This window comes from Trachinotus anak, unplaced genomic scaffold (assembly GCF_046630095.1).
Source record: "Trachinotus anak isolate AG129_WGS33_773 ecotype Australia unplaced genomic scaffold, CSIRO_AGI_Tana_v1 ptg000028l, whole genome shotgun sequence".
In the NCBI taxonomy this organism is placed as follows: Eukaryota; Metazoa; Chordata; class Actinopteri; order Carangiformes; family Carangidae; genus Trachinotus; species Trachinotus anak.
In genome coordinates, this window is record NW_027273879.1 from 23,423,646 (window position 1) to 23,495,538 (window position 71,893).

General features: G+C 40.9%; 2 protein-coding genes across 3 annotated transcripts; both read left to right on the forward strand.

Annotated features, from left to right (window-relative positions):
- Positions 1-362: 362 nt before the first annotated feature.
- LOC139611630 (caldesmon-like) lies at positions 363-17,865 on the forward strand. 2 transcript variants are annotated; one of them, XM_071466460.1, is made up of 6 exons: positions 363-1,911; positions 4,572-4,713; positions 6,028-6,463; positions 8,823-9,065; positions 9,218-9,465; positions 11,557-17,865. In XM_071466460.1, the coding sequence occupies exons 2-6, from the start codon at positions 4,580-4,582 to the stop codon at positions 13,676-13,678; spliced, it is 3,183 nt and encodes a 1,060-aa protein (XP_071322561.1). In that variant the 5' UTR covers positions 363-1,911; positions 4,572-4,579; the 3' UTR covers positions 13,679-17,865. The 2 variants fall into 2 exon arrangements, with proteins under 2 accessions (XP_071322561.1, XP_071322560.1); XM_071466459.1 differs by lacking the exon at positions 363-1,911 and having other exon boundaries at positions 4,508-4,713.
- Positions 17,866-17,880: 15 nt separating this feature from the next.
- tdgf1 (teratocarcinoma-derived growth factor 1) lies at positions 17,881-26,428 on the forward strand. The gene is made up of 6 exons (XM_071466461.1): positions 17,881-21,349; positions 21,500-21,555; positions 22,076-22,264; positions 23,286-23,400; positions 23,841-23,950; positions 25,404-26,428. The coding sequence occupies exons 1-6, from the start codon at positions 21,327-21,329 to the stop codon at positions 25,508-25,510; spliced, it is 600 nt and encodes a 199-aa protein (XP_071322562.1). The 5' UTR covers positions 17,881-21,326; the 3' UTR covers positions 25,511-26,428.
- The last annotated feature ends 45,465 nt before the right edge of the window (positions 26,429-71,893 follow it).

Below are 71,893 nucleotides of genomic sequence, written 5' to 3' on the forward strand. Positions count from 1 at the left end.
ATCTTCGGTCAGGCTGACGCTTTCGTTCTCCACCTCCTCCATTTTCCGAGCCATCCCTTGTTTATCACTCATGCTAATACCAGCTAGGCAGCTACGGCGTTTCACGGGCAGCCTCAGCTCTCGCGTTGTTTTAGAGACCTGGCGCGTGTGTAATGCTGCCAACCGATTCAAAGTCTCGCGATACCCGATCCATGACTCTATAACCGATTCATCTAGGAATTCATTGATAATTCGTATCGATTGAGGAGGCTGCTACCGATGCAGCCGTATCTCTCACTTGTTGAACCGAATATCCGGTCGCATCGGTTTATCTTTCACTCACAACCCTAATATATATATATATATATATATATATATATATATATATATATATATACAGTCTGTTCTATTCAAAATCAGCAAAGGGGAAAGAGAAGTAGCTGGTACATTAATATTGCAAAAGTTAAAGGAAGGAATATTTTAGCCCTCACTGTCTTCATGGTAACATCATGGGTAACATCCATGTGAATAAAAAACATTGCATGTAGAGGCAAAAATAGCAGTGCTAATAACAATCAGGAGATTAAATGCTATAGAAAATCACCCTTGTGATGAATGATTGAGTATTTATGTATTGTCCTAATAAGACTAATTGGTTACAGCCATCTTAGCAGCTCCGTGAGGCTGCACCTGCACACAGTGGTGATTTGAGTGAAATACTAACATACCTGTAATAGCTAACATTGCTAACATGTTTAGCACATATAATGTTTCCATGTGCACCTCATCAGGATACACTGTCTCTGTGTAAATTGTTCATTATTATGTCCAAAGTACATATTAAAAATGTATTTAAATATTTTATGATGACTCATCTGGAACTCAAGGGTGTACAAAAATATATCCAATCAAATGTGATTTAGGAAGGCCTGCTGCCCCGCCTATTATGTAATATTGCATTTGACTGTTAACTTGTGCTTTGCAGTGACAAGCAGACAGATCTGAAGACAAGGGTCACAAAGGCATGCAGAGAGATCCAATCAATTCTGAGGAATTCCCTTTAATTCGCTCTCACATATTCCATTGAACTTGGAAATATGTTGCATTTCAGAAAATAAAGATGCTCTAACTGCTGTTTCAGCATGACATATAGCAGAAAGTGTTTGACATGCATCTGATGGCGCAGACGTGCTTCTATTTTTACACTTGAGGTCTACTTTCCTGTGTTTTATGTGCGTAACTACAGTGATTGTGTAGAAAATGTAGTGACTTTTACTGCAGGGATCCTAGGCGCCTGCATCTCTGCACTGAGAAGTGCTTTACATTATCCACTGTGATTGGCTGTTTGCCAGGCAGTGAGAGAGTTGTCTGGAGGTGGAGCAGCATCTTGTCATGGTAATGTATGTCACTGCTGTGTTTCAGTCTGGTTAGCTCACTGCACTGGTTTCTGATTGGCTTAGACATGCTGTCCTGGTTGTTATTGTTGCTGCACCTGTTGAATAAAGATTGATTTCACCTCAGTGTTTTCATTCATTCCGTGTCACTTCTCTACATTTCCATGCTGCCGGCTGCTCCTCTCGTGTTTGGCATTGCTTCACATTGCCCGACACTAAATTTAGAGCTTCAGCTCTGGATCTGTTAACGTATGATGTAAAAATAGCAAAGAGGGAAACCTGCTCAGCACAGAGCAGTGCAACAGTGCCAGCTGGTAAACAGAACAAGTAGAGAAACAGAACGTAGACAGACACAAGCAAAGAGACAGAGAGATAGACGGAGAGAGACAGGTAGCCTACCTACTTCACTACCGTAAAGACTAGAGACAGACAGGCCCAGAGGCAGACAGACAGTGGTCACATTCTGTAGCATCGACACTTACTGGATACAGCAGAGGATGTAAACAATCGGCAGTGAGAAAAGACAGAAAGATATCAGGTAAGTCAGGACTGGTTTATTGATCTCTCTCAATGAATTGCACCTGAATTTGTAAATGGCTGAAATTTTTACAGTCCTAGTTTGGATTGAGTGTTTTAAAAGAGTCAATAGTATTCTCTTTAGTTTGAAGGAACAGAGTTAGCAGTCTTTGTGCTAAGCTATGGAAAGGCCAAAGACTCTGGAGGGGGCACTGCAATGTGCAAACAGGGTCAAGTGACTGTTGAAGGCAGCCCAGGACCATATGCACTGGTGGCATGTGATGTGTGTGAGAGCACCTGCACCTTCTGTTTTCTACAGTGTCTTGACACATCCTTGCAGGTAGCACATCTCAACGCTTCTCCCAACTCTCAGCTCAATGTTATCATGTTCATCCCTCAGATGAAAAAATGCTGGCTACTAATTCTTCTATCCTGTCCAGTGTGTCCTACAGGCATCAACCAAAAGATAAAATAACACAGCACGAGGGTGTGTGCTAAACTTTTTGGGGCTACTGACTGTAGCCTGGTTAGCTTGGCCACTTGTTCTGTGGCAAAGACAAAGCAACAGAAGGTATAGTCATGTTATCTTTTCTGCAACAGTAAAAAGTAAATGGCTGGATTATGATTACATGCAATGTTTTTTTTGAATGTATGAAGCACTACTTTTCTGAGTTCCACCAGGAGGTGGTTGAGGTGGATGGTAGGTGCACAAAGAACAGGACTGTGGCATGTGGCCCTTATCCTCTTCCATAAGCTTCAACATTTTCAATCCAGTTGCAGTTGTGTTTCCTTCAAAGCTTATTTTCTGTTGCAAATGAGTTTTATATAGAGTAAATGTAATTTGTAGTAGATAGGGTTGTGTTTCTGTAAGAAACACTTCAGATGATGGGTTCTGTTACTTGATCTTCAGCTGTTTCCATTAGGGATTCGTCTAATGTCTAATGGAGGACGCCTGAGCTAATCTTCTAATTTTAAGTTATCATCATTTGGATAAGTCAGCCTAATTTATGAACACAGAAACTGCTAAGTACCAGAGTCCACTGTCTAGACAGACAGGGATTAAAGTCTGTGACTGATTCTGTGGCTTGTTATCAGAAATTCTGTTATATTAACAATTTAAAGAGCAAAATGTTTAGTATAGTTCAACCAGTTAAATGCACAGTATGTGACCTCTGTTATTTCTCTGATAACTTAAGTTCCAGATATCAACCAAGGGTCTAGTCATTTTTAGACATTTCAGTGTAGACATAATAAGTTACATATTATACCTTTAACCATATATCATTTTCCAGTCCTCCATCAGGTTTTAGATTCATTTTCACTGGTTTCACTTCATCTCTCTGAAAATAGAGACTGAAACAGAGAAAGATAATCAGAGTTTTGTTTTCCTCTCATGACGGTACATTTGAATGGAGAAACCTTTTGGTGCATTCCAGGAGAATCTGACATTTATTTATTTCAAGCTTAGTTGATGAATAGTGTGTTTGCTTTAACTTGACAACAGAATTTCTGTGTGAATAAAATGTTGATGTTTTCTATATAACTGTAGTGAAGTGAAATCACAGTGCAGCAGGGTTTTCTCAGTGTTGTTGCTCCTTGACACAAGTTGCTTTGCAGTGTTTAATTATAGAGTGACGCCGATTGTCTTGTGTCACAGTTTGATAAGTCAGTCTTAAACTGAGAAGTGGACCAAAAGTTCATCTGTCTGTGTTGATGAATCACTTAAAGATATCTGACATCTCTACAGGTTGATTCTTATATTGTGGTAAAAGGAAATGAAGCCACTGATTGACCTTTAGGAGAATCAATACCTGTGGGGATGATTTACCTCACTGTTGACAACTTCAGAACAACAATGAGTGCACCCTTGGTTTTTTGAGCTCATTACAGAAGTGTATCCATGACAGAAGACTTGAGGGAGCACAAACCAAATTTTGAGCACAAGCTACTCAGTTTGCAAGTTAACATGGATTTATAAGAGCACAAATAGATTTGAGTGCACAACTCATTTCTAGGAATTATCATCCATGATTATTTTCCATGATATTACTCATTTGTCAGTTATTTAGAGTCAGATCATTTGCAATTTAAAGATGATACAGACACCAAAACCTGCTCTTTCTGCTGATCAATAAATTCCACTGTTCCAGCTTTTATTTTGAATGTAGAAGGAAGGGTCTCACAGCATGACCCTTCACTTCCTGGTCAAACTGAACAGGTGATGCTCTGCTCCCAGTCGGACTGCCCAAAGTGAGCGCAAGCAGAACTGATCATTACAGGTGTAAGAATCCCTGTTGCTCACTCAGTTACAAACCTTGCCTGCTCTCGAACGTTGACTTGCAGACTGAGTAGTGCTGAGAATTTGGTTTGTGCTCTCTCTAAGCTTTTGTTGTTGACACACATACATAGTTCCTGTGCTCGAGAAAGTTTTGACTATGAAAATCTGATCTGTTGATAAACAGCATCCTATGTGTTAAATGAAGCTTCTAAATTCACATTCTTCTCTTCTAGGTTTGCTTCTTGTTTGTTTTCCAACATCACTCAAGTATCTGATGTCCGGATATTCTTCATCAGCACTTGAACACACCACATACAACCACTGAGAAATTTAATGGACAATGGAGATATTGCACCAAGTGACATGTTACTGTTGTTTATTGCTTATTTTTGTGTGTCTCCTAGGCAACAAGATGTTGTCCAAAAAAGAAGAGCAGAGGTCATTCAGCAATGGGAAGCTGAGAGACCAATGGGAGAAGAGAGCTCAGAGCATTGCAGACCAATGCAAACAAGAGGCTGAATGGAAAGAAAAGAACTCAGTCAAAGTGTGAGAATAAATGATTTTATAACCATAAGGCAACAGTTCAAACAGTGAAGATAATTTTAGCATTGTACACATTTATCTTCTCATACAGTACAGACCATGGAAGTAGGCTACAGCTAAGCTGTGGCTATAGTCATCACAAAAACTAAAACTGAACTGGCTGAAAGGTTCTAGGGTTTTCCTGTCACTCATTCTTCCAATGGTTATTATGTGATTGCAAAGCCTGTTATTACAAGGAAGATCATTTGAGGGCAAGATAATCCCCAAACCATGTTTACCTTCCTGGCTAGCTAACACCACAGACCAGCTACCACTTGTTCAGGTTTGTTAGCAGTAGCATGACATGACTTTTCTACCTCCTTTGTAAACATTTTTGAGGGCACTTTATAGTGTATTAATTTCAGATTCAGAATTCAGACTGTCACCTAACATTTGTTTATTATCCTTTATTTAAAGTAGCAAGCTCAAAGATTTTCATTCATGAGTGCATTTTAAGCCACTATCTACTGTCAAATAAGGTGACACAATGGTGGTTGAGTCTGTCACCCACTGATGAAATGATATAGAATTTACAGTTTTATGAACTGACTTGCAAAAAAAACACAAGGAACACTTGTCACTAAACCAAGTTAGTGTGGTTCAAAAACAAACCTGCAATTAAACACGTGTCGTCTGGGTGTTGACAAAGATCATGACACAGGGATCTTCCAGAATGCTACTTTAAATTCCATTTAAACAATAAATGCTCCACAACAGCACTAAGTAGACTGCAATTCCAAACATCTAATAGTTTTTTTCACAGCAAACATTTAATTTGTCACAGTAGTGAAAGTACAGATGGAACTAAGCATGTCAGTGAGCGAGGCATCTAAATGGAATGGGGCCATCACAGCATTAGTTCCACCTGTGTCTATTATGATTCCGGCATCTCATAATTTTGTCTCGGCTTAGTTCAGACTTATCATTTACAGAAATCTATCTCATAATTTCATGATCTTTATCTCATAATTTTTAAGTGAAAATAGTAATAAACACAAGCGTACACAAGAATGTACAAGTAATGCATCTAAACCTCAGTGTGTAACACAAGAGCTATGGCCTTATGAAGCTGGTTTGACTCTTGAAATAATCGAGATAACCATTATTTGAGGACTTTTTATACAAGTGTCGGGCCAGACAATTTCAACCTGCCAACCCTTTGTTCTTGTGAAGATAAAACACACTTCTAATCACTTCTAATGCATTTCATTCACTATACATTATACTCATTCTAACAATGTAGTGATTGATTTTTGTTGTTTGTTTATGTATCTGCAGACTTTTCTCAAAGTGGAATTATCACTGGTCACTTGTTGCTCAAAGTCAAGTGTCTGACTTCAGGAAGGCGACCAGTGGCATAGATGAAGCAGAAAAAAACAAGCCGAAAATTAAATTCAAAATCGTCCCTCCTCCTCCCAAAGCCAAACCTGAGCCTCCGCCACCCCCACCCCCTGCCAGGAGGACAGCTTCTCCCAAACCTCGCAGGCTGAAACGCAAAGTAGAAGTCGATGTGTTTAGGCTGTGCTGGAAAGAGTCCTGGATGAGCCTGAAACCTCCAAAGTATCTTTTCCTGAGGGCCAAGGAGTCCAAAACCAGAATCCCAGGATTCACAACCATCGAGCTGACTAACAACAGGAAGTACAAACCACAGGTGTACCGATCAGAGGCTGAACTTACATCTCCTGCTAATGAATGGAGTCATTCATGGAAACAGGTACTGAGACTGACACACACCTACGTCTTCATATTAAAACATATTAAAACCTGTTTTCAGAGGGCTGCAGCCATGTTTTGGGCAAAATCCTGTGCAAGTCAGGGGGGATGTGTGTTGGCTTGATGAGATATGAGAGAAGCTGCGCTTCAAAAGAATGTGGACACACTAACATTGCAGCCATTGTGATAGTTGATTCCAACACTGCGGGTATAAATCTGACAGGAGAGCAGCCTGAACTCTTCAGGGACAACTTTCAACAAGATTTTGCAATCTTGCTGCAGGGATTTGCTCCCATTAAGCCACAATAGAATCATGTTAGTCTCTCATTTGGGGACAACTCCTCAGAGTCTATGGCGTGGCTAATGGACAAAATTTCCCTTCTCGCATCTCATCAGAACACACTGGAAAGGTTGTTGAGACAAGGGGTTGTTTGTCAACCCACAGCTCTCTGCACAATTAACATATTTTGGTTCAGGGGCAATCTCTCTGTCGATTTCTCTTGTTAAAAAACAATTCCACATCAAAAAGTACTTTTGTATGACTTCATCATTCTTTGTCATCATTCTCATTCAGAATAACAAGGGCTGTTTTTATTTGATGACAGAACAACTGAATTAAAGATTTATGATGGACTTAATGTAGAATTTAGGTTCAGCTAGAGGAAATTGTTACAAAGTACGTTTCATTTGAAAACTAAAGTTATCAAATATGATAGCTCATTACATAACAGTAATCCAACCAATCAGTGACATCTGTGAGTTAAGAGCCTCATAGCACAAAGGCTGAATAGATTAAGTAAAACAACAAAGATTTACCCAGAGCAACCTTAATTTAGGATTTAATAAAACCAAATGATTTCATTCATCTCTCTGACTTTACGGGAGTTAACTCGTTAGTCTCTTACCCCATTAGAAGAATGAGATACAAATAAATTTTGAAGGTCACAATAATACACAAGGAGGGGTTGCAGCCAAGAAGGATGGCTCATTTAGCTTATAAGGACCAGGGCTGTTGATATGTTTATTGACAGTGGAAGTTTGTGTGCAAGCCTCACCTGTACAATGGGTGGGATGTCAGTGCTTTGCAGGCATTTACAGACAAAACTCAGATCATGAAACTGAACTGTGGCCACATTACAAATATTTTGCTTTGTGGAGATTCTCTCCAGGGCCAGTCGCATTCCTCATAAAGTGGGTGGATGATAACAAGGCGATGCGATGTATGACAGAAGTATGGTCTCTGGGACTGGAATAGCACAGGCGGATCAGCTATTAGTGAGGTCGACCCCTGATATTAGGTGATAAGGTATGTCTCAGTACATCATTCAGTAGTAGCAAGGGGTTGACGTCAGGTCTCTGTCAAGTTCTTTCTCACCAAACTAGGAAGACCATTTCTTTATAAACTATTACCCCAAGGTTGGAAGCACACTGAAATATCACCATCCACTGTAGCATAATGGTTTTCCTTCACTGAAATTATGGGGCCTAGCATAAAGCAAGAACAACAGATCCAGATTCCACTGCACAAAAAACGTTGCAGTGCAACAATGCCTGCAGCAGGTTGTATTCTCCAGTGGTCTGGCAAACCCATATTCATCCACAATTTCAGCAGCTTATCATTTTTCATAACTTCGTTAGCATTCACCAGCTACAGCTAAAGCACTTACAGGTAACTGTGCACCATTAGATATCAGTCGAAGTTTGACTTTAGATTATACAAATATAATATGAAATGTTACAGCTGTTCCATGAAAACCATGTATCTCCAAAACATGAACTTTCCATGAGCTAAGAAAAACAGCCCTGTTTTCAGTGACAATGCATTTCTCAACTAACAGAATTAGCTTGAGAAGTAGGAGACCATAAAGGACCACTAAATCCTCCCTTTATGTGAAAAAGTCAAACTTGCTCAATTTGGAGATACAGCAACAATTTCTTTCCAAAAAAGGAAACTGCATCATGGGACAATAATTTCTCAGGCATATTTAATCTGCAGACAACTGACAATAACCAGTCTGAGCATCCGACAGATTCAATACTATACATGCAAAGTAATGGAAATATTATCTAGTGTAGAACTAGGACGTTAGTTGATCTTGAGTTTGAATTTTGAGTTTGGAAAATCTGAAAAGAAAAGCAGTAGCAGTAGTTGCAGTCAGAATGATGAAGGGTGTGTGTTGATGTTTGTGTGAAGAGAAGAGCTGCCTATCATCTGTTGTACAAACCACTGGAAAATAAATCTGTCTCCAACTCATTCATCCATGACCTCATCAGGCCACAGGAGAAGACAGAGAACTATGAGATAGCTACAAAGTAACAATTTGTAAAGCATCTTTTGTCGTCATTGTTCTTGTTTCCAGGTGAGGGGTCGGGGCTATTTGGAGCTCTCTGAGGAGGCACAATTCCAGTGGGAGATTTTGTTTGACAGGAAAATAGACGGCAAAGATAAGTTAGAAGAATATTCTCTTCCTGTCTGGGCCGGGACGTGGAAGATTATGAACTTTGCCTTCAGACAGCAGAAAAAGAACTGGGATTATATCTGGCCTGATTACCCACAAACCCTCAGTGACAAGTCTGATGAATTACAGCAACTAGAGGAGCAGGTGGGGGTACTTTCTTGTTGTTTTCTTATTTCATTTTATTTTTTCTGATACAAGCTGTATTTCCATTTAGAGGCCAGATGCTACATGGCCACTGAGTCAACCAGGAGTTTTTATGACTATGAGTAAAAATGTGTGTTGTGATCATCAAATAGGAGGAGCCTGCAGGTTGGGAGGAGTCATGGAAACTGTCTGGGGCAGAACTTGAAGCAAACGAGACCACAGATGACGAGACACTAACTGCAAGCTTCTTGAGCAGCGACACCTCAGGGATGATGTGGATAAATGATGTGTTCCTGCCTGATTGGAGTGACTCCTGGCTGCTTTCTGCAGCTCCTCCAGATGAAGACAAAGAACGTGAGAGGAACTGGAGGTCCTGCTGGGGATACAGGCAACAGATCAGGTAGACTGCAGAGTACTTCAGTGTACCATACCTAATGCTATACACAATACAATTACGCTGGTGATTTTTCTAATCCCATGAAAACATCAAAATCAACATATTAATCCAACTCTCATTACTTCTGAATCCCCTCTCCTTTCTTTGGCACTCAACCCGCAGGCCCCTACTGGAGCTGTACATCTCATAAACATATAGCTCATTCATTTCCTGGAACAGCTGGACACTGTTCACTGTTCACTGTAACTTTTATCAAATGTTACTCAAACAGGTGGAAATAGTGCATTTGTTGTTGATACTATTTTCTGTTAATTAATCCCTTTGGGGCTCCACTGAATACTTATAGCAGGATGTGGGACTCAGTTATAATAAACTACACTGTGTGTTCATGGTAATGAAGAAAATGTCACTCAGTCCAAGAGTGAGGGTCACTGGTGTGTTTTAATAGTTTCTGGACAACTCAGAGGAGTCAGATGAATCAGGGTGTGGATACACACACTTTACTTGTTAATAGGATATTGTTGGGTTTGGTCTTTTCATGGAATCTGTTGAGTACAAGAAAAACATTAGATTTCTTTTTTCAGGATCACTTTGTTATTTCTTGTAATTAGAGAGCAACACAAAAGTAACCAGGGATTGTTAATTAATGAATCATTAATGAATCATCCTATGACATAATAAACATCATTATTTGGCCATGTATGATGCTGCAGAGATGAACTGCATTAACTGTAATCCCTCTCCCTATCCTCTTATCACCAAACATTAGTATCACATTACTAATTTTGTATAATTTAATCTACAAAATGATTTGGCATTTTGTGTGAACATATTAAACCCTCTATGCCATCTTTTTTATTACAGTCACAGATGTTTCTCAGTATACTTCTGTACAATAACTGCATTGTTTTTATGAGGACTTTTTGGCGTTCATTTCTTATAAAATGTGTCATAAGACTACATTTGAAGTTTATGTTCATGTTTATGTGAATTAATGTTAATAACATGTTTATATTAACAATTATTCTCAAATTTAATTTAATGACATACAGTACATTAGTTGAAAGGAATAAATTCCATGACACAAATGTCCACTCCAGTACAGAACATTTGAATTACAGTGTTAAAGTGCTTAGTGGAGTTAGAAACAGGTAGATTAGACTTCAGAGGCTGGACTTAACTCTAACTTTAAAACCTAATGCTTTTAAAAACATAAACATATTTCAATAAGGATAAGGATCTCTTATAAGAAAAATTGAAAAATAAACCTGTCACTGCTCTCTGGTGGACAAACTACTGGTGGGCTGCACTACACTTGTATTGTTACAGACGGTATACTGTGACACTGATATATCTGTAATAAGCTTATATCAAATGTCATCACATTGTTTCTAACTGCCTCCAAAACAACTCGTAGACACATCACACGTCTGTGCCTCACAAATCACTGTTGATCTGACACCTCTGTGGTTAAGGTTTGACACAAAAACTACTTGGTTATGGAGAGAAAAGATCATGAATTGGGTTAAAATAAGAACATGGTTAAAGGTAGGGTTAAAAGAAACTTGTTTTCCCTGTATTGGCCTATAGGCGCTTAAATTGGTGCTTAACTAAGTAACATATTGTCATCATAGCATTTGTGACAACATAAAACTAAGTTGTAAAAATGTTTATTAACTGACACACAATTACACTTGGTCTGCATCAATTTTCTAGGTGAAATGAAACATGACAGTTGGCATCTCATATTTTCTTTCATTAATGATATATCCCAAGCAATGTCATACATCAATAATAGGTCGGTGTAGGGCGTACTACAGTTTAAAACCTCACAATATCCTACATCCCACTGGATGTTCAAAACAAAAACCAGTCAGCTCCCTCCAGCGATGCTTCATTTTACCATTTCACTGTCATATAGTGGGAATTTTTCCATTGAGAGAGATTAATGTCATTTGTTTTGACACATTCAAGGTCCCTCTGTCTTTAATGAAGGCTGTGAGATGTGTTTAAACAATGTGTGTGCTCAGATTTTTTACTGTTTATCAAACTCATCTGATCAAACTAAAACTCAAACTACAACTGTATCCACAGGTGGTGCAAGGCTTCACTGGAGTCCCATCATCAACACAGCGACATGATGATGAGGAGACGTAAAACCAGAAACCTCTTCCTCATGTCACAGTTGGACAACGAGAACACAGACAGCACAGAGTGGACGGAGGCCTGGAGGACTCCTAAAAGATGGATCCAACCAGAAGAGGATGAACTAGAGGAAGAAGAGGAGGAGATGAATGACACAGGGGAGGAGGAGGAGGAGGAGGAAGAGGAGGAGGAGGAAGAAGAGGAGGAGGAGGATGAAGGAGTAGATGAGGAGGAGGAGGAGGAGGAGGAGGAAGAATACAAAGACGTACACAAGGAAGAGAAGGATGAAGTACATGAGGAGAAGGTAGACAAAGATATTAACAATGAAGATGAAGAGGATGAAGGAGTAGAAGAGGAGGAGGAGGAGGAAGAGGAGGAGGATGAAGAGGTTAGTGAGAAGGACATGGAAATACATGAAGAGAAGGAGGAAGAAGAGGAGAGAGAGGAGGGCAAAGAAACTGATGAGGAGGAGAAAGACAAAAAAGTACATGAGGGCAAGGAGGAAGAGGAGGAAGAAATAAATGGTAAGGATGAAGACGATGTGCATAAGGAGGAGGGATGTAGGGATGAAGATGAGGAGGAAGAGGATGTAGAGGAAGAGAAGGACGCATCTGAAGAAGACAGGGACCAACAAGTACACAAGCAGGAGGAAGACAAAAACATGAACAAGAATGGTGAGGAGGATGAGGAAGAGGAGGAGGAGGAGGAGGAGGAGGAGGAGGACAGAGAAGCTGAGGTGGAGGAAGAGGATGAAGAAGTACAAGAGGAGAAGGAAAAAATTGCAAATGAAAAGGAAGAGGAGGAAGAGGAGGAGGAAGAGGAAGATGAGGAAAAAATAGCAAATGAGGAGGAAGAGGAGGAGGAGAAGGAGAAGGAGGATAAAATAGCAAATAAAAAGGAAGTGAGGGAGGAGAAGGAAAAGGAGGATGAGGAGGAAAAAATGGCAGATGAAAAGGAAGAGGAGGATGAGGAGGAGGATGAGGAGGAAAAAATAGAAAATGAAAAGGAAGAGGAGGATGAAGAAGACAAGGAGCTGAGGGATGAAGAAAATGAGGAAAAGAAAAAAGATGTAGACAAGGAGGGGGAGGACAAACAAGCAGATGAAGAGGAGGAGGGGGATGAAGAAGTAGATGAGGAAGATGAAGATAAAGAACTAGGCAAAGAGCAAGAAGAGAATGATAAAGAGGATAAGGATGAAGTACACAAGGAGGAGGAGGACAAAGAAGACAAACATAAGGAAGATGAGGAGGTGGAGGACAAAGAAACAGATGAAGGGGAGGAGGAGGAGGATGCAGAAGTAGATGAGAAGGAGGACAAAGAAGATGAGGTGAAAAATGAAGAGGATGAAAAGGATGAAGATGAAGATAATGAGGATGAGGAAGATGAGAAAGAGATAGAGGAGGAGGAAGAAGAAGAGGAAGAGTGTGCTGAAGAAGTGGATGAAGAGGAGGATGAAGAAGTCAATATGATAGACAAAGAGGAAGGACGCAAAAAAGAGGAGGACAACAATGAGGAGGATGATGAAGTTGAGGATAAGAAGAAGGAAAGTGATCACGTTGAGATAGCCAGCGCAGAGGACAAGATGGAGGACGACGACAAAGTAGCAGAAGAAAAAGAGGGAAAGAAGTTGTGTAAACGAGTCAAATGCAAACCCAACGTCCCGCTCCACCTGCAGTTCCATAAACTCAACACCTCCTTCTCCTCCTGGAAGCAGTCGTGGATGGTGGCAGTACCTCACAGAGCAGGAGATGAAAATGAAATTGAAGATGAGGAGAACGAAGCAGAGGAGGAGTGGCGGGCCTGGAGAGAGTCGTGGAGGATTTGTCGCTGGAAGAAACCGGATGAGGATGAGGTGATGTGTTTCTCCACCGAGCACCGGAGTCAGAGAGACATGGGGCTGATGCATGAAGAAGACGGTATGCCACAGAGTGAATGGACTCTCAGCTGGAAGATGACCAAGACAAAGGAAGAAAATACTGAAGAAGAAGACAAAGAAGAAGAAGAAGAAGAAGAAGAAGAAGAAGAAGAAGAAGGAAGGAGGAAGTTGAACTTTTTTGATTATGAGTTGTGAAGTTGGTGGAGGGGCTGGGTATCAAACCTCAGTACTGAGGTATTCAATGTATTAGAATGTGTCCATAGCAAAGAGTAGAAAATATCTAAACTATACCAATGTACCAAAGCAGACACTGACAGATTCAAACTCTTGCTCTTGATTTCAACCCAAATTTAGTATTTAAGGTTCTTGGGGAACCAAAGATTCATTATAACTTTAAAGTTATCCAACCATCCAACAAGCAGTTTGGAAGGAGTATAAAGCCTTCTGCAGAACCTCAGTAACAAAACAAAGGAAGGGCTGCTGCAGACAATGAGATTTTTGGAGATAGTGTGTCCATGCATCAACATGTCAACAGTCTGCAACACAGAATATCTTTTGGTCTGAGCAGCACAGCATCTCAGAGATTTTGAAAGGCTTGCAGGCTGCACATGGCTAAAGGTGTTGAGATCTTGGAATGTAGAAACACAGCTAAAAATGATCCAACAGATGAAGAAACATGATTGGTCAAATAATCAGGCCGGAGAGAAACAAATCCCCAGATGAGTCAAACATGTTTTGAAGAGGAAAAGGGGGATAATAATATAATTATAAATCAAACTCTCTGTTTGAAATATTTATCTTTATTTAAGTTTAGACTGACATCCTACTTCAGCTTTGATTAACAGAGCACATGGGTTTTTCTCGTTTTCTGTTTTGCACTAAATTGGAGGCTAATATCAGCTTATTTACAACTCTATGACTGTGTCTGACTGCTCGTGTGCATCACCTCACTGGCCCTGTTTTTAGTGATGTTGCTGCATTCTGAAACCTCAGCTATAGCTTTGGTGAGTACGGAAACATTAAGCCAAACAGCTTGAACTCCTCCCAAGCTTATGAGCTGGGAGTCCATTTTGTTGCTTTACCATTGTAGCTGATTCCCCTGACCTCTGGCACATTAAGCAAACAGTAAGCATGTTGAGGTAGTTAGAGTCTGGGAATAAGAAGCACTTGTTAGTGACATGATGCTGAAGATGAATGTGTCACAATATGTAGAAAGTGTAAAGTGAGAAAAGGTGAAGATGCAAAATCCAGAAATCAGTCTTAACAATTTTTATAATGATGAGCATTTTTACGGCATTGTTTAAATATGAAATAATTTACTTTTATTAAAGTTATGAACCATAAATGTATCAAACAAAATAGCCTGTGTTGTTTTTATGTGACAAACCTCTATTGTATTCAGCATTGGAGTACCAAGTAGCAACAAACATTTAACAATGATTAAAGATAGTTTGAGGGAATAGTTCAACACGTGGGCGTCTCCACCTGTTGTTTTGGTACATGCAGATGCAGCAGCAAGTGTAAAACGGCTGGTTGAAATGGCTCAAAGCTCAGAGGGTGTGGTGATGAACAGATACAGTCTCAGCCAGTCACATCAGTGACCTATCACAGTGACACGTGGTAACAACAGTTCAACAAATGGAAAGAAGCTGCTCCAGAATGGTTCACCATCAGAGCACACAGTAGCTCCAATCTGCAGCCAGTGGTAGATGGTATGGGGTGATGATAGAAGTCAACAATGAAATGTGTTCATGAGGTCTTTTACAAGACTATATTAATCAAAAACCACCAATCTCATCCCAGAAATATTCATATCAAATATTATATAATACTCATCATATAAATGTGACACAGCAGCATTTGCACTGTTATAACACATAAGACGCCATGTGTTGGAGCCATGGCTGAGTATTTCCACATTGGAACTGAAGTGAACCAATGACAGTCTCAACAGATTCAGACAGCCAGGGATTCATATGTCATAAAACTAAAGCCCCTTTTCCACTTGTCAAAAACCCTGCTAAGACCCGTTAACATCAGGTTTTTGTCATCAATGAAAAGGGGTCCAATCAGCATTCACACCAGATTGAAAGCTCAAAACATCTCATACAGAGGCTCAGACACTTTAACAGGCTTTTACCAGTTTTGCAGGGCTGCTAGCAGCTCACTCTTCCTCCATTGCTTCTGTGTGTGCTCTAAGTGCAGTGATGACATCACTCCTTGCAGCTGTGTGTGTCCTCTGTTTGAACAGAAAGAGAAACTCAACTGACAGTGGAAAAAGGGTATAAGGAACCAATGCTGTCAACTTGTGGGGATGGGGGAAGGGCTAAATAAACCTGAAACTTTGTCAGTACAGAGAGCCAGAGTTTGCATTAGTACAACCACTAACACCGTGTCAGCCAATGCTAGTCTCGTCTGTGTGGACTGTGGAGCCATTTCTGTGCATTGTTATGCAGTACCTCTCCTGACAGTAAGGGGTAGCAATATGCCAGCAATAAGCCGATAAGCGATATCCCATAAACCCTGATAAGATTAATGACAGGTTTGCTCAATTGAAACTACGTCGGCACAGCCTAATGTTCCACCACAGAAATAGAAAAGGAAAACTCCTTGACCCAGACAACAATAGGAGGGCAAAGATTGAGGGGCAGTGGGAAAGAAGGAATGGAGAAAAAGAGTGGACAGAATGAGGATGATTAATATGTTATTTAGCTTTTACATATGTATATGATGATGAGGGGAGTGAGAAAGAAAAGAGGAGAGAGGAGAGAAAAAAGAGAAAGCAGAAAGGAGTGAAGAACAGAAGAGTAAAGGAGAGTAGAGCTGCCAGAAACAGAAAAAATTAATAGGATATGCATTTCATCTTTTTTACATCTTAAGTTCATGACCAAACATCTTAATACTTTTCAGTTTTATCTTTTCCTCTTTCAGTGGATATGAGTCTGTCTTTTGGATCATAGAAGGAATAGTGATCATTGTGAACAGTGACTTCAACCAGCTGCTGTCTGAGTGAGTGAGTGAATTGTAAAGAGTGAAATTTCTACAGACATTTCAGCTGAGGCGGTGTTACTGTGATAACTTCTGATTTAATGCCTCATTGTTATTTATTTGAAATAAATCACAACTACTACTAACCTTTGCAGTAATCATACATTGCTGTAAAATTAAATTCTGTGCATGTGAACCATCAGAGTAGATGTGCTTCCAGCCCCAGTTTTAGATTTGAATTGAATCTCCTGCTTTACCCACATTAGATATTCATTTTGATGCCAAGTTAAACACATCAACTGGTTGGACAGTGTTAAGTTTACTCCAGGCATTTACTTTGCTCTAGCTGATATAATCACCAGACCAAGAGATGTTGTGCAGAAAGGAGACATGGATGAGATGTCTAATCTCAGTGCAGTCTGACAAATTTTCCACTAAAATACCAGCAACTCTTTTTGTGCTCCCTCATTTGAATGAACTTCCCACCTGTTTGCTTCTCTGCACCTTGTACCATGAAAATAGGGCCCAGTCACTTCATTCTTGTCAGATGACCAGCTTGATATTAAGCTTATGTCTGTGTCAGAGATGGAGCTGGAAACAGGATGTGGTTAGCCTAGCTTAGCATAAAGACTCTAAGCATAAGAAAAAAACACAAACTGACACTGTCTAATTTTCATTTGTTTGATCCATATATAAACAGAAATAAAAAATGCAGTTTGTGGATTAAGGTAGAGTTATGTGCTAGACCTAGTTCTTGACAAACAACCGCCAAGCATAGTGACTGTGTGCAGCTTTCAAAATCAGTGTCTTACATTACTTTAAGTTACATTACTAATGAGGGGCTAAAAACACATAGAAAATGCCAGCCATGCCACTTTCATCCTTTTATCCAATGCGGTTGGGAGGTTACACTACTGTTGCACCTGTTGTCACTTACCTTTCAACTGGACATTGTTAAAAAGGGTGACACAAGTCCTGTAGAGATGACTGATTAATTTTTGTCACATGACCAGTGGTGCACTTAATACATTTGCAAAAGTTAATATTTTTCCATCATTCCATTACACATGTGCCTGAAGAAACTGGAGCATTGCAATGAACGTGTGTTGCAACAGCGTCGCCTTTGGTTGCAAGTGTGCTTGGCGTGTGTCTCAACTGAAAATAATGAATTTTGCACACAAAAGACGCCTCATCTAAACAGCCCCTTGCTAAACAGCAAAAGTGATCTGTAATGTTACTTATTACTCACATTGTTCGATTTTATTAGAGGTTGTTGCTGACCATCAACAGCTGGTTTATCCCCAGTGACTGTGGTAAATGTTATTGAGGCAGATCTTGGGGACCAGTCTGTTAACTGAACACAATTACAGCCATCTGACATCAAGTTTCTGCTTTTAAGGAAGCATTTGTGATTTATGCAATCCCTTACACCAGTGAAAAAAGGCATCACATTACTGTAACGCATTACTAACACCTCACAGAAATAGAGGGCAGATAGACTGTTCCATAGCTTTGCGGATTAGTCTCATAAAATACAAGTTAATTAGGGGTGTTCATAGGGTTCTCCACACTAAATCTATCATCAAAGGTCATCTGAATGACATTTGAGAGCAATTAGTAAATAAAATCTAGGTTGGAAAACAGTGAGCTGAGTTTTATGCTTAATGTGTTTTGTCACCAGAAGGAGACACAGAGTCACTGAGTCCCTGTGGCTCACTCACTCCAGCCTGCAGCTTTGTGCTCTGATGTCTTCAGTGCTTATTCCTGAAACACTGAATATTTTATATGTCTCCCTCCTGTGGAACAGATAGACTGACAGTGTCTGGCGTAATGAAGAAACATTAAACACAAAGGACTCTGATATTTTTAATTTTGGACAACAGTGGACTTGGAGGCAAACACTATAGCTTTTATCTTCACAGACAATATAGACCTACAGTACAGTGCCTGTTGGCAGGATTAACAGAGAGTGAAAACATAACCAGACTTATCCTTAAGAGTTGCTTATTGTACCATTTTATTAAGTTTTTTTTTAAATCTTTATTTTCCTCAAATATGAACGAAATGTCAAAATAATAAAATAGGATAGATAGATAGATAGATAGATAGATAGATAGATAGATAGATAGATAGATAAATCTTCTCACTGGAAAGTCTCCCATAAGGAATCCAAAACGGATATACACGCTGAGTAATTTAGAAATAATTTTAACTTGGAGATTGTTCATGTTGTTGTCAGGGAAAGAAATAAACAAATTATACTTTCAAAAAGTGATCAGCACAAAATCTCAAAATCCCAGCAATTTATGATAAGAAACAATTTAAAGGCAATTCTACCAAATACCAACGAAGTGTCTGTAACTGTCTGATTTCTAAGAATGGGATGAAAGAAATAAGAGCTGAAATGATTCTTTCTCCATTTTAGTCTGACATTTCACATGTATACTGACTGACCTGAGACAGGGAATGTGTAGTGTATATAAACTTCCACCTGTATTTCTGTTGGTGGAGACATTATGGGACATAATCATATTTGGTTTTCATTCCATTGATCTCTCTTACTGTAAGGTCCATTAAAAGGTTCCATCTTGGGGCAGCCCAGTAGTCAAGTGGTTAGGATGCTCTTAGCTCTTTTCAGTGCCAGTCAAGAGACAGAATTTCAGTTGGTGTCTTTGCATCATCATGTAATGATAAGGTTCTGGTTCCTCTTCCCCTCTGAGTTTTGCAGCAACCTGTGAGTCTTCACTTGCAGATTTCCTGTTGTGTTCAGATCAGGATTTCCCTCCTGCTGCTGACTCTCCTGCTGTGTATTAGCATGAGACCAGACTCCATTGTGATGTTGCACAGATGATAAAATACTCATTTCCACCTCTGACTGCCTGTGTGTGGTCAAAGCAGAGACAGATTGACCGAGCTGGGTATGCATGGGAGGGGTTTAGTCCTTAGGGTAAACTAAGTAACAACATACAGATAAACCAAAACCGGAATGTATAGATTCAAAAACTGAATGAAATGATTATTTTTATGTATCTTGATGTCACACGGCTGTCAGCACATTTACATTTAATACCAAGCAACCAGCAGCACCAGATGACTCATCTATCTATACATTTCTCCATATTCAATGACTTTTACGTGACATTTTTTTTATTTTTACTACATTTCAATTTTATTAGAAATAAAATGGAAAACACAACAGTCAATGTTAGAAAACAAGGAAATAAAAAGAAAAAATAGACAAAAAGTGCATACCTTTTTGAATTATGGGCTTTTTAGTGTTTATTGAAAAACTGACACCTTATTAATAAACTCTTGTCATCATTACAAACAGAGCTACTTATTGTCCTGAAAAAAAAACAACAGCAAAAAACAAAACAAAACAAAAAACAAAAACTGACAGGGTGAGAATTGGTGTCTCGCTGTTTGGATGTGTTCTGTGTTTGGAAAAAAATAACCTACAATTGGTGACTGAGAAAATCTTTTCTTGCATGAAGAACTGTGACTTGAACTTTTCAAATCTTTACTTAATTAAGTCAAATACATTTTATTTGAAGGAGCAGTTCTATCAAGGAAATAAGTGCTTATAAATTCAACACAGCTACAATTACAAAGTTCTTTCCAGGATAAATCCTATAATAAATAAATAAAGTAACTAATTTATAAGTGTAAAGTGCTGTCATTTTATCTTTCAGCATAAAAGTCTGAATCCACTTTCAAAGTCCTTGTTGACCATCCTGAACAAATAGCTCTGCCAATAAGAAATTCAGTGTTTTTTGTTGTTGTTGTTTTGGAAATGGGCGGGAAGCCCTCCTTTTCACATTTCACCAATTCTACTGTTTGCTATGAAAAGCTCTGTGATGGAAGTTGACATGAACTGGATGTTTACTGGAGAACTTGAACTGAAATAAAGTTCTTCTCAACGCCCACAGAGAGAGGCGCATGTTTGCCTAAAGGTGGATTTCCTGTAGCAGAGTGTTCATTAACATGTGAAGGCGGGACTGGATGGGCAAGTGAGGTTAACGTACATGTTTATGAAGAGAGGGGGTCAATGAGAGAGACAGAGAGGGTGGGGGGTGAGAAAAGGTGGAGGAGGAGAGGAGCAGATTTCATTCCACTTTCCGTCTTTGTATTGAGTTTGCTTCACTTGGCAATAGAATTTCACTCACGTAACACAAACATATCATCACATATACATTTGGTAATTTAGATTTATTTCAAGATAAGCTACAAGACATGAAAATTGTCTTACTTCTCAAGAATGAACCAGTTTTAAAAAGCCTGCTGGATTATCTGAAAAATAATTGATGCTGTGGAGACTCATGTTTTATCGTGGGAAGTGAATAGCCTATATTTTTTTATTGCACACATTGTAATTTTTTGTAATTTGCAAAAATTGCCAAACCTGACAGTTTTAGACAGTTTCCAGTGTTGATTCCATCCACACATTTGAGACTGACGGAAACACTGAGCGATCGAGAGTGGGCGGGGTTTCCGGAGCCTCTCTCCCTGCATGAGAGTCGCCTGGAGGAGAGAGACGGCTCAGGTCAGCGGGAGACAGCGGGGAGGGCTCACTACTGCATGGGAATTGTGTTTCTCACATCTCCCTGTAACGAAGGAGAAGTTGTATTTTTCTGGCCTTTCTAGGCTTTGATTATTGTTTTTTAACCTGGTGGTAGTGGAAGAAAATAACTTAAACTTCATCCTTTTATTCCGCTGTTTGTCGCCTTCGTCCAGTGTGCTGAGCTCTGTTAACTTTTGCCACAGTGGTATTGTCACATTGTTCATTTCCACTGTGAGTGGGGACTGGAGACAGGTCCACTGAGTGTTGTGGATTTTTTCGTTTCTCTCCGGTAAAATGAGTTGGGCGCAGCTGCTCAGGTGAGTCTGCAAACACGGAACATCCGAGAAATGACGCAGAAATCTGCAGACGGTGTCGGTCTGAAGTGAATATTTTCTAAACGAACTTTTGTTCGTTTTTTTTCAACTTGTACTTTTCCTGTGAATGAAGTTTAGTTTTGTTGTTTACAGGAGTGTATTCTGTGCAGTCATGTGTCTCCGATGTGCTCCTGCTCTGCCGGCCTCAGGTCAGTTTATTCAAACGTCTCTCTCATGTGTTCTCACTTTGTGTCGTGTGTGTGTGTGTGTGTGTGTGTGTGTCATATTTTTCTGATGAGGACAGAGAAGTCTGCTGAAACACAAAGCGTGTCTCTAGCAGAACTTCGAAATGAAAGAAAAGAAAAACTTAAATGGTAAAATATACTTGAATTGACATTTTCATTACAGTTCTGGGTGTATGTGAGTATTTCCAGCATCATTTGACCCTGTAGGCCTGCGGTTCAGTTTTAGTGAGACATGATGTCTGCATTGGGAACTATGTAACCATCAGTATTTGTTGCTGGGTTTGAACCCATGATTTAATTTCTTTAAATATCTGATGTATAAAATTACAGAAAACAGACTACTTGTATAACAAAATCTGAAAGGACGTTGGCATTATTTTTTGCATGTTTTAGAAAATATTTTTAATTTTTGCTGCATGTTGTGTTTTTTATTTCTTACAAACAAATATGTGAAATTGAAAATTGTATGCATTTTGATTTTCAGGTTGTGAGGGAGATGAGTGCAACAGAGGGTCGCCCTCTACTTCATCTTCTCCTCCTTCTTCAGTGGTGAAATCCCAGCAGCCTTCTCAGGACTTCCTGGGTCAGTTTACCCAGGTGAGCTCACCAAATAGCGGGGACCGTAAACACCGCGACGCCAGTGCTGTCCTGCCCTTCATTGGCCTCACAGGCAGTAAGTTCACACTTTACTTACTGTATGTTCAGATGGAGGTGACGAACCTCAGAAACCAACAGAGACAACAATGTCTCACTTTACCCAAAACACTGCAGGGAAGCTGCTTCATCACTCAGGTTCCTGCCTGTGACCGAGCCCACAGACAGAAAGAAAGTTCAAATTTCAAAAAAGTGATTCTGAAACATTTCTCTTCACTTTTTTCTCTTATTTTAAGAATATTGGATGAAATTTAAGGACTAAATTACACCATCACATAGACAGAGGAATGGAATAGATAGAACACTTTATAATCAATGAAAACTGCGACATAAAATGGTTTAGATTAAAAAAATGAAATATGGAAATGAAGGTTTTGAAAAATGAAATGTAAATTTATCAGAATTTCTTTTCTTAATTATCAAATGTTTACCTCAAAGAGTTTTGTGTGAATCTTGTCTTCAGGTTTCTGACTGTGAGGGGAAAAAAAAGTTTCAGGTTGTCGTCAGTTCAGTTTTAGTGTTTTTTCGTTATTTTCAGATGTTTGTTCTCACTCTCAGTGTTTGTCTGCTGATGTGAAGCAGAGGATGGCAGGAATGTGCTGCCAGATGGAGAGTCTGGTTTATCTCACAGATACAGGGAGACAGAGGCTTAATCTAAGGTCTGAAGGTCTGGCTGTGGCCTTCAGATTCTCTCACAGGGACTTACAATCAGCCTTTATTCAAACACTCATTTTTGAACTACATTTCACCAGAAACTGCTTTCAGCTGCGCTACGATCATCCTCACTCAGATATTCATTTTTACAGTAATGTGCACTAAATGTTTCATTGCTGGGGAACTGACTGTCACACAGATGTGGGTTCAATAATCACTGTTCCTGTCCTTCCACAGTCTAATTACTCCTAACTCGGTTTCATAATGAACCAAAAACATTTTACTAAAACCTTATTTCACTGTGGAGCTGTGCGCGCTCTGAAACAGATGTGTTTCAAGTGTCAACTGGTTGCAGCTCTGATGTCTGTCTTCGGCTTTTCTTGTAGGTGCTGAGCAGAGTCGCAGTTGCTGTAAGAATGGAGGAACATGCATCCTGGGCAGCTTCTGTGCCTGTCCTCCGTTCTTCACTGGAAGAAGCTGCGAGTATGACCAACGCATCAGGTAAACTGCAAGAAAACAATACAGAAGCACTTTGCTGTTCATTGGTCGACAAAAACGTCCAGTTTGTAAAGTGGCTGCTGAAATCAAAGGTGTCATTTCCATCAAATCCCTGAATCAGAGCAGCTTACTCTTATCTTCACCTTATTTAGGCCATTTCTATATCAAAAGCAGTCCTCCTGAGTGTTGTCTGTTTCCATGGTTACAGTGCTAACAGGATCTACCTGTAATGATTTAACAAAAAATGTTAGAAAACTGGGCCATTTGACATCACCCAAAGCATGATGGGAACCAAAATGTTACTTCGCCATAGTTCTTATGTCCTTGGAACATGACAAAAATGCAGCTGTAATGTGGTCACCAGGGACAGGAGGGAGGAAATTTATTGATCACTGCTTCGAACTTGTAGGTTTGTAATTTGCATCTTTTCCATCTCTGTGCAGGAGGTGTGGTTTGATTCCTCATGGTGAGTGGGTTCAGAAAGGATGCTCCTACTGTCGCTGTGGCTACGGCGTCCTGCACTGCTTCCCCCACGTCTTCCATAAAGACTGTGGTAAGACACATTTTGCACACACCAGACGCATTCACTTCAATTCAATTCAATTTTATTTGTATAGCACCAAATCATATTATACATTATCTCAAGGCACTTTACTGGGTCAGGTAGAGACCTTACTTTATGATAGAGAGAAACCCAACAGTTCCCACAAAGAGTATCACTTGGCGACAGGGGTAAGGAAAAACTCCTTTTAACAGGAAGAAACCTCCAACAGAACTGGGCTCAGGGTGGGGGGGGTTCTGCCTCGACCAGTTGGTTCTAAGAGGAGAACGAGGGGGTGGGGTGGGGTGGGAGAGAGAGAGAGAGAGAGAGAGAGAGAGAGAGAGAGAGAGAGAGAGAGAGAGAGAGAGAGAGAGAGAGAGAGAGAGAGAGATGCATAGGTTAATGGTGTTATCAAACTCACTGCAGAGAGACAATCCATCACAATCAATGATTGGGACCAGTTAGATTTTTGTTTTTATGGAGTTAACAAGTTGTCAGCAGGGTCCTCTGACAATTAAGTGTTTCCATTAGAGTTGGTATTTTTTCATGTGTTCATTCACCAGCTGAGGTGGGGGTAGAGAGATGAGGGTACAATAGAAGTCAGCTTCATTCAACCAAGGTGTAGACGAGCTGTTGATACCTGACAGTCGTGCAGACGTTTGTTCAAAAACCGTGTCCTTTCATCCTTAAAACAAAAGCTTCCACCCAGGTGTGAACGCAGCTCCGAAGAACCACCACAACCACCACCCCCACCTATTCATTTGCAATTCAAGGATTTTATTCGAAAATGCAAAGCATTGTCAGAACCATTAACTCCTGCACAAACACCCTGCAGCAAAGACAGTACTATCACATTAACACATTTAAATGTAAAGCTACATTTTTTTTTTCTATTTCAGCTGTCTGGCCACATTAATCTGCCATTTTAATATATACACACACACAGGGTTTTACCTGAACAGCCCCCTGACTGAGTGAATATTGAAAAATGTCAGTTTGCCCTTTTAATAACCTTAGAAGCAGCATCAAATGCCTAGGGGCCTTTTCTGCTGCAGTATCCCTATGATTGGTTGTGTGTGACGACAATAATAATAATAATAATAATAATACAGTACACAATCCATTACTTGAGCCAAGTGTAATGAAGTTTGGCTGTTGTAAGGCAGACAACCACAGAGCGGGATTTTCAGAGAAAATAAAGATAAAATGGAGCTTTGAAGTGCCACAGCAGCAAAAAGTCAAAGAACATTGTATGGATAAATAACTTTAACCTAGTAATGCTATATTCAGTGAACATTATGAGGCACAGAACACAAATATAAGGTATTAAATCGTGAATGCAAAGTGTATTAATACACAAAATATTAAAAATCAGTATCCAACAAAATGAAGGCGTTTGATGGTTATTCACTGAATTATGAATCCAGTTCTTCACTGTAATCCTTTCTCTGTCTTTGCTTTCCAGATGACTCAGAGGAGGTGCATTGGTATCGCTCATCAGCTGTCAGGACAGTTCAGAACAAGAGCTTTCTGTACGTAATGCTGCTTCTTCCTCTGCTCCTCATCCTATGATGGTTAAAAAACAGCTGCTGGACAGAAACATCAGGATTTATTACACTGAGAGGACATATGCTACTTTCAGCTCCCTTGAAAATGGATTTTCTGGATTTTAAACTCTGCAGTTAGACTGTGTTGTGACTTATGGGGACCGTCTGAGATGTTTGGTTTTATTGGGACATACAAGAGGTCTTCTGCACAAAACTCAGCTTTCCATAGCTGCATCCTGTTTCAGGCTCCAACGCAACAAAATGGACTGAGGACTTCATTTGTTTAAACCTTTTCCAGGACTCAGTAAATTCAAATTTAGCTGGTGAATTTTAACTCCAGTTTTCCCAGTACATTTCCTTTTGTGTCAAGAAATTGGTGTAAATACCTTGTAAATACTGTACTGCAGATTTTCGATGCAGCACTGAATGACTTGTTAAAACAGATAATAAAGTGTTGATTTTAATAAAACCCAGACCCAAAGTAAAAGTGATCACAGCTTAGTATTTATCTGTTTCTCCCAATTTAAAACTCAGCTTTGCACATAGATTTCTGCTCGGTCTCTTTTAAAACCTCTAGGGTGTTGAACAGTGAACAAAGCAGTGAAATTCTTCTTGTCCAAACTCTGAGTGTGTGACATTGTTTCTAAAAATGTTTCCTTCCAGTGGAAGGTCATCTGTGTGTCTGTGATGTCTCGAAGGACACGTTGTGTGTGAAGGAACTTGTACATAAGATTTTTATGAAAAATATGTTTTTTGTAATTATAGGATTTGGAACAGAATATCAGCTTGTTTTTTTTCTTTGTAGAAGGAGATGCGCATTTTATTCTTTTTAACTTTGCATTTTCTGTCTGTTTGCACAAACTGAGGTGATGTGACATGTTGTCCTTTAAATATAAACATGTGTACATTGTGTTTATTAAAGATTTATTGTTCTGTTGCACGAGTTTTGTGTTTGAGTTGTCTCTGTGGACAAACGCATGAAATAAATATGACACTGAAAGTAACGCTGAAGTAAACCACTGTGTAGGAAAAAACTCCACACTTACATTAGCAAATAATGTTTCCAAAGAAATATTATAAACAATTTTTTTTAAATTCTCAAACATTCTTTACAGTCTTTAAAACCGTTCTCTCTCTCTCTCTCTCTGTTATTTGTTGGTATTTTCAGAGGGAGCTGTTCTCTCTGTCTCTTATCTCCAGGGTTTACTGAGGAGATTTGAATTGATAATCAGCTGCTGTCTTATCTTAAACAAACACTTCAGCTGTTGATCTGTGGTCTGTCAGCCTGCCAGCTGAAACGGCTCTGTTGTAAAATTAACAGGCAAAATACAAAATAAAATAATAGAATAAAGTTGATAATTGTGGTTTATTAGAACTTCTCATCTGATGTTTGTCCTTTTATCCATGTGTTTTCTATCAGTGGTAATGACACAGTAGTGTTGAATCAAGGAACATGGGGTGTCTCTAAAAAGCTCAGGAAAGGAGCACCTGATCAGACGAGTTGAAGCATGCGACAAACTTTGAGAAATCACATTCAAGTTGTAATAAACTGAAAATTTCCTTTGCTACAAAAAGTTATGTTGTTTAGTCTGGTGGTTCCCAACCTAGGGATCAGACCCCTCCACCAATTTCACCAAAATTTAGACTTTTGTGAAATACTGGATAATTTGACGTCCTTGAGATTCAACCGGTTATTACAATGAAATGTGAGAAGTTTAGAGGAAAATGTCTCTTTGGCAAAAATGACAACAACTTGTAGACATCTCAGACGTGACAGGCTATTTAAATGTGGGCGTTACAAGCCAATAAGACTGGGAACCACCACTCTTCAATATGTTACATTTTAGTTCATCTTATGTGTGTTTTTTTGTTTGTTTGTTTGTTTTTTGTTGTTTTGTTGTTGTTTTCTTATGGAAAACCTTAACATGAAAAGTAACAAGTACCTATTAGCTGTTTAATAAATATTGTTCAGTTGATATATCCCTCTGAATGTAGTGGAGTACAGTCATAAAGTTGTATAAAATTCATATGCAGTAACTCAGGTAAGTAGTACTAGTGGGTTTACCTGAGTAAACCTGCTTCTACCACAGCTAGCTGTCTAGTTAGCTGCATTTAGTTAGCTTCAGTTTAATATGAAGGTATAACAAAACACAAGCTTTGTAGAGTACAAGAAACAAAGTAGAGGAGGAGGAGAAGTGGATGGATATCAGTGCTTTTGTCAGCAGCAGAGGGGGGTTTTCTTCCCACAGTAATCAGGCTGTAATCTCTCCTTTGTTATTATCCATAGGCTAACAACAGATAACTTCCTTACAGAGATCTTGAATCACTTCCCGCTGTTCTGTCCCAGCTCATGAAGGAAAGATTTCAAGTTCTCTGCGCAGTGTCATCATGTAATGCTGGTGCCTGGATTTTCTTTTTTGTGGATCTCTTGAAAAGGTTAAAGGGATTGGAGGAGATTTAGGGAGCTGCAGGTTGAGTCGGAGGAGCTTCAGGAGTCTGAACAGAGGAGGAGAAGCAGGAGATTGGAGCAGATTTAAAGGGATTAACCACAACATGAATGAAGGTAGGAATGTAAAAAGAATTTATCCTACATTTCCTCGTCTTCCTGTGACTTCAGTGAAATTCTAATTCTCACATGCTTCTTTGCTCAGCTATTGACACCACTGATGATGAAAACAGGAGAGAAAAACAGACATAGAAACAGCTAAATGTCCCAGTGTCAGAGTGCACATCATGTCTACTCCATCTGATGCAGTTCAGAAAAGTGTAATACATTTTAGTTTCAGTCTTTCATTAGCCATACTGTTCACCCTGTTATCAGCTGACATGCATGTGCAAGGGTATGGTGCATCCTGGACAGAATCAGAATCAGAATCGCCTTTATTGTCATTATACATAGTACAACAAAATTTGAGCGCTGCTCCCTTGGTGCAAACAATGCTAATTAAATAAAATAAATAAGAACCTAAAGAGAACACAAGAATTAAAAATAGAGGAGGTATAAAAAGGCAAGTGATATGTACAGATATATTTACATGTGGTATGAATGAAACCCGATTATTGCACTTTAGGCCCAGTTTTATTGCACAGGTAATTGGAAGTTATGCAGTGTGATCGACCGGTCATCCGGATTTCTTTTTGTCTTTGTTGACTGCAGTGATAGCCCTCGGGAAGAAGCTATCTCTGAGTCTGTTTGTCCTAGTTTTGTGTGACCTGTACCTTCGGCCCGACGGTAACAGGTCAAACAGGTGGTTACCAGGGTGGGAGGGGTCCTTGATGATGTTTCCAGCTCTGCTCAAATAGCGAGAGTTGGCAATGTCCTCCAGGCTGGGCAGAGAGCAGCCAGTGATCTTCTGGGCTGTGCAGACGACCCTCTGTAGTGCTCTCCTGTCAGCTGCTGAGCACCCCACGTACCACGCTGTGATGCAGTACGCCAGGATGCTCTCTATGGTGGCTCTGTGGAAGGTCACCAGCAGCTTCTCCTCCAGGTTGTTCCTCCTGAGCACTCTCAGGAAGTGGAGGCGCCACACTCCACTCCACCTCAGCTGGCCTGCAGGTTCAAACCCAGAACCTTCTTGCTGTGAGGCGACAGTGATAACCACTGCGCCAGCATGCTGCGCTCATTTTAGTTTCAGTGTTGAGTAAAACATATAAGGTGGAAGAGAGTGTCAAGAGACAAATATAATGAGGAGTAAACTGTGTGTGTCTCTGTAGTTCCTCAAACAACAGCTTCACTAGCTGATAGCAGCAATCTGCGGCTGTGTCCACACTCATACGTTTTCATTCCAGAACGAAAATGTCCAGCCAGACAAGCGTTGTAGCTCCATATCAGAAATAATCTCCATCCAGACTAACACACCTTGGCAGTCATACACATTAGGCATGCACAGGCAGGTGTAAACATGAAGCAGATGATCTTCTCTGCAGTTGCTTAGTTGCAGAGAAGACTATGAATGAGGAACAGCAAAGACAGTTGTAGTGTTAAAATGCAAAATTTAACAGCATAACAGCTGCTAGCTAAGGCAACTAGGTCAGCAATGCCTCTAATTCCTTATCCATGTGTCCATTTTAGGGGCTTGAAAATGCTGGAGTAGTGTGGACAGCAGATGTGAATGTAGCAAAAGTGATGCATTTTAAACATAAATAAATTAATAAACTTGGCTGTCTCACTGAGGAGAAGATATAAATAAATAATAGTGTTACTTAAATAGCTAAGCCAACATAAAAAATGCTACAACCGAGGTTAAAGCATTGAAACGTTGGCTCCGCTTTACAAAATGGCTGCTAGTGGACAGTAAAGTGACACAGCTACATTCAAATGGTCGAGTGCTTTTACTATGAAAGGCACTCGATCAAAAATAAATACATTGATAAGAAACTCAGTCAAGATTAATCCAAGCGTACATCATATCATAAAGGAAATTAAAAAAAACAAATAAATATATTTAAGTGAAATACACAGTTATTAGTTTTTACAGTGATTTTTGGTTGTCTTATAGAAGCTTATGCAGTTCTTTTTTCAGGAGGGGGGTGCAATAAAATAATAAAAGAAGACAAATTAGGCCCCCCTGAATAAAGGCTGGTTGCTGGCACACAATAAAATGCTCACTTATGGAGTCTCTTTTTAGCTAGCGGGGAGAGAAGATGGAGTCGGCTTTGTTTGCCTCCTACTTCCTGATCCGATGTTTCACTCACTCGATGCCATTTTTGTGATTCAGTAGCAGGATAAAGCTTCCAGAACAGGTTGTTGCCTAGTAGGCAACAGGTTGAATATGCAAAAGGTAATACACAATCCTCGTTTTCAAAAGTCCTCTCGTGGAGTTCAAATGGTGACCGGTCTAACGTTTCGCCTATCTCAGGCTTCATCAGAGACTGAAGGATACAAGGTGGAACCGGAAGATAAGAAGAGTTCTCCGTGGAGGTAACCCCGTAGGGGATCGTTGTGATTGGTCCTGGAGATGTCCTGCGCCCACCGTCGGACTGTCCCCCGTGACGATGGACACACCCCTTCCCATCTTCACAGAACGGTAATTAATGCTTTATTTTATAGAAAAGGAAATTGTTTCTTTTGCATTTTTAAACACCTTGTAATAAATGTCTGTTTGTACCCATCTTATAGGAGAAGAATTGACTGACCTGGCTCTGGCAGGGTTAGGTTAGGGGACAAAGCTCTTTAAAATAAATAGAAATTTTTAATAAAAAAAGCAGCTCTGGCAACAGGTATCAATACTGTCATTTTTTGTTTTCGTTTCTCCTTGGGGGTTCCTATAACTCCAACAGTATAAATAAAAAAAATTAAACAGAGACAATGATAAGATAACAATACATAAAGAAATTTAAAACCGAATAAATTAGGGTTAGAAAAAGATATTTTAGTTTCCTAAATCCACCATTAGGGTTAGGTTTAGATAATTTATCTCGATAGTTCCCCCTGTGGTATCCAACGATATCCACGGTTTGGTGTAGAGAACTAAAGGCAAGGCACGGGCCGGCACATGTCACTCGGGCGACCTCCTCCTGCTGTGCATTACGATATTGGGTCAAAATGATAATTTGTCGCATCAATGCTGCATCGAACGGAGTGTTTTGAGGTTTAAACGGAAGTGTCAAGTTAGGTTTTGAGGATATTAAATTGACTATTAGGTTTTGGTGCGAGTTGGAGCAGTATTAAGTTAATGTCAGTTCGGCGTCAGGAAGTCCTCTGAGTCAGTCAATTTTAATAACCAATTGAAAACCTAGTCAGGTGGTGTAAAGGCAAACTTTGAGACACATCATCAGTGGTGGACCTCGGGGTCTACGGGTGTTTCGACCATTACCACCAGACACCCTCGCCCGAGGGAGGTCCAGACGGGATTGATCATGTCCCGCTGTGTGTCACTTGTCCAATTAGAGTCATCCCTATTGGAAGTCAGTTGAGGAACGGAGAGTCAAGAAGTTTGTGGTCATTAGTAGGAAGAAGCAAAGGTAGGAAATGAAGTTCTTTCGGTTGAGAACGGTTTGAGTTGAGGATCGGAGGCGGAGGTAAGTATATTGAGGTAAGTAACTTATTTAAAGGTTTGTATTTATAAAAGGTAAGTATTCGGGTAAGTATTTAGCTTTATCATAAAGATAACTCAATTAATCGGAAACGCATTTAAGGTAAGTAATACTTTAAGGTCTGTTTTATTAAACGGTAAGTTAGGGTTAGGTGTAGTAGAAAATTACTCAAGGTCTCCCCCTATCTGGCCAACGCTCCCCATTCCGACTCCCACTTGCTAACATGAACCATATTAGAGGAGAAAAGAAGAAGGAAGAGCAGAGAAGGGAGGGGGAACTATTCTAGAGCAGTGTCCTAGTGCTTGTTTTCCTCAGGGGATTCTTGAATTTTTTGCACAATCTGTTCCGAGCAAGTTCCTAGTTTGAGAAATTCCGTACGGATAGGATGAAGAATCGTCAGCGTTTTTAGGTTATGGTTAGGATAAAATATTTGGTTGAGGTATTATAAGTCCATCTGGTGTTTACCCGTTTTTTAAGGTTGCATAAGAAATCGTCTGCATTTTTAGGTTTCCATATCATTATGGTTAGGAAAAATATTTGGTTGAGGCCTTATAAGTCCATCTGGTGTTTACCCGTTTTTTAAGGTCGCATAAGAAATCGTCTGCGTTTTTAGGTTTCCATATGGTTATGGTTAGGATAAAATACTTGTTTGAGGCATTATAAGTCCGTCTGGTGTTTATCCGCCTTTTTAAGATCGCATGAGGTTAGGATGAAAAATCGTCAGTGGGGTTAGGGTTAGGATTGGGGTTTGAGACAGGATCCACCTTAGTGGACCCTGTAGTGCACGGTCCTTCCTGGGGGAGGAACAAATCCTCCACCCCCTTCTCGATTTAGGTTGGTTTCGCCTTAGTTATATCAAGTATAAATTATAATTTTTAGTTTAGGATCAGTTCGCCTTAGTTATATCAAGTATGACTTGGTTTGCCTTAGTTATATCAAGTATGATTTTGTTCTCCATTATTTAGGTTTGTTTGTCTTCTTTTCACCGGTTTTGTTGTTGTGCACGGGCGTTGCGACGTTTCGTCTGTATTGTGACTTCTTTAGGCTGCCACGTGCACACAGAGAACTGATCCATCTGTTCGCTTCTTTAACTCTTCCCTATTTGTTTTTTCTGTTTCCTTTGTTTAGGTTCCATCTCTGCTCCCTGCTTGGAAGTCTTATGAGGTAAGTATGTAATTGTTTTGACCCTATTTGGTTTTCTGTAACATGTTTTAATTAACTTTTCTTCTTTTACAGGTTCCTGCTGTCTCTGCTCCCGGCTTGGAAGTCTTATGAGGTAGGTATCCAGTTGTTTTTTATCATCTTTGATTTTCTCTAGTTTTCTAATTAACTTTTTTTCTCTTTTTCAGGTTTTTTTTCTTTTTTTGCAGGTTCCAGGTAAGTACAGGTAAGTATAATGTTGTATTTGGTTTTCTGTAACATGTTTTAATTAACTTTTCTTCTTTTACAGGTTCCTGCTGTCTCTGCTCCCTGCTTGGAAGTCTTATGAGGTAGGTATCCAATTGTTTTTTATCCTATTTGATTTTCTCAAGTTTTCTAATTAACTTTTCTTCTCTTTTTCAGGTTTTTTCTTTTTTGCAGGTTCCAGGTAAGTACAGGTAAGTATAATGTTGCACAAGCACTCCAATTAACACCATCCTACTGTTTTCCATCAAACTCCCTCAGGTACTGAATCATTCCCTTATCCACTTCCCTTCACATCACCTTCCTACTCTCCATACTTCTTCCCGGACACGCAACTTTGTACCTCATACGTTTCTTCTGCCTTATGTGGGAGGTCATAGGCCGTATGGAAAATATATCAACCCTACTTGGGATGGGGTCCTCTAGGGACAATTTATCGGGGATAGAAGCCGTCAATTAGGCTTAGGATAGGATCTGGGGTTGGAGTCAGGGCTTAGATACCAGGCTGGGGCTATGTTAGAAATCACCAGGGTTGGGGTTAGGCTAAATTCCGAATGGTTATGATTAGGGCCAGAATAAGGAAAAAAAAAAAAAAAAATTGAATTTGGTCGCCGGAGGCGGCCAAATTTAAGTGCACAGGCCATCATCCCTCGACCTAGGACAACCCACTCCCCCCCTGGGTTATAGGTCCAGCGTCATGCTTATTTGAGAGGAGAATTGGAGGTTAGGGTTAGGGCTCAGGGGTCAAAGGTTAAGGTTAGGGTTAGGAAATCAGGAAGGGTTAAAGGTTAAGATTAGGGTTGAAGTGTCTGGGGTTGAGGTTAGTAGTCATAGTCCAAATTGGGGTTAGAAATCCATAAATCATGGTTAAGGTTAGGGTTCAAAGGTCAGGGGTTGAGGTTAGGGGCAATAATCCAGATTGGGGTTAGGAAACCATCAAAAACAAGAGACCCTGGTACCGTCTTCCTGGAGGCCTACCTCTCATTTAAGCCCCGTGGTTGAAAAGTGTCCAAAAAGTGCATCCATTTCCTCTCTGCTCTTCTCCTCTGAGCTGTTGACCACCGTGGGTTAAGTTCCAGGATGGTGGTTTTCAGGGCTGGCCATCCATGTTGTATGAAATGTTGTGTGAGTGGCACATGTGTGTTGTGTTGTCTACATATGTTATATCTATGTTGAGTGAATCTGGTTGCCAATGTGTTTTTTGTTTCACCCACATACTGAATGCCACATGTTGTACAAAAAATTAAATATACACAATTTCTGGAATAAATATTTGTCCCTGATTGTGTCTTGAAAACATTGTTATTAAAATTATTACGCACCCAAATTCTGTGCTGAAAAAATTCCCCATGTCCAACCGGCCTCGGGTCTACTAGTGGTTTGAGCTTGGCCTTTACCAGGTAATCCTGTAGATTTCTGTTTTTTCTATATGCAGCAATAATACGATAATCCTGTAGTAGTTGAGAACCTCCAATACATCCATTGAAATTCCTTTTAATCTCTCTAATCAGTTTAATTGTTGCTGAAGAATATGTGGTCACCATTGGCAGTAAAGAAGCTGCCCAAATAGGCTTGGTTTGTTGAAATGTTTTAAATGATCTTCTCAGGAAAGAGCGAGAGTACCCTCTAGTGACCAAAGTGGAAAACAGCACTCTAGTGGCTTCCCTGAAATCTTCCTGTCTACTACATACTCTGTGAAATCTTAACAATTGTGACTTAATTATACCAGCAAAGGTGTGCTTAGGGTGATAACTTGTCTTATGTAACAGAGCATGAGTGTCTGTTTTTTTGAAAAATATTTTAATATCCAGCTTATTTGTCTGATCAAAATTTGGACCTTTGTATGTAGTAGTATCTAAAAAATCCACCGATGATGGGCTGAGGGTAGCCTTGAGCTTTATGGATGGATTGTGGTTATTTAAAGTGTTTAGGAATACATCAAAATCCTCTCTCTCATATGGCCAAATTCCCCAAATGTCATCCAAAAATCTGAAATAATGCAAAGGCTTTTTTGTGCATACTTGTAGGACAGATTGTTCCCATGTTGCCATAAAAATGTTAGCATACGCTGGGGCAAATTTCTTTCCCATAGCAGTGCCTTTAATTTGTAAAAAGTATTCACCATTGAATTCAAAATCATTGCGTTTCAGATTGATATCTAATAATTGTATTAATTCTTTATCTGGCCTTTTAGAGTCCGGATATTGTAAAAAAATATTTTTTATGGCTTGAATGCCTTCTGAAATGTCTATATTTGTATAAAGGCTGTCAACATCCATGGTGAATAAAAGAGAATTTGGTGGAACATGAAGTCCTTTAATTTTGTTTATGAAATCATAAGTGTCTTTTATATAGCTTGGATGTCTAATAGAGAGAGGATTAAGATAGAAGTCCAAATATTCCGCTATATGATAAGTCTCGCTGCTGCAGTCCGACACAATCGGCCTCCCTGGTGGGATTTCATGTGGTTTGCTCCACTTGTCAGGGTCTTTATGAATTTTAGGCAGCATATAAAATAATCTAGGTCTCGGTTCATGTGTTCCTAATAAATATGTCTTCTGTTTGAAGTTTATGAATTTTTTGTCATATAATTTCTGAGTAATCTCCTCTATTAAAGGTATTGTGTCCCGATAAATGGGTTTGTTTAATTTCGAGTAATAATTAGTGTCCATTAGTTGTCTGTATCCTTCCCATAAATATTGATCTCTATCCATTATGACAACTGCACTGCCTTTATCGGCCGGTTTAATGATTATGAATTTGTTTTCACATAATGATTTAAGGGCTTGAGATTCTTCCCTTGTAAGATTTGGTTTAATTCTGCCAATTTTAAATTTTCTGTCAAAATATTGAGTATCCTGTTTAATAATATTTTTAATTCTTACAGGCAGTTGTCCTGCTGGAGGAGACCATTCTGACTTCGGGGTAAATGGTGGAGGATCAGACTCACGCTTCCCTTCAAAATAAACTGCTAGTTTTAGTTTTCTATGATATTGTTGCAAATCAAATCTGGTTTTTTCAATAATGTTTTTATTGCTGCCCTTGGTTGGAATAAAACTTAGACCTTTGCTAAGTAGAGCAAATTGTACAGGGGATAATTTGAATTTCTTACTCAAATTAATCACATTCTTGTCCCCCTCCTGAGAGGGCAGGTTCCCGGGGACACTTAGTTTACATGAAGGGCCCAATGGTACATCATACGTGAGGCCGTATTGTGTGTCCAGTGAATGCCATCACGTTCTGTCGTGAAGTCACTTCTGGACAACTCAGGGATGAAGTTGTAATGTGTCTTAATGTATTTGTTCAGATCATATAAGTTAGTCTGCTCCTGGTGAGGCAAGATCCTTGAGAAGTTGATCAATGGTACCCAGATGGTTGCTCGTGGAAACCTCAACTTTGCCATCCTGACGGCTCTCTGCATCTGTTTAATGGTGGTCGAAGGCTTCTGGGCCCTGTTATTAAGACCCAGAGACAGAATGACGGTCTCGACTGAGGTTACCACATTCATTTTGGTTAAGACTCCCTCTATGTGTCTGAAATTAGCTCCTGGGAAGCTATCCACCTGCAAATCTGCTATCTGAAAAGGTGGAAACCTGGACACATTAGAGTCACCTATCACCACCCAATTTTTTCTAACACTCAGACTCCAGTTTTTGATCTTGTTGGTTGTGTTAATATGTCTGGTCGGTCTGCGTGTAGGTGTTTGTGGTGTGGTGGTTGTAGATTGTGTTGCATGTGTGTCCACTTTCTTGAAGTCAATTTGTGATTGAATCAGCTGTTTGCCACCCAGGGGGGTCTGCGTTGTACCTGGATGGGCGCTGATCTGCTCAGGGTTAACCGATGCAGTGCCTGATGTCTCCCCCGTCAGGTCCATGACAGGGTCATCATCTGGAGCCGAGGGTTGAGGTGGTCGTGGTTGTGAGGGCGTTGTGTCGGAGGTCAATCGTTGAGAAAGATGACAACCTTGTTCATCATCTCTGGAGGTGCCGATGCGTCTAGATCTCTGCTCCTTTGGTGTGATGGGTTGAGCTCTCGTTGTGGGAGGGGTTATCTCCCTCTCTGCATATTGAGGGTCTGGTGACCAGTCACCTCTCATGTCCGTCATGGTTGACATACTCCTCTTAGTGATTATCAGTGGCGGTAAAGCAGGAGAAGCTGCTCTGGGAGCTGTCACCTGTTGAGGTGCTGAAGTTGTAGGTTGTGGATGGATGTCAGCTGTGATAGACAGCTGGTTGCTCCTGGCCGGAGGTGTGACAGCTGGTCGGTTGTCCTGTAGGGGGACTCTCGGTTGTGTCAAGCCGTCATCCTCCTCCTGGGGATCTGGTGGCTCCCTATCCGCAAATCTGGCAATGAGGAGAGCCTCTGCGCGCTCAACTGTCTCTGGGATGAGGCGTCTCCCGAGATTTCGCCTCGCCCAGTTGGCTGCTATTTCAAATGGTTGTTGCCAATCCTGGTTAGGCAAGAGAAGTAGATCCTCGATCTCTTTTTCGATCACTTCAGTATAATGATCCCTCAGGATAAGAATAGTTGTCAAAGTCCAGTTTTTGGCATTGCCGCAGATCAGATCCATTGTTTTGTCAGTGGGTGCGGCTGGTTTTATCAGAGTTGACAGGGTCTGTGTCATCCTGTCCAGTGTGATGGGAGGATCATCACTGGAGACATTTTGTAGGTGATGAACTGCTTTAATCAGTCTGTGTATAATCCTCACCTTCAGTGTGAAGTCGGCATCCGTGGAGAGCGGCACAGCTCGCTGGTCCTGTGTCGCCGGTCGCGCGCGTGTGTCGCCGCGCCCTCTCCCGCTGTTCGCCGTGCGGCGATTATTATAAGTGGTTTTCCACCATTTCTCACCCGGAGGTCTTCCCCTGGTTTGGCGGAATCTTGGTTGAAAGTGCTGGTTGTTGTTGTTGTAATAAGGTCTCTGTCGTCTGTACTGTTGTGTTTGGCCGCCATCTCGTCTGTCGCGGTTAGCGGCGAAGTTCGCCGTCTTCGCCCGCGGCGGTCCGCGTGTCACCGAGGCATATGAGCGTTTATAGCCATCGGACCATGTATGACGGCGGGTGACAGGGTCGTACCTTGACGGTGATGGTGATTGAACATACCGTCTTCTCCGTCGGTCCCTGTAGCTCACCTTTGTCCAGCCGTCTTCGTCCTGGTCGGCCATTTTGTTCGAAGTCGTGCCGTTGTTTAAACTCTTTAAAATCAACAAACGACTCTTCCAAACTTAGGATATGACTAAAAAAATAAACTTTATTGCTTCAAATGAAGCACAATTGCAACGTTTCGGTCTGCAATAGACCTTCTTCAGGCAAGCTTAGTTTATGCAAATTCCAATCGCTCAGAAGCGGTGCATGCGATTGTCCCACGAACCGAAAGAAAGAGGCAGGGCGGAAGCGGAAATCGTCAATCGTGTCAGAGGGCGATACCTGTCAAAGGTTAACACGCCCCTTAATAGACAAATAGGGAAGTGAGTAATCCAAATTGATTTGAAAGTATGTTTTATCATGATGAAATTGTTATTGAAATTATTCCTTAAGTGTTTTTTATGTATATTTTAAAAAAAACCTCTTATCATGAAATTGTCATTAGTAAATTTGGTTTAAATATAACTCTCTGTATTTATAAAGTGATCCATCCATAAATTGGTTTTAACCCTAGCTGGTATGAATTGTTTTTTAATTGAACACTTCCCATTTGTGCTTTTTGTGTAATTATGGCAATAATAGAATGAAGCCCCTCCTCTTCCATAGGTTCAGACATCCACGCTCCATAGCAATAACAGTACAGACTTATTCATAATAAATGTGGAAGTAATCCCACATATAGTCCAAACAAAACCACATTAGGTGTGCAAATCCAAAAGTTCACAGTTCGTTCCTTCTTGTGTTCCTCCTGGTCCTCGAGGTGTAATAAATCCAAATGAAAGTGTCCACATCCATGGTGCAGGAAAAACAAATTATGAATTATGAAATATGTTCTCAATAAAGACTATAAAGAAAAAACCGTTATAGCCCACTTTAGTATCTTAATGTAGAACATTATATAGAACCGTGCTCCTTGTAATTAGGTTGCTTTGCATGTCTCAGTGTATATGTCCACCCTCCTTCTATGGTTCTCATGAAGTCTTTATAACCTCTTGGTTTAATACAATTTGAAATATAAATTTTAACAACCACAGTTCTGGTTATAAAACAGTGTTAATGAAACAACAATTCTTCCATAACTGGATTAAAACTGCGTATAGAAATCCTAACTTATCCTGTTTGTTCATATATACTTGTGCACAATTACATACATCCATCAAAACCATACTTGTATATCAACATTAAAAGGGGAGAGTGAGTCGTCCAGGGCTGTGAAGGAGAGGCACGGGCTGGATAGGGAAAAAGAAAATTGAATTTGGTCGCCGGAGGCGGCCAAATTTAAGTGCACAGGCCATCATCCCTCGACCTAGGACAACCCACTCCCCCCCTGGGTTATAGGTCCAGCGTCATGCTTATTTGAGAGGAGAATTGGAGGTTAGGGTTAGGGCTCAGGGGTCAAAGGTTAAGGTTAGGGTTAGGAAATCAGGAAGGGTTAAAGGTTAAGATTAGGGTTGAAGTGTCTGGGGTTGAGGTTAGTAGTCATAGTCCAAATTGGGGTTAGAAATCCATAAATCATGGTTAAGGTTAGGGTTCAAAGGTCAGGGGTTGAGGTTAGGGGCAATAATCCAGATTGGGGTTAGGAAACCATCAAAAACAAGAGACCCTGGTACCGTCTTCCTGGAGGCCTACCTCTCATTTAAGCCCCGTGGTTGAAAAGTGTCCAAAAAGTGCATCCATTTCCTCTCTGCTCTTCTCCTCTGAGCTGTTGACCACCGTGGGTTAAGTTCCAGGATGGTGGTTTTCAGGGCTGGCCATCCATGTTGTATGAAATGTTGTGTGAGTGGCACATGTGTGTTGTGTTGTCTACATATGTTATATCTATGTTGAGTGAATCTGGTTGCCAATGTGTTTTTTGTTTCACCCACATACTGAATGCCACATGTTGTACAAAAAATTAAATATACACAATTTCTGGAATAAATATTTGTCCCTGATTGTGTCTTGAAAACATTGTTATTAAAATTATTACGCACCCAAATTCTGTGCTGAAAAAATTCCCCATGTCCAACCGGCCTCGGGTCTACTAGTGGTTTGAGCTTGGCCTTTACCAGGTAATCCTGTAGATTTCTGTTTTTTCTATATGCAGCAATAATACGATAATCCTGTAGTAGTTGAGAACCTCCAATACATCCATTGAAATTCCTTTTAATCTCTCTAATCAGTTTAATTGTTGCTGAAGAATATGTGGTCACCATTGGCAGTAAAGAAGCTGCCCAAATAGGCTTGGTTTGTTGAAATGTTTTAAATGATCTTCTCAGGAAAGAGCGAGAGTACCCTCTAGTGACCAAAGTGGAAAACAGCACTCTAGTGGCTTCCCTGAAATCTTCCTGTCTACTACATACTCTGTGAAATCTTAACAATTGTGACTTAATTATACCAGCAAAGGTGTGCTTAGGGTGATAACTTGTCTTATGTAACAGAGCATGAGTGTCTGTTTTTTTGAAAAATATTTTAATATCCAGCTTATTTGTCTGATCAAAATTTGGACCTTTGTATGTAGTAGTATCTAAAAAATCCACCGATGATGGGCTGAGGGTAGCCTTGAGCTTTATGGATGGATTGTGGTTATTTAAAGTGTTTAGGAATACATCAAAATCCTCTCTCTCATATGGCCAAATTCCCCAAATGTCATCCAAAAATCTGAAATAATGCAAAGGCTTTTTTGTGCATACTTGTAGGACAGATTGTTCCCATGTTGCCATAAAAATGTTAGCATACGCTGGGGCAAATTTCTTTCCCATAGCAGTGCCTTTAATTTGTAAAAAGTATTCACCATTGAATTCAAAATCATTGCGTTTCAGATTGATATCTAATAATTGTATTAATTCTTTATCTGGCCTTTTAGAGTCCGGATATTGTAAAAAAATATTTTTTATGGCTTGAATGCCTTCTGAAATGTCTATATTTGTATAAAGGCTGTCAACATCCATGGTGAATAAAAGAGAATTTGGTGGAACATGAAGTCCTTTAATTTTGTTTATGAAATCATAAGTGTCTTTTATATAGCTTGGATGTCTAATAGAGAGAGGATTAAGATAGAAGTCCAAATATTCCGCTATATGATAAGTCTCGCTGCTGCAGTCCGACACAATCGGCCTCCCTGGTGGGATTTCATGTGGTTTGCTCCACTTGTCAGGGTCTTTATGAATTTTAGGCAGCATATAAAATAATCTAGGTCTCGGTTCATGTGTTCCTAATAAATATGTCTTCTGTTTGAAGTTTATGAATTTTTTGTCATATAATTTCTGAGTAATCTCCTCTATTAAAGGTATTGTGTCCCGATAAATGGGTTTGTTTAATTTCGAGTAATAATTAGTGTCCATTAGTTGTCTGTATCCTTCCCATAAATATTGATCTCTATCCATTATGACAACTGCACTGCCTTTATCGGCCGGTTTAATGATTATGAATTTGTTTTCACATAATGATTTAAGGGCTTGAGATTCTTCCCTTGTAAGATTTGGTTTAATTCTGCCAATTTTAAATTTTCTGTCAAAATATTGAGTATCCTGTTTAATAATATTTTTAATTCTTACAGGCAGTTGTCCTGCTGGAGGAGACCATTCTGACTTCGGGGTAAATGGTGGAGGATCAGACTCACGCTTCCCTTCAAAATAAACTGCTAGTTTTAGTTTTCTATGATATTGTTGCAAATCAAATCTGGTTTTTTCAATAATGTTTTTATTGCTGCCCTTGGTTGGAATAAAACTTAGACCTTTGCTAAGTAGAGCAAATTGTACAGGGGATAATTTGAATTTCTTACTCAAATTAATCACATTCTTGTCCCCCTCCTGAGAGGGCAGGTTCCCGGGGACACTTAGTTTACATGAAGGGCCCAATGGTACATCATACGTGAGGCCGTATTGTGTGTCCAGTGAATGCCATCACGTTCTGTCGTGAAGTCACTTCTGGACAACTCAGGGATGAAGTTGTAATGTGTCTTAATGTATTTGTTCAGATCATATAAGTTAGTCTGCTCCTGGTGAGGCAAGATCCTTGAGAAGTTGATCAATGGTACCCAGATGGTTGCTCGTGGAAACCTCAACTTTGCCATCCTGACGGCTCTCTGCATCTGTTTAATGGTGGTCGAAGGCTTCTGGGCCCTGTTATTAAGACCCAGAGACAGAATGACGGTCTCGACTGAGGTTACCACATTCATTTTGGTTAAGACTCCCTCTATGTGTCTGAAATTAGCTCCTGGGAAGCTATCCACCTGCAAATCTGCTATCTGAAAAGGTGGAAACCTGGACACATTAGAGTCACCTATCACCACCCAATTTTTTCTAACACTCAGACTCCAGTTTTTGATCTTGTTGGTTGTGTTAATATGTCTGGTCGGTCTGCGTGTAGGTGTTTGTGGTGTGGTGGTTGTAGATTGTGTTGCATGTGTGTCCACTTTCTTGAAGTCAATTTGTGATTGAATCAGCTGTTTGCCACCCAGGGGGGTCTGCGTTGTACCTGGATGGGCGCTGATCTGCTCAGGGTTAACCGATGCAGTGCCTGATGTCTCCCCCGTCAGGTCCATGACAGGGTCATCATCTGGAGCCGAGGGTTGAGGTGGTCGTGGTTGTGAGGGCGTTGTGTCGGAGGTCAATCGTTGAGAAAGATGACAACCTTGTTCATCATCTCTGGAGGTGCCGATGCGTCTAGATCTCTGCTCCTTTGGTGTGATGGGTTGAGCTCTCGTTGTGGGAGGGGTTATCTCCCTCTCTGCATATTGAGGGTCTGGTGACCAGTCACCTCTCATGTCCGTCATGGTTGACATACTCCTCTTAGTGATTATCAGTGGCGGTAAAGCAGGAGAAGCTGCTCTGGGAGCTGTCACCTGTTGAGGTGCTGAAGTTGTAGGTTGTGGATGGATGTCAGCTGTGATAGACAGCTGGTTGCTCCTGGCCGGAGGTGTGACAGCTGGTCGGTTGTCCTGTAGGGGGACTCTCGGTTGTGTCAAGCCGTCATCCTCCTCCTGGGGATCTGGTGGCTCCCTATCCGCAAATCTGGCAATGAGGAGAGCCTCTGCGCGCTCAACTGTCTCTGGGATGAGGCGTCTCCCGAGATTTCGCCTCGCCCAGTTGGCTGCTATTTCAAATGGTTGTTGCCAATCCTGGTTAGGCAAGAGAAGTAGATCCTCGATCTCTTTTTCGATCACTTCAGTATAATGATCCCTCAGGATAAGAATAGTTGTCAAAGTCCAGTTTTTGGCATTGCCGCAGATCAGATCCATTGTTTTGTCAGTGGGTGCGGCTGGTTTTATCAGAGTTGACAGGGTCTGTGTCATCCTGTCCAGTGTGATGGGAGGATCATCACTGGAGACATTTTGTAGGTGATGAACTGCTTTAATCAGTCTGTGTATAATCCTCACCTTCAGTGTGAAGTCGGCATCCGTGGAGAGCGGCACAGCTCGCTGGTCCTGTGTCGCCGGTCGCGCGCGTGTGTCGCCGCGCCCTCTCCCGCTGTTCGCCGTGCGGCGATTATTATAAGTGGTTTTCCACCATTTCTCACCCGGAGGTCTTCCCCTGGTTTGGCGGAATCTTGGTTGAAAGTGCTGGTTGTTGTTGTTGTAATAAGGTCTCTGTCGTCTGTACTGTTGTGTTTGGCCGCCATCTCGTCTGTCGCGGTTAGCGGCGAAGTTCGCCGTCTTCGCCCGCGGCGGTCCGCGTGTCACCGAGGCATATGAGCGTTTATAGCCATCGGACCATGTATGACGGCGGGTGACAGGGTCGTACCTTGACGGTGATGGTGATTGAACATACCGTCTTCTCCGTCGGTCCCTGTAGCTCACCTTTGTCCAGCCGTCTTCGTCCTGGTCGGCCATTTTGTTCGAAGTCGTGCCGTTGTTTAAACTCTTTAAAATCAACAAACGACTCTTCCAAACTTAGGATATGACTAAAAAAATAAACTTTATTGCTTCAAATGAAGCACAATTGCAACGTTTCGGTCTGCAATAGACCTTCTTCAGGCAAGCTTAGTTTATGCAAATTCCAATCGCTCAGAAGCGGTGCATGCGATTGTCCCACGAACCGAAAGAAAGAGGCAGGGCGGAAGCGGAAATCGTCAATCGTGTCAGAGGGCGATACCTGTCAAAGGTTAACACGCCCCTTAATAGACAAATAGGGAAGTGAGTAATCCAAATTGATTTGAAAGTATGTTTTATCATGATGAAATTGTTATTGAAATTATTCCTTAAGTGTTTTTTATGTATATTTTAAAAAAAACCTCTTATCATGAAATTGTCATTAGTAAATTTGGTTTAAATATAACTCTCTGTATTTATAAAGTAATCCATCCATAAATTGGTTTTAACCCTAGCTGGTATGAATTGTTTTTTAATTGAACACTTCCCATTTGTGCTTTTTGTGTAATTATGGCAATAATAGAATGAAGCCCCTCCTCTTCCATAGGTTCAGACATCCACGCTCCATAGCAATAACAGTACAGACTTATTCATAATAAATGTGGAAGTAATCCCACATATAGTCCAAACAAAACCACATTAGGTGTGCAAATCCAAAAGTTCACAGTTCGTTCCTTCTTGTGTTCCTCCTGGTCCTCGAGGTGTAATAAATCCAAATGAAAGTGTCCACATCCATGGTGCAGGAAAAACAAATTATGAATTATGAAATATGTTCTCAATAAAGACTATAAAGAAAAAACCGTTATAGCCCACTTTAGTATCTTAATGTAGAACATTATATAGAACCGTGCTCCTTGTAATTAGGTTGCTTTGCATGTCTCAGTGTATATGTCCACCCTCCTTCTATGGTTCTCATGAAGTCTTTATAACCTCTTGGTTTAATACAATTTGAAATATAAATTTTAACAACCACAGTTCTGGTTATAAAACAGTGTTAATGAAACAACAATTCTTCCATAACTGGATTAAAACTGCGTATAGAAATCCTAACTTATCCTGTTTGTTCATATATACTTGTGCACAATTACATACATCCATCAAAACCATACTTGTATATCAACATTAAAAGGGGAGAGTGAGTCGTCCAGGGCTGTGAAGGAGAGGCACGGGCTGGATAGGGAAAAAGAAAATTGAATTTGGTCGCCGGAGGCGGCCAAATTTAAGTGCACAGGCCATCATCCCTCGACCTAGGACAACCCACTCCCCCCCTGGGTTATAGGTCCAGCGTCATGCTTATTTGAGAGGAGAATTGGAGGTTAGGGTTAGGGCTCAGGGGTCAAAGGTTAAGGTTAGGGTTAGGAAATCAGGAAGGGTTAAAGGTTAAGATTAGGGTTGAAGTGTCTGGGGTTGAGGTTAGTAGTCATAGTCCAAATTGGGGTTAGAAATCCATAAATCATGGTTAAGGTTAGGGTTCAAAGGTCAGGGGTTGAGGTTAGGGGCAATAATCCAGATTGGGGTTAGGAAACCATCAAAAACAAGAGACCCTGGTACCGTCTTCCTGGAGGCCTACCTCTCATTTAAGCCCCGTGGTTGAAAAGTGTCCAAAAAGTGCATCCATTTCCTCTCTGCTCTTCTCCTCTGAGCTGTTGACCACCGTGGGTTAAGTTCCAGGATGGTGGTTTTCAGGGCTGGCCATCCATGTTGTATGAAATGTTGTGTGAGTGGCACATGTGTGTTGTGTTGTCTACATATGTTATATCTATGTTGAGTGAATCTGGTTGCCAATGTGTTTTTTGTTTCACCCACATACTGAATGCCACATGTTGTACAAAAAATTAAATATACACAATTTCTGGAATAAATATTTGTCCCTGATTGTGTCTTGAAAACATTGTTATTAAAATTATTACGCACCCAAATTCTGTGCTGAAAAAATTCCCCATGTCCAACCGGCCTCGGGTCTACTAGTGGTTTGAGCTTGGCCTTTACCAGGTAATCCTGTAGATTTCTGTTTTTTCTATATGCAGCAATAATACGATAATCCTGTAGTAGTTGAGAACCTCCAATACATCCATTGAAATTCCTTTTAATCTCTCTAATCAGTTTAATTGTTGCTGAAGAATATGTGGTCACCATTGGCAGTAAAGAAGCTGCCCAAATAGGCTTGGTTTGTTGAAATGTTTTAAATGATCTTCTCAGGAAAGAGCGAGAGTACCCTCTAGTGACCAAAGTGGAAAACAGCACTCTAGTGGCTTCCCTGAAATCTTCCTGTCTACTACATACTCTGTGAAATCTTAACAATTGTGACTTAATTATACCAGCAAAGGTGTGCTTAGGGTGATAACTTGTCTTATGTAACAGAGCATGAGTGTCTGTTTTTTTGAAAAATATTTTAATATCCAGCTTATTTGTCTGATCAAAATTTGGACCTTTGTATGTAGTAGTATCTAAAAAATCCACCGATGATGGGCTGAGGGTAGCCTTGAGCTTTATGGATGGATTGTGGTTATTTAAAGTGTTTAGGAATACATCAAAATCCTCTCTCTCATATGGCCAAATTCCCCAAATGTCATCCAAAAATCTGAAATAATGCAAAGGCTTTTTTGTGCATACTTGTAGGACAGATTGTTCCCATGTTGCCATAAAAATGTTAGCATACGCTGGGGCAAATTTCTTTCCCATAGCAGTGCCTTTAATTTGTAAAAAGTATTCACCATTGAATTCAAAATCATTGCGTTTCAGATTGATATCTAATAATTGTATTAATTCTTTATCTGGCCTTTTAGAGTCCGGATATTGTAAAAAAATATTTTTTATGGCTTGAATGCCTTCTGAAATGTCTATATTTGTATAAAGGCTGTCAACATCCATGGTGAATAAAAGAGAATTTGGTGGAACATGAAGTCCTTTAATTTTGTTTATGAAATCATAAGTGTCTTTTATATAGCTTGGATGTCTAATAGAGAGAGGATTAAGATAGAAGTCCAAATATTCCGCTATATGATAAGTCTCGCTGCTGCAGTCCGACACAATCGGCCTCCCTGGTGGGATTTCATGTGGTTTGCTCCACTTGTCAGGGTCTTTATGAATTTTAGGCAGCATATAAAATAATCTAGGTCTCGGTTCATGTGTTCCTAATAAATATGTCTTCTGTTTGAAGTTTATGAATTTTTTGTCATATAATTTCTGAGTAATCTCCTCTATTAAAGGTATTGTGTCCCGATAAATGGGTTTGTTTAATTTCGAGTAATAATTAGTGTCCATTAGTTGTCTGTATCCTTCCCATAAATATTGATCTCTATCCATTATGACAACTGCACTGCCTTTATCGGCCGGTTTAATGATTATGAATTTGTTTTCACATAATGATTTAAGGGCTTGAGATTCTTCCCTTGTAAGATTTGGTTTAATTCTGCCAATTTTAAATTTTCTGTCAAAATATTGAGTATCCTGTTTAATAATATTTTTAATTCTTACAGGCAGTTGTCCTGCTGGAGGAGACCATTCTGACTTCGGGGTAAATGGTGGAGGATCAGACTCACGCTTCCCTTCAAAATAAACTGCTAGTTTTAGTTTTCTATGATATTGTTGCAAATCAAATCTGGTTTTTTCAATAATGTTTTTATTGCTGCCCTTGGTTGGAATAAAACTTAGACCTTTGCTAAGTAGAGCAAATTGTACAGGGGATAATTTGAATTTCTTACTCAAATTAATCACATTCTTGTCCCCCTCCTGAGAGGGCAGGTTCCCGGGGACACTTAGTTTACATGAAGGGCCCAATGGTACATCATACGTGAGGCCGTATTGTGTGTCCAGTGAATGCCATCACGTTCTGTCGTGAAGTCACTTCTGGACAACTCAGGGATGAAGTTGTAATGTGTCTTAATGTATTTGTTCAGATCATATAAGTTAGTCTGCTCCTGGTGAGGCAAGATCCTTGAGAAGTTGATCAATGGTACCCAGATGGTTGCTCGTGGAAACCTCAACTTTGCCATCCTGACGGCTCTCTGCATCTGTTTAATGGTGGTCGAAGGCTTCTGGGCCCTGTTATTAAGACCCAGAGACAGAATGACGGTCTCGACTGAGGTTACCACATTCATTTTGGTTAAGACTCCCTCTATGTGTCTGAAATTAGCTCCTGGGAAGCTATCCACCTGCAAATCTGCTATCTGAAAAGGTGGAAACCTGGACACATTAGAGTCACCTATCACCACCCAATTTTTTCTAACACTCAGACTCCAGTTTTTGATCTTGTTGGTTGTGTTAATATGTCTGGTCGGTCTGCGTGTAGGTGTTTGTGGTGTGGTGGTTGTAGATTGTGTTGCATGTGTGTCCACTTTCTTGAAGTCAATTTGTGATTGAATCAGCTGTTTGCCACCCAGGGGGGTCTGCGTTGTACCTGGATGGGCGCTGATCTGCTCAGGGTTAACCGATGCAGTGCCTGATGTCTCCCCCGTCAGGTCCATGACAGGGTCATCATCTGGAGCCGAGGGTTGAGGTGGTCGTGGTTGTGAGGGCGTTGTGTCGGAGGTCAATCGTTGAGAAAGATGACAACCTTGTTCATCATCTCTGGAGGTGCCGATGCGTCTAGATCTCTGCTCCTTTGGTGTGATGGGTTGAGCTCTCGTTGTGGGAGGGGTTATCTCCCTCTCTGCATATTGAGGGTCTGGTGACCAGTCACCTCTCATGTCCGTCATGGTTGACATACTCCTCTTAGTGATTATCAGTGGCGGTAAAGCAGGAGAAGCTGCTCTGGGAGCTGTCACCTGTTGAGGTGCTGAAGTTGTAGGTTGTGGATGGATGTCAGCTGTGATAGACAGCTGGTTGCTCCTGGCCGGAGGTGTGACAGCTGGTCGGTTGTCCTGTAGGGGGACTCTCGGTTGTGTCAAGCCGTCATCCTCCTCCTGGGGATCTGGTGGCTCCCTATCCGCAAATCTGGCAATGAGGAGAGCCTCTGCGCGCTCAACTGTCTCTGGGATGAGGCGTCTCCCGAGATTTCGCCTCGCCCAGTTGGCTGCTATTTCAAATGGTTGTTGCCAATCCTGGTTAGGCAAGAGAAGTAGATCCTCGATCTCTTTTTCGATCACTTCAGTATAATGATCCCTCAGGATAAGAATAGTTGTCAAAGTCCAGTTTTTGGCATTGCCGCAGATCAGATCCATTGTTTTGTCAGTGGGTGCGGCTGGTTTTATCAGAGTTGACAGGGTCTGTGTCATCCTGTCCAGTGTGATGGGAGGATCATCACTGGAGACATTTTGTAGGTGATGAACTGCTTTAATCAGTCTGTGTATAATCCTCACCTTCAGTGTGAAGTCGGCATCCGTGGAGAGCGGCACAGCTCGCTGGTCCTGTGTCGCCGGTCGCGCGCGTGTGTCGCCGCGCCCTCTCCCGCTGTTCGCCGTGCGGCGATTATTATAAGTGGTTTTCCACCATTTCTCACCCGGAGGTCTTCCCCTGGTTTGGCGGAATCTTGGTTGAAAGTGCTGGTTGTTGTTGTTGTAATAAGGTCTCTGTCGTCTGTACTGTTGTGTTTGGCCGCCATCTCGTCTGTCGCGGTTAGCGGCGAAGTTCGCCGTCTTCGCCCGCGGCGGTCCGCGTGTCACCGAGGCATATGAGCGTTTATAGCCATCGGACCATGTATGACGGCGGGTGACAGGGTCGTACCTTGACGGTGATGGTGATTGAACATACCGTCTTCTCCGTCGGTCCCTGTAGCTCACCTTTGTCCAGCCGTCTTCGTCCTGGTCGGCCATTTTGTTCGAAGTCGTGCCGTTGTTTAAACTCTTTAAAATCAACAAACGACTCTTCCAAACTTAGGATATGACTAAAAAAATAAACTTTATTGCTTCAAATGAAGCACAATTGCAACGTTTCGGTCTGCAATAGACCTTCTTCAGGCAAGCTTAGTTTATGCAAATTCCAATCGCTCAGAAGCGGTGCATGCGATTGTCCCACGAACCGAAAGAAAGAGGCAGGGCGGAAGCGGAAATCGTCAATCGTGTCAGAGGGCGATACCTGTCAAAGGTTAACACGCCCCTTAATAGACAAATAGGGAAGTGAGTAATCCAAATTGATTTGAAAGTATGTTTTATCATGATGAAATTGTTATTGAAATTATTCCTTAAGTGTTTTTTATGTATATTTTAAAAAAAACCTCTTATCATGAAATTGTCATTAGTAAATTTGGTTTAAATATAACTCTCTGTATTTATAAAGTGATCCATCCATAAATTGGTTTTAACCCTAGCTGGTATGAATTGTTTTTTAATTGAACACTTCCCATTTGTGCTTTTTGTGTAATTATGGCAATAATAGAATGAAGCCCCTCCTCTTCCATAGGTTCAGACATCCACGCTCCATAGCAATAACAGTACAGACTTATTCATAATAAATGTGGAAGTAATCCCACATATAGTCCAAACAAAACCACATTAGGTGTGCAAATCCAAAAGTTCACAGTTCGTTCCTTCTTGTGTTCCTCCTGGTCCTCGAGGTGTAATAAATCCAAATGAAAGTGTCCACATCCATGGTGCAGGAAAAACAAATTATGAATTATGAAATATGTTCTCAATAAAGACTATAAAGAAAAAACCGTTATAGCCCACTTTAGTATCTTAATGTAGAACATTATATAGAACCGTGCTCCTTGTAATTAGGTTGCTTTGCATGTCTCAGTGTATATGTCCACCCTCCTTCTATGGTTCTCATGAAGTCTTTATAACCTCTTGGTTTAATACAATTTGAAATATAAATTTTAACAACCACAGTTCTGGTTATAAAACAGTGTTAATGAAACAACAATTCTTCCATAACTGGATTAAAACTGCGTATAGAAATCCTAACTTATCCTGTTTGTTCATATATACTTGTGCACAATTACATACATCCATCAAAACCATACTTGTATATCAACATTAAAAGGGGAGAGTGAGTCGTCCAGGGCTGTGAAGGAGAGGCACGGGCTGGATAGGGAAAAAGAAAATTGAATTTGGTCGCCGGAGGCGGCCAAATTTAAGTGCACAGGCCATCATCCCTCGACCTAGGACAACCCACTCCCCCCCTGGGTTATAGGTCCAGCGTCATGCTTATTTGAGAGGAGAATTGGAGGTTAGGGTTAGGGCTCAGGGGTCAAAGGTTAAGGTTAGGGTTAGGAAATCAGGAAGGGTTAAAGGTTAAGATTAGGGTTGAAGTGTCTGGGGTTGAGGTTAGTAGTCATAGTCCAAATTGGGGTTAGAAATCCATAAATCATGGTTAAGGTTAGGGTTCAAAGGTCAGGGGTTGAGGTTAGGGGCAATAATCCAGATTGGGGTTAGGAAACCATCAAAAACAAGAGACCCTGGTACCGTCTTCCTGGAGGCCTACCTCTCATTTAAGCCCCGTGGTTGAAAAGTGTCCAAAAAGTGCATCCATTTCCTCTCTGCTCTTCTCCTCTGAGCTGTTGACCACCGTGGGTTAAGTTCCAGGATGGTGGTTTTCAGGGCTGGCCATCCATGTTGTATGAAATGTTGTGTGAGTGGCACATGTGTGTTGTGTTGTCTACATATGTTATATCTATGTTGAGTGAATCTGGTTGCCAATGTGTTTTTTGTTTCACCCACATACTGAATGCCACATGTTGTACAAAAAATTAAATATACACAATTTCTGGAATAAATATTTGTCCCTGATTGTGTCTTGAAAACATTGTTATTAAAATTATTACGCACCCAAATTCTGTGCTGAAAAAATTCCCCATGTCCAACCGGCCTCGGGTCTACTAGTGGTTTGAGCTTGGCCTTTACCAGGTAATCCTGTAGATTTCTGTTTTTTCTATATGCAGCAATAATACGATAATCCTGTAGTAGTTGAGAACCTCCAATACATCCATTGAAATTCCTTTTAATCTCTCTAATCAGTTTAATTGTTGCTGAAGAATATGTGGTCACCATTGGCAGTAAAGAAGCTGCCCAAATAGGCTTGGTTTGTTGAAATGTTTTAAATGATCTTCTCAGGAAAGAGCGAGAGTACCCTCTAGTGACCAAAGTGGAAAACAGCACTCTAGTGGCTTCCCTGAAATCTTCCTGTCTACTACATACTCTGTGAAATCTTAACAATTGTGACTTAATTATACCAGCAAAGGTGTGCTTAGGGTGATAACTTGTCTTATGTAACAGAGCATGAGTGTCTGTTTTTTTGAAAAATATTTTAATATCCAGCTTATTTGTCTGATCAAAATTTGGACCTTTGTATGTAGTAGTATCTAAAAAATCCACCGATGATGGGCTGAGGGTAGCCTTGAGCTTTATGGATGGATTGTGGTTATTTAAAGTGTTTAGGAATACATCAAAATCCTCTCTCTCATATGGCCAAATTCCCCAAATGTCATCCAAAAATCTGAAATAATGCAAAGGCTTTTTTGTGCATACTTGTAGGACAGATTGTTCCCATGTTGCCATAAAAATGTTAGCATACGCTGGGGCAAATTTCTTTCCCATAGCAGTGCCTTTAATTTGTAAAAAGTATTCACCATTGAATTCAAAATCATTGCGTTTCAGATTGATATCTAATAATTGTATTAATTCTTTATCTGGCCTTTTAGAGTCCGGATATTGTAAAAAAATATTTTTTATGGCTTGAATGCCTTCTGAAATGTCTATATTTGTATAAAGGCTGTCAACATCCATGGTGAATAAAAGAGAATTTGGTGGAACATGAAGTCCTTTAATTTTGTTTATGAAATCATAAGTGTCTTTTATATAGCTTGGATGTCTAATAGAGAGAGGATTAAGATAGAAGTCCAAATATTCCGCTATATGATAAGTCTCGCTGCTGCAGTCCGACACAATCGGCCTCCCTGGTGGGATTTCATGTGGTTTGCTCCACTTGTCAGGGTCTTTATGAATTTTAGGCAGCATATAAAATAATCTAGGTCTCGGTTCATGTGTTCCTAATAAATATGTCTTCTGTTTGAAGTTTATGAATTTTTTGTCATATAATTTCTGAGTAATCTCCTCTATTAAAGGTATTGTGTCCCGATAAATGGGTTTGTTTAATTTCGAGTAATAATTAGTGTCCATTAGTTGTCTGTATCCTTCCCATAAATATTGATCTCTATCCATTATGACAACTGCACTGCCTTTATCGGCCGGTTTAATGATTATGAATTTGTTTTCACATAATGATTTAAGGGCTTGAGATTCTTCCCTTGTAAGATTTGGTTTAATTCTGCCAATTTTAAATTTTCTGTCAAAATATTGAGTATCCTGTTTAATAATATTTTTAATTCTTACAGGCAGTTGTCCTGCTGGAGGAGACCATTCTGACTTCGGGGTAAATGGTGGAGGATCAGACTCACGCTTCCCTTCAAAATAAACTGCTAGTTTTAGTTTTCTATGATATTGTTGCAAATCAAATCTGGTTTTTTCAATAATGTTTTTATTGCTGCCCTTGGTTGGAATAAAACTTAGACCTTTGCTAAGTAGAGCAAATTGTACAGGGGATAATTTGAATTTCTTACTCAAATTAATCACATTCTTGTCCCCCTCCTGAGAGGGCAGGTTCCCGGGGACACTTAGTTTACATGAAGGGCCCAATGGTACATCATACGTGAGGCCGTATTGTGTGTCCAGTGAATGCCATCACGTTCTGTCGTGAAGTCACTTCTGGACAACTCAGGGATGAAGTTGTAATGTGTCTTAATGTATTTGTTCAGATCATATAAGTTAGTCTGCTCCTGGTGAGGCAAGATCCTTGAGAAGTTGATCAATGGTACCCAGATGGTTGCTCGTGGAAACCTCAACTTTGCCATCCTGACGGCTCTCTGCATCTGTTTAATGGTGGTCGAAGGCTTCTGGGCCCTGTTATTAAGACCCAGAGACAGAATGACGGTCTCGACTGAGGTTACCACATTCATTTTGGTTAAGACTCCCTCTATGTGTCTGAAATTAGCTCCTGGGAAGCTATCCACCTGCAAATCTGCTATCTGAAAAGGTGGAAACCTGGACACATTAGAGTCACCTATCACCACCCAATTTTTTCTAACACTCAGACTCCAGTTTTTGATCTTGTTGGTTGTGTTAATATGTCTGGTCGGTCTGCGTGTAGGTGTTTGTGGTGTGGTGGTTGTAGATTGTGTTGCATGTGTGTCCACTTTCTTGAAGTCAATTTGTGATTGAATCAGCTGTTTGCCACCCAGGGGGGTCTGCGTTGTACCTGGATGGGCGCTGATCTGCTCAGGGTTAACCGATGCAGTGCCTGATGTCTCCCCCGTCAGGTCCATGACAGGGTCATCATCTGGAGCCGAGGGTTGAGGTGGTCGTGGTTGTGAGGGCGTTGTGTCGGAGGTCAATCGTTGAGAAAGATGACAACCTTGTTCATCATCTCTGGAGGTGCCGATGCGTCTAGATCTCTGCTCCTTTGGTGTGATGGGTTGAGCTCTCGTTGTGGGAGGGGTTATCTCCCTCTCTGCATATTGAGGGTCTGGTGACCAGTCACCTCTCATGTCCGTCATGGTTGACATACTCCTCTTAGTGATTATCAGTGGCGGTAAAGCAGGAGAAGCTGCTCTGGGAGCTGTCACCTGTTGAGGTGCTGAAGTTGTAGGTTGTGGATGGATGTCAGCTGTGATAGACAGCTGGTTGCTCCTGGCCGGAGGTGTGACAGCTGGTCGGTTGTCCTGTAGGGGGACTCTCGGTTGTGTCAAGCCGTCATCCTCCTCCTGGGGATCTGGTGGCTCCCTATCCGCAAATCTGGCAATGAGGAGAGCCTCTGCGCGCTCAACTGTCTCTGGGATGAGGCGTCTCCCGAGATTTCGCCTCGCCCAGTTGGCTGCTATTTCAAATGGTTGTTGCCAATCCTGGTTAGGCAAGAGAAGTAGATCCTCGATCTCTTTTTCGATCACTTCAGTATAATGATCCCTCAGGATAAGAATAGTTGTCAAAGTCCAGTTTTTGGCATTGCCGCAGATCAGATCCATTGTTTTGTCAGTGGGTGCGGCTGGTTTTATCAGAGTTGACAGGGTCTGTGTCATCCTGTCCAGTGTGATGGGAGGATCATCACTGGAGACATTTTGTAGGTGATGAACTGCTTTAATCAGTCTGTGTATAATCCTCACCTTCAGTGTGAAGTCGGCATCCGTGGAGAGCGGCACAGCTCGCTGGTCCTGTGTCGCCGGTCGCGCGCGTGTGTCGCCGCGCCCTCTCCCGCTGTTCGCCGTGCGGCGATTATTATAAGTGGTTTTCCACCATTTCTCACCCGGAGGTCTTCCCCTGGTTTGGCGGAATCTTGGTTGAAAGTGCTGGTTGTTGTTGTTGTAATAAGGTCTCTGTCGTCTGTACTGTTGTGTTTGGCCGCCATCTCGTCTGTCGCGGTTAGCGGCGAAGTTCGCCGTCTTCGCCCGCGGCGGTCCGCGTGTCACCGAGGCATATGAGCGTTTATAGCCATCGGACCATGTATGACGGCGGGTGACAGGGTCGTACCTTGACGGTGATGGTGATTGAACATACCGTCTTCTCCGTCGGTCCCTGTAGCTCACCTTTGTCCAGCCGTCTTCGTCCTGGTCGGCCATTTTGTTCGAAGTCGTGCCGTTGTTTAAACTCTTTAAAATCAACAAACGACTCTTCCAAACTTAGGATATGACTAAAAAAATAAACTTTATTGCTTCAAATGAAGCACAATTGCAACGTTTCGGTCTGCAATAGACCTTCTTCAGGCAAGCTTAGTTTATGCAAATTCCAATCGCTCAGAAGCGGTGCATGCGATTGTCCCACGAACCGAAAGAAAGAGGCAGGGCGGAAGCGGAAATCGTCAATCGTGTCAGAGGGCGATACCTGTCAAAGGTTAACACGCCCCTTAATAGACAAATAGGGAAGTGAGTAATCCAAATTGATTTGAAAGTATGTTTTATCATGATGAAATTGTTATTGAAATTATTCCTTAAGTGTTTTTTATGTATATTTTAAAAAAAACCTCTTATCATGAAATTGTCATTAGTAAATTTGGTTTAAATATAACTCTCTGTATTTATAAAGTAATCCATCCATAAATTGGTTTTAACCCTAGCTGGTATGAATTGTTTTTTAATTGAACACTTCCCATTTGTGCTTTTTGTGTAATTATGGCAATAATAGAATGAAGCCCCTCCTCTTCCATAGGTTCAGACATCCACGCTCCATAGCAATAACAGTACAGACTTATTCATAATAAATGTGGAAGTAATCCCACATATAGTCCAAACAAAACCACATTAGGTGTGCAAATCCAAAAGTTCACAGTTCGTTCCTTCTTGTGTTCCTCCTGGTCCTCGAGGTGTAATAAATCCAAATGAAAGTGTCCACATCCATGGTGCAGGAAAAACAAATTATGAATTATGAAATATGTTCTCAATAAAGACTATAAAGAAAAAACCGTTATAGCCCACTTTAGTATCTTAATGTAGAACATTATATAGAACCGTGCTCCTTGTAATTAGGTTGCTTTGCATGTCTCAGTGTATATGTCCACCCTCCTTCTATGGTTCTCATGAAGTCTTTATAACCTCTTGGTTTAATACAATTTGAAATATAAATTTTAACAACCACAGTTCTGGTTATAAAACAGTGTTAATGAAACAACAATTCTTCCATAACTGGATTAAAACTGCGTATAGAAATCCTAACTTATCCTGTTTGTTCATATATACTTGTGCACAATTACATACATCCATCAAAACCATACTTGTATATCAACATTAAAAGGGGAGAGTGAGTCGTCCAGGGCTGTGAAGGAGAGGCACGGGCTGGATAGGGAAAAAGAAAATTGAATTTGGTCGCCGGAGGCGGCCAAATTTAAGTGCACAGGCCATCATCCCTCGACCTAGGACAACCCACTCCCCCCCTGGGTTATAGGTCCAGCGTCATGCTTATTTGAGAGGAGAATTGGAGGTTAGGGTTAGGGCTCAGGGGTCAAAGGTTAAGGTTAGGGTTAGGAAATCAGGAAGGGTTAAAGGTTAAGATTAGGGTTGAAGTGTCTGGGGTTGAGGTTAGTAGTCATAGTCCAAATTGGGGTTAGAAATCCATAAATCATGGTTAAGGTTAGGGTTCAAAGGTCAGGGGTTGAGGTTAGGGGCAATAATCCAGATTGGGGTTAGGAAACCATCAAAAACAAGAGACCCTGGTACCGTCTTCCTGGAGGCCTACCTCTCATTTAAGCCCCGTGGTTGAAAAGTGTCCAAAAAGTGCATCCATTTCCTCTCTGCTCTTCTCCTCTGAGCTGTTGACCACCGTGGGTTAAGTTCCAGGATGGTGGTTTTCAGGGCTGGCCATCCATGTTGTATGAAATGTTGTGTGAGTGGCACATGTGTGTTGTGTTGTCTACATATGTTATATCTATGTTGAGTGAATCTGGTTGCCAATGTGTTTTTTGTTTCACCCACATACTGAATGCCACATGTTGTACAAAAAATTAAATATACACAATTTCTGGAATAAATATTTGTCCCTGATTGTGTCTTGAAAACATTGTTATTAAAATTATTACGCACCCAAATTCTGTGCTGAAAAAATTCCCCATGTCCAACCGGCCTCGGGTCTACTAGTGGTTTGAGCTTGGCCTTTACCAGGTAATCCTGTAGATTTCTGTTTTTTCTATATGCAGCAATAATACGATAATCCTGTAGTAGTTGAGAACCTCCAATACATCCATTGAAATTCCTTTTAATCTCTCTAATCAGTTTAATTGTTGCTGAAGAATATGTGGTCACCATTGGCAGTAAAGAAGCTGCCCAAATAGGCTTGGTTTGTTGAAATGTTTTAAATGATCTTCTCAGGAAAGAGCGAGAGTACCCTCTAGTGACCAAAGTGGAAAACAGCACTCTAGTGGCTTCCCTGAAATCTTCCTGTCTACTACATACTCTGTGAAATCTTAACAATTGTGACTTAATTATACCAGCAAAGGTGTGCTTAGGGTGATAACTTGTCTTATGTAACAGAGCATGAGTGTCTGTTTTTTTGAAAAATATTTTAATATCCAGCTTATTTGTCTGATCAAAATTTGGACCTTTGTATGTAGTAGTATCTAAAAAATCCACCGATGATGGGCTGAGGGTAGCCTTGAGCTTTATGGATGGATTGTGGTTATTTAAAGTGTTTAGGAATACATCAAAATCCTCTCTCTCATATGGCCAAATTCCCCAAATGTCATCCAAAAATCTGAAATAATGCAAAGGCTTTTTTGTGCATACTTGTAGGACAGATTGTTCCCATGTTGCCATAAAAATGTTAGCATACGCTGGGGCAAATTTCTTTCCCATAGCAGTGCCTTTAATTTGTAAAAAGTATTCACCATTGAATTCAAAATCATTGCGTTTCAGATTGATATCTAATAATTGTATTAATTCTTTATCTGGCCTTTTAGAGTCCGGATATTGTAAAAAAATATTTTTTATGGCTTGAATGCCTTCTGAAATGTCTATATTTGTATAAAGGCTGTCAACATCCATGGTGAATAAAAGAGAATTTGGTGGAACATGAAGTCCTTTAATTTTGTTTATGAAATCATAAGTGTCTTTTATATAGCTTGGATGTCTAATAGAGAGAGGATTAAGATAGAAGTCCAAATATTCCGCTATATGATAAGTCTCGCTGCTGCAGTCCGACACAATCGGCCTCCCTGGTGGGATTTCATGTGGTTTGCTCCACTTGTCAGGGTCTTTATGAATTTTAGGCAGCATATAAAATAATCTAGGTCTCGGTTCATGTGTTCCTAATAAATATGTCTTCTGTTTGAAGTTTATGAATTTTTTGTCATATAATTTCTGAGTAATCTCCTCTATTAAAGGTATTGTGTCCCGATAAATGGGTTTGTTTAATTTCGAGTAATAATTAGTGTCCATTAGTTGTCTGTATCCTTCCCATAAATATTGATCTCTATCCATTATGACAACTGCACTGCCTTTATCGGCCGGTTTAATGATTATGAATTTGTTTTCACATAATGATTTAAGGGCTTGAGATTCTTCCCTTGTAAGATTTGGTTTAATTCTGCCAATTTTAAATTTTCTGTCAAAATATTGAGTATCCTGTTTAATAATATTTTTAATTCTTACAGGCAGTTGTCCTGCTGGAGGAGACCATTCTGACTTCGGGGTAAATGGTGGAGGATCAGACTCACGCTTCCCTTCAAAATAAACTGCTAGTTTTAGTTTTCTATGATATTGTTGCAAATCAAATCTGGTTTTTTCAATAATGTTTTTATTGCTGCCCTTGGTTGGAATAAAACTTAGACCTTTGCTAAGTAGAGCAAATTGTACAGGGGATAATTTGAATTTCTTACTCAAATTAATCACATTCTTGTCCCCCTCCTGAGAGGGCAGGTTCCCGGGGACACTTAGTTTACATGAAGGGCCCAATGGTACATCATACGTGAGGCCGTATTGTGTGTCCAGTGAATGCCATCACGTTCTGTCGTGAAGTCACTTCTGGACAACTCAGGGATGAAGTTGTAATGTGTCTTAATGTATTTGTTCAGATCATATAAGTTAGTCTGCTCCTGGTGAGGCAAGATCCTTGAGAAGTTGATCAATGGTACCCAGATGGTTGCTCGTGGAAACCTCAACTTTGCCATCCTGACGGCTCTCTGCATCTGTTTAATGGTGGTCGAAGGCTTCTGGGCCCTGTTATTAAGACCCAGAGACAGAATGACGGTCTCGACTGAGGTTACCACATTCATTTTGGTTAAGACTCCCTCTATGTGTCTGAAATTAGCTCCTGGGAAGCTATCCACCTGCAAATCTGCTATCTGAAAAGGTGGAAACCTGGACACATTAGAGTCACCTATCACCACCCAATTTTTTCTAACACTCAGACTCCAGTTTTTGATCTTGTTGGTTGTGTTAATATGTCTGGTCGGTCTGCGTGTAGGTGTTTGTGGTGTGGTGGTTGTAGATTGTGTTGCATGTGTGTCCACTTTCTTGAAGTCAATTTGTGATTGAATCAGCTGTTTGCCACCCAGGGGGGTCTGCGTTGTACCTGGATGGGCGCTGATCTGCTCAGGGTTAACCGATGCAGTGCCTGATGTCTCCCCCGTCAGGTCCATGACAGGGTCATCATCTGGAGCCGAGGGTTGAGGTGGTCGTGGTTGTGAGGGCGTTGTGTCGGAGGTCAATCGTTGAGAAAGATGACAACCTTGTTCATCATCTCTGGAGGTGCCGATGCGTCTAGATCTCTGCTCCTTTGGTGTGATGGGTTGAGCTCTCGTTGTGGGAGGGGTTATCTCCCTCTCTGCATATTGAGGGTCTGGTGACCAGTCACCTCTCATGTCCGTCATGGTTGACATACTCCTCTTAGTGATTATCAGTGGCGGTAAAGCAGGAGAAGCTGCTCTGGGAGCTGTCACCTGTTGAGGTGCTGAAGTTGTAGGTTGTGGATGGATGTCAGCTGTGATAGACAGCTGGTTGCTCCTGGCCGGAGGTGTGACAGCTGGTCGGTTGTCCTGTAGGGGGACTCTCGGTTGTGTCAAGCCGTCATCCTCCTCCTGGGGATCTGGTGGCTCCCTATCCGCAAATCTGGCAATGAGGAGAGCCTCTGCGCGCTCAACTGTCTCTGGGATGAGGCGTCTCCCGAGATTTCGCCTCGCCCAGTTGGCTGCTATTTCAAATGGTTGTTGCCAATCCTGGTTAGGCAAGAGAAGTAGATCCTCGATCTCTTTTTCGATCACTTCAGTATAATGATCCCTCAGGATAAGAATAGTTGTCAAAGTCCAGTTTTTGGCATTGCCGCAGATCAGATCCATTGTTTTGTCAGTGGGTGCGGCTGGTTTTATCAGAGTTGACAGGGTCTGTGTCATCCTGTCCAGTGTGATGGGAGGATCATCACTGGAGACATTTTGTAGGTGATGAACTGCTTTAATCAGTCTGTGTATAATCCTCACCTTCAGTGTGAAGTCGGCATCCGTGGAGAGCGGCACAGCTCGCTGGTCCTGTGTCGCCGGTCGCGCGCGTGTGTCGCCGCGCCCTCTCCCGCTGTTCGCCGTGCGGCGATTATTATAAGTGGTTTTCCACCATTTCTCACCCGGAGGTCTTCCCCTGGTTTGGCGGAATCTTGGTTGAAAGTGCTGGTTGTTGTTGTTGTAATAAGGTCTCTGTCGTCTGTACTGTTGTGTTTGGCCGCCATCTCGTCTGTCGCGGTTAGCGGCGAAGTTCGCCGTCTTCGCCCGCGGCGGTCCGCGTGTCACCGAGGCATATGAGCGTTTATAGCCATCGGACCATGTATGACGGCGGGTGACAGGGTCGTACCTTGACGGTGATGGTGATTGAACATACCGTCTTCTCCGTCGGTCCCTGTAGCTCACCTTTGTCCAGCCGTCTTCGTCCTGGTCGGCCATTTTGTTCGAAGTCGTGCCGTTGTTTAAACTCTTTAAAATCAACAAACGACTCTTCCAAACTTAGGATATGACTAAAAAAATAAACTTTATTGCTTCAAATGAAGCACAATTGCAACGTTTCGGTCTGCAATAGACCTTCTTCAGGCAAGCTTAGTTTATGCAAATTCCAATCGCTCAGAAGCGGTGCATGCGATTGTCCCACGAACCGAAAGAAAGAGGCAGGGCGGAAGCGGAAATCGTCAATCGTGTCAGAGGGCGATACCTGTCAAAGGTTAACACGCCCCTTAATAGACAAATAGGGAAGTGAGTAATCCAAATTGATTTGAAAGTATGTTTTATCATGATGAAATTGTTATTGAAATTATTCCTTAAGTGTTTTTTATGTATATTTTAAAAAAAACCTCTTATCATGAAATTGTCATTAGTAAATTTGGTTTAAATATAACTCTCTGTATTTATAAAGTGATCCATCCATAAATTGGTTTTAACCCTAGCTGGTATGAATTGTTTTTTAATTGAACACTTCCCATTTGTGCTTTTTGTGTAATTATGGCAATAATAGAATGAAGCCCCTCCTCTTCCATAGGTTCAGACATCCACGCTCCATAGCAATAACAGTACAGACTTATTCATAATAAATGTGGAAGTAATCCCACATATAGTCCAAACAAAACCACATTAGGTGTGCAAATCCAAAAGTTCACAGTTCGTTCCTTCTTGTGTTCCTCCTGGTCCTCGAGGTGTAATAAATCCAAATGAAAGTGTCCACATCCATGGTGCAGGAAAAACAAATTATGAATTATGAAATATGTTCTCAATAAAGACTATAAAGAAAAAACCGTTATAGCCCACTTTAGTATCTTAATGTAGAACATTATATAGAACCGTGCTCCTTGTAATTAGGTTGCTTTGCATGTCTCAGTGTATATGTCCACCCTCCTTCTATGGTTCTCATGAAGTCTTTATAACCTCTTGGTTTAATACAATTTGAAATATAAATTTTAACAACCACAGTTCTGGTTATAAAACAGTGTTAATGAAACAACAATTCTTCCATAACTGGATTAAAACTGCGTATAGAAATCCTAACTTATCCTGTTTGTTCATATATACTTGTGCACAATTACATACATCCATCAAAACCATACTTGTATATCAACATTAAAAGGGGAGAGTGAGTCGTCCAGGGCTGTGAAGGAGAGGCACGGGCTGGATAGGGAAAAAGAAAATTGAATTTGGTCGCCGGAGGCGGCCAAATTTAAGTGCACAGGCCATCATCCCTCGACCTAGGACAACCCACTCCCCCCCTGGGTTATAGGTCCAGCGTCATGCTTATTTGAGAGGAGAATTGGAGGTTAGGGTTAGGGCTCAGGGGTCAAAGGTTAAGGTTAGGGTTAGGAAATCAGGAAGGGTTAAAGGTTAAGATTAGGGTTGAAGTGTCTGGGGTTGAGGTTAGTAGTCATAGTCCAAATTGGGGTTAGAAATCCATAAATCATGGTTAAGGTTAGGGTTCAAAGGTCAGGGGTTGAGGTTAGGGGCAATAATCCAGATTGGGGTTAGGAAACCATCAAAAACAAGAGACCCTGGTACCGTCTTCCTGGAGGCCTACCTCTCATTTAAGCCCCGTGGTTGAAAAGTGTCCAAAAAGTGCATCCATTTCCTCTCTGCTCTTCTCCTCTGAGCTGTTGACCACCGTGGGTTAAGTTCCAGGATGGTGGTTTTCAGGGCTGGCCATCCATGTTGTATGAAATGTTGTGTGAGTGGCACATGTGTGTTGTGTTGTCTACATATGTTATATCTATGTTGAGTGAATCTGGTTGCCAATGTGTTTTTTGTTTCACCCACATACTGAATGCCACATGTTGTACAAAAAATTAAATATACACAATTTCTGGAATAAATATTTGTCCCTGATTGTGTCTTGAAAACATTGTTATTAAAATTATTACGCACCCAAATTCTGTGCTGAAAAAATTCCCCATGTCCAACCGGCCTCGGGTCTACTAGTGGTTTGAGCTTGGCCTTTACCAGGTAATCCTGTAGATTTCTGTTTTTTCTATATGCAGCAATAATACGATAATCCTGTAGTAGTTGAGAACCTCCAATACATCCATTGAAATTCCTTTTAATCTCTCTAATCAGTTTAATTGTTGCTGAAGAATATGTGGTCACCATTGGCAGTAAAGAAGCTGCCCAAATAGGCTTGGTTTGTTGAAATGTTTTAAATGATCTTCTCAGGAAAGAGCGAGAGTACCCTCTAGTGACCAAAGTGGAAAACAGCACTCTAGTGGCTTCCCTGAAATCTTCCTGTCTACTACATACTCTGTGAAATCTTAACAATTGTGACTTAATTATACCAGCAAAGGTGTGCTTAGGGTGATAACTTGTCTTATGTAACAGAGCATGAGTGTCTGTTTTTTTGAAAAATATTTTAATATCCAGCTTATTTGTCTGATCAAAATTTGGACCTTTGTATGTAGTAGTATCTAAAAAATCCACCGATGATGGGCTGAGGGTAGCCTTGAGCTTTATGGATGGATTGTGGTTATTTAAAGTGTTTAGGAATACATCAAAATCCTCTCTCTCATATGGCCAAATTCCCCAAATGTCATCCAAAAATCTGAAATAATGCAAAGGCTTTTTTGTGCATACTTGTAGGACAGATTGTTCCCATGTTGCCATAAAAATGTTAGCATACGCTGGGGCAAATTTCTTTCCCATAGCAGTGCCTTTAATTTGTAAAAAGTATTCACCATTGAATTCAAAATCATTGCGTTTCAGATTGATATCTAATAATTGTATTAATTCTTTATCTGGCCTTTTAGAGTCCGGATATTGTAAAAAAATATTTTTTATGGCTTGAATGCCTTCTGAAATGTCTATATTTGTATAAAGGCTGTCAACATCCATGGTGAATAAAAGAGAATTTGGTGGAACATGAAGTCCTTTAATTTTGTTTATGAAATCATAAGTGTCTTTTATATAGCTTGGATGTCTAATAGAGAGAGGATTAAGATAGAAGTCCAAATATTCCGCTATATGATAAGTCTCGCTGCTGCAGTCCGACACAATCGGCCTCCCTGGTGGGATTTCATGTGGTTTGCTCCACTTGTCAGGGTCTTTATGAATTTTAGGCAGCATATAAAATAATCTAGGTCTCGGTTCATGTGTTCCTAATAAATATGTCTTCTGTTTGAAGTTTATGAATTTTTTGTCATATAATTTCTGAGTAATCTCCTCTATTAAAGGTATTGTGTCCCGATAAATGGGTTTGTTTAATTTCGAGTAATAATTAGTGTCCATTAGTTGTCTGTATCCTTCCCATAAATATTGATCTCTATCCATTATGACAACTGCACTGCCTTTATCGGCCGGTTTAATGATTATGAATTTGTTTTCACATAATGATTTAAGGGCTTGAGATTCTTCCCTTGTAAGATTTGGTTTAATTCTGCCAATTTTAAATTTTCTGTCAAAATATTGAGTATCCTGTTTAATAATATTTTTAATTCTTACAGGCAGTTGTCCTGCTGGAGGAGACCATTCTGACTTCGGGGTAAATGGTGGAGGATCAGACTCACGCTTCCCTTCAAAATAAACTGCTAGTTTTAGTTTTCTATGATATTGTTGCAAATCAAATCTGGTTTTTTCAATAATGTTTTTATTGCTGCCCTTGGTTGGAATAAAACTTAGACCTTTGCTAAGTAGAGCAAATTGTACAGGGGATAATTTGAATTTCTTACTCAAATTAATCACATTCTTGTCCCCCTCCTGAGAGGGCAGGTTCCCGGGGACACTTAGTTTACATGAAGGGCCCAATGGTACATCATACGTGAGGCCGTATTGTGTGTCCAGTGAATGCCATCACGTTCTGTCGTGAAGTCACTTCTGGACAACTCAGGGATGAAGTTGTAATGTGTCTTAATGTATTTGTTCAGATCATATAAGTTAGTCTGCTCCTGGTGAGGCAAGATCCTTGAGAAGTTGATCAATGGTACCCAGATGGTTGCTCGTGGAAACCTCAACTTTGCCATCCTGACGGCTCTCTGCATCTGTTTAATGGTGGTCGAAGGCTTCTGGGCCCTGTTATTAAGACCCAGAGACAGAATGACGGTCTCGACTGAGGTTACCACATTCATTTTGGTTAAGACTCCCTCTATGTGTCTGAAATTAGCTCCTGGGAAGCTATCCACCTGCAAATCTGCTATCTGAAAAGGTGGAAACCTGGACACATTAGAGTCACCTATCACCACCCAATTTTTTCTAACACTCAGACTCCAGTTTTTGATCTTGTTGGTTGTGTTAATATGTCTGGTCGGTCTGCGTGTAGGTGTTTGTGGTGTGGTGGTTGTAGATTGTGTTGCATGTGTGTCCACTTTCTTGAAGTCAATTTGTGATTGAATCAGCTGTTTGCCACCCAGGGGGGTCTGCGTTGTACCTGGATGGGCGCTGATCTGCTCAGGGTTAACCGATGCAGTGCCTGATGTCTCCCCCGTCAGGTCCATGACAGGGTCATCATCTGGAGCCGAGGGTTGAGGTGGTCGTGGTTGTGAGGGCGTTGTGTCGGAGGTCAATCGTTGAGAAAGATGACAACCTTGTTCATCATCTCTGGAGGTGCCGATGCGTCTAGATCTCTGCTCCTTTGGTGTGATGGGTTGAGCTCTCGTTGTGGGAGGGGTTATCTCCCTCTCTGCATATTGAGGGTCTGGTGACCAGTCACCTCTCATGTCCGTCATGGTTGACATACTCCTCTTAGTGATTATCAGTGGCGGTAAAGCAGGAGAAGCTGCTCTGGGAGCTGTCACCTGTTGAGGTGCTGAAGTTGTAGGTTGTGGATGGATGTCAGCTGTGATAGACAGCTGGTTGCTCCTGGCCGGAGGTGTGACAGCTGGTCGGTTGTCCTGTAGGGGGACTCTCGGTTGTGTCAAGCCGTCATCCTCCTCCTGGGGATCTGGTGGCTCCCTATCCGCAAATCTGGCAATGAGGAGAGCCTCTGCGCGCTCAACTGTCTCTGGGATGAGGCGTCTCCCGAGATTTCGCCTCGCCCAGTTGGCTGCTATTTCAAATGGTTGTTGCCAATCCTGGTTAGGCAAGAGAAGTAGATCCTCGATCTCTTTTTCGATCACTTCAGTATAATGATCCCTCAGGATAAGAATAGTTGTCAAAGTCCAGTTTTTGGCATTGCCGCAGATCAGATCCATTGTTTTGTCAGTGGGTGCGGCTGGTTTTATCAGAGTTGACAGGGTCTGTGTCATCCTGTCCAGTGTGATGGGAGGATCATCACTGGAGACATTTTGTAGGTGATGAACTGCTTTAATCAGTCTGTGTATAATCCTCACCTTCAGTGTGAAGTCGGCATCCGTGGAGAGCGGCACAGCTCGCTGGTCCTGTGTCGCCGGTCGCGCGCGTGTGTCGCCGCGCCCTCTCCCGCTGTTCGCCGTGCGGCGATTATTATAAGTGGTTTTCCACCATTTCTCACCCGGAGGTCTTCCCCTGGTTTGGCGGAATCTTGGTTGAAAGTGCTGGTTGTTGTTGTTGTAATAAGGTCTCTGTCGTCTGTACTGTTGTGTTTGGCCGCCATCTCGTCTGTCGCGGTTAGCGGCGAAGTTCGCCGTCTTCGCCCGCGGCGGTCCGCGTGTCACCGAGGCATATGAGCGTTTATAGCCATCGGACCATGTATGACGGCGGGTGACAGGGTCGTACCTTGACGGTGATGGTGATTGAACATACCGTCTTCTCCGTCGGTCCCTGTAGCTCACCTTTGTCCAGCCGTCTTCGTCCTGGTCGGCCATTTTGTTCGAAGTCGTGCCGTTGTTTAAACTCTTTAAAATCAACAAACGACTCTTCCAAACTTAGGATATGACTAAAAAAATAAACTTTATTGCTTCAAATGAAGCACAATTGCAACGTTTCGGTCTGCAATAGACCTTCTTCAGGCAAGCTTAGTTTATGCAAATTCCAATCGCTCAGAAGCGGTGCATGCGATTGTCCCACGAACCGAAAGAAAGAGGCAGGGCGGAAGCGGAAATCGTCAATCGTGTCAGAGGGCGATACCTGTCAAAGGTTAACACGCCCCTTAATAGACAAATAGGGAAGTGAGTAATCCAAATTGATTTGAAAGTATGTTTTATCATGATGAAATTGTTATTGAAATTATTCCTTAAGTGTTTTTTATGTATATTTTAAAAAAAACCTCTTATCATGAAATTGTCATTAGTAAATTTGGTTTAAATATAACTCTCTGTATTTATAAAGTGATCCATCCATAAATTGGTTTTAACCCTAGCTGGTATGAATTGTTTTTTAATTGAACACTTCCCATTTGTGCTTTTTGTGTAATTATGGCAATAATAGAATGAAGCCCCTCCTCTTCCATAGGTTCAGACATCCACGCTCCATAGCAATAACAGTACAGACTTATTCATAATAAATGTGGAAGTAATCCCACATATAGTCCAAACAAAACCACATTAGGTGTGCAAATCCAAAAGTTCACAGTTCGTTCCTTCTTGTGTTCCTCCTGGTCCTCGAGGTGTAATAAATCCAAATGAAAGTGTCCACATCCATGGTGCAGGAAAAACAAATTATGAATTATGAAATATGTTCTCAATAAAGACTATAAAGAAAAAACCGTTATAGCCCACTTTAGTATCTTAATGTAGAACATTATATAGAACCGTGCTCCTTGTAATTAGGTTGCTTTGCATGTCTCAGTGTATATGTCCACCCTCCTTCTATGGTTCTCATGAAGTCTTTATAACCTCTTGGTTTAATACAATTTGAAATATAAATTTTAACAACCACAGTTCTGGTTATAAAACAGTGTTAATGAAACAACAATTCTTCCATAACTGGATTAAAACTGCGTATAGAAATCCTAACTTATCCTGTTTGTTCATATATACTTGTGCACAATTACATACATCCATCAAAACCATACTTGTATATCAACATTAAAAGGGGAGAGTGAGTCGTCCAGGGCTGTGAAGGAGAGGCACGGGCTGGATAGGGAAAAAGAAAATTGAATTTGGTCGCCGGAGGCGGCCAAATTTAAGTGCACAGGCCATCATCCCTCGACCTAGGACAACCCACTCCCCCCCTGGGTTATAGGTCCAGCGTCATGCTTATTTGAGAGGAGAATTGGAGGTTAGGGTTAGGGCTCAGGGGTCAAAGGTTAAGGTTAGGGTTAGGAAATCAGGAAGGGTTAAAGGTTAAGATTAGGGTTGAAGTGTCTGGGGTTGAGGTTAGTAGTCATAGTCCAAATTGGGGTTAGAAATCCATAAATCATGGTTAAGGTTAGGGTTCAAAGGTCAGGGGTTGAGGTTAGGGGCAATAATCCAGATTGGGGTTAGGAAACCATCAAAAACAAGAGACCCTGGTACCGTCTTCCTGGAGGCCTACCTCTCATTTAAGCCCCGTGGTTGAAAAGTGTCCAAAAAGTGCATCCATTTCCTCTCTGCTCTTCTCCTCTGAGCTGTTGACCACCGTGGGTTAAGTTCCAGGATGGTGGTTTTCAGGGCTGGCCATCCATGTTGTATGAAATGTTGTGTGAGTGGCACATGTGTGTTGTGTTGTCTACATATGTTATATCTATGTTGAGTGAATCTGGTTGCCAATGTGTTTTTTGTTTCACCCACATACTGAATGCCACATGTTGTACAAAAAATTAAATATACACAATTTCTGGAATAAATATTTGTCCCTGATTGTGTCTTGAAAACATTGTTATTAAAATTATTACGCACCCAAATTCTGTGCTGAAAAAATTCCCCATGTCCAACCGGCCTCGGGTCTACTAGTGGTTTGAGCTTGGCCTTTACCAGGTAATCCTGTAGATTTCTGTTTTTTCTATATGCAGCAATAATACGATAATCCTGTAGTAGTTGAGAACCTCCAATACATCCATTGAAATTCCTTTTAATCTCTCTAATCAGTTTAATTGTTGCTGAAGAATATGTGGTCACCATTGGCAGTAAAGAAGCTGCCCAAATAGGCTTGGTTTGTTGAAATGTTTTAAATGATCTTCTCAGGAAAGAGCGAGAGTACCCTCTAGTGACCAAAGTGGAAAACAGCACTCTAGTGGCTTCCCTGAAATCTTCCTGTCTACTACATACTCTGTGAAATCTTAACAATTGTGACTTAATTATACCAGCAAAGGTGTGCTTAGGGTGATAACTTGTCTTATGTAACAGAGCATGAGTGTCTGTTTTTTTGAAAAATATTTTAATATCCAGCTTATTTGTCTGATCAAAATTTGGACCTTTGTATGTAGTAGTATCTAAAAAATCCACCGATGATGGGCTGAGGGTAGCCTTGAGCTTTATGGATGGATTGTGGTTATTTAAAGTGTTTAGGAATACATCAAAATCCTCTCTCTCATATGGCCAAATTCCCCAAATGTCATCCAAAAATCTGAAATAATGCAAAGGCTTTTTTGTGCATACTTGTAGGACAGATTGTTCCCATGTTGCCATAAAAATGTTAGCATACGCTGGGGCAAATTTCTTTCCCATAGCAGTGCCTTTAATTTGTAAAAAGTATTCACCATTGAATTCAAAATCATTGCGTTTCAGATTGATATCTAATAATTGTATTAATTCTTTATCTGGCCTTTTAGAGTCCGGATATTGTAAAAAAATATTTTTTATGGCTTGAATGCCTTCTGAAATGTCTATATTTGTATAAAGGCTGTCAACATCCATGGTGAATAAAAGAGAATTTGGTGGAACATGAAGTCCTTTAATTTTGTTTATGAAATCATAAGTGTCTTTTATATAGCTTGGATGTCTAATAGAGAGAGGATTAAGATAGAAGTCCAAATATTCCGCTATATGATAAGTCTCGCTGCTGCAGTCCGACACAATCGGCCTCCCTGGTGGGATTTCATGTGGTTTGCTCCACTTGTCAGGGTCTTTATGAATTTTAGGCAGCATATAAAATAATCTAGGTCTCGGTTCATGTGTTCCTAATAAATATGTCTTCTGTTTGAAGTTTATGAATTTTTTGTCATATAATTTCTGAGTAATCTCCTCTATTAAAGGTATTGTGTCCCGATAAATGGGTTTGTTTAATTTCGAGTAATAATTAGTGTCCATTAGTTGTCTGTATCCTTCCCATAAATATTGATCTCTATCCATTATGACAACTGCACTGCCTTTATCGGCCGGTTTAATGATTATGAATTTGTTTTCACATAATGATTTAAGGGCTTGAGATTCTTCCCTTGTAAGATTTGGTTTAATTCTGCCAATTTTAAATTTTCTGTCAAAATATTGAGTATCCTGTTTAATAATATTTTTAATTCTTACAGGCAGTTGTCCTGCTGGAGGAGACCATTCTGACTTCGGGGTAAATGGTGGAGGATCAGACTCACGCTTCCCTTCAAAATAAACTGCTAGTTTTAGTTTTCTATGATATTGTTGCAAATCAAATCTGGTTTTTTCAATAATGTTTTTATTGCTGCCCTTGGTTGGAATAAAACTTAGACCTTTGCTAAGTAGAGCAAATTGTACAGGGGATAATTTGAATTTCTTACTCAAATTAATCACATTCTTGTCCCCCTCCTGAGAGGGCAGGTTCCCGGGGACACTTAGTTTACATGAAGGGCCCAATGGTACATCATACGTGAGGCCGTATTGTGTGTCCAGTGAATGCCATCACGTTCTGTCGTGAAGTCACTTCTGGACAACTCAGGGATGAAGTTGTAATGTGTCTTAATGTATTTGTTCAGATCATATAAGTTAGTCTGCTCCTGGTGAGGCAAGATCCTTGAGAAGTTGATCAATGGTACCCAGATGGTTGCTCGTGGAAACCTCAACTTTGCCATCCTGACGGCTCTCTGCATCTGTTTAATGGTGGTCGAAGGCTTCTGGGCCCTGTTATTAAGACCCAGAGACAGAATGACGGTCTCGACTGAGGTTACCACATTCATTTTGGTTAAGACTCCCTCTATGTGTCTGAAATTAGCTCCTGGGAAGCTATCCACCTGCAAATCTGCTATCTGAAAAGGTGGAAACCTGGACACATTAGAGTCACCTATCACCACCCAATTTTTTCTAACACTCAGACTCCAGTTTTTGATCTTGTTGGTTGTGTTAATATGTCTGGTCGGTCTGCGTGTAGGTGTTTGTGGTGTGGTGGTTGTAGATTGTGTTGCATGTGTGTCCACTTTCTTGAAGTCAATTTGTGATTGAATCAGCTGTTTGCCACCCAGGGGGGTCTGCGTTGTACCTGGATGGGCGCTGATCTGCTCAGGGTTAACCGATGCAGTGCCTGATGTCTCCCCCGTCAGGTCCATGACAGGGTCATCATCTGGAGCCGAGGGTTGAGGTGGTCGTGGTTGTGAGGGCGTTGTGTCGGAGGTCAATCGTTGAGAAAGATGACAACCTTGTTCATCATCTCTGGAGGTGCCGATGCGTCTAGATCTCTGCTCCTTTGGTGTGATGGGTTGAGCTCTCGTTGTGGGAGGGGTTATCTCCCTCTCTGCATATTGAGGGTCTGGTGACCAGTCACCTCTCATGTCCGTCATGGTTGACATACTCCTCTTAGTGATTATCAGTGGCGGTAAAGCAGGAGAAGCTGCTCTGGGAGCTGTCACCTGTTGAGGTGCTGAAGTTGTAGGTTGTGGATGGATGTCAGC

Excerpts from the sequence above, each read along its gene's own strand:
- tdgf1 (XM_071466461.1), top strand. The coding sequence starts at position 21,327 with ATGAGTTGGGCGCAGCTGCTCAG. Across the intron at positions 22,265-23,285 it reads CTTCATTGGCCTCACAGGCA|GTGCTGAGCAGAGTCGCAGT; the intron begins GTAAGTTCACAC and ends CTTTTCTTGTAG. Across the intron at positions 23,401-23,840 it reads GAGTATGACCAACGCATCAG|GAGGTGTGGTTTGATTCCTC; the intron begins GTAAACTGCAAG and ends ATCTCTGTGCAG.
- LOC139611630 (XM_071466459.1), top strand. The coding sequence starts at position 4,508 with ATGGAGATATTGCACCAAGTGACATGTTACTGTTGTTTATTGCTTATT. Across the intron at positions 9,066-9,217 it reads TACAGCAACTAGAGGAGCAG|GAGGAGCCTGCAGGTTGGGA; the intron begins GTGGGGGTACTT and ends ATCATCAAATAG. Across the intron at positions 9,466-11,556 it reads GGATACAGGCAACAGATCAG|GTGGTGCAAGGCTTCACTGG; the intron begins GTAGACTGCAGA and ends CTGTATCCACAG.